Source organism: Pristis pectinata, chromosome 1 (genome assembly GCF_009764475.1).
Source record: "Pristis pectinata isolate sPriPec2 chromosome 1, sPriPec2.1.pri, whole genome shotgun sequence".
Classification (NCBI taxonomy): Eukaryota; Metazoa; Chordata; class Chondrichthyes; order Rhinopristiformes; family Pristidae; genus Pristis; species Pristis pectinata.
This window is the reverse complement of record NC_067405.1, coordinates 132,343,656-132,415,744: the sequence shown is the minus strand read 5'-3', so window position 1 is coordinate 132,415,744 and position 72,089 is coordinate 132,343,656.

Below are 72,089 nucleotides of genomic sequence, written 5' to 3'. Positions count from 1 at the left end.
TTTAAGGGATCCATGTCCCCAGAACACAAGGCAGTCAGAACCATGGCAGTGCTTATTGCAATTTGGTTGTCCCTGTAGCAAAGCTGTCCCTGTGAACTTTGCTCTTTCATAGCAGTGGGCTTGGCTCTGGTTTGGATTTCCTCCACTTCAGCACTGCCACTTACATCAAAACTCAAACACAAAATGTAGGAAGCAAATTTTGCACTCGAATTTGGGTAGATGTTGGGTTGAATCCATGAGTATGACAGAACAGAATGTGGCACTTATGAACAACTTGCTGGTCTGGGGCTGTAAACCCAATTTTATAGATTTGAAAGGCCTACAACAAAATGGTATCATGATCGTTAAGTTCCTGGGCTTGCACTTTAATCCCAAGATATTCAGTTGAATCCAACTGTGCCCACTGGAGATTTAATTTAACTGGTAATTTTGAGCATGAAGGTAGCAGATAGTTATGAAAAAACAATCTAATTCATTAAAATGCTTCAAGGAGGGAAATCTGCCATCCTTACCTGGTCTGGGCATTATATAACTCCATATCTACCAATGTGGTTGACTCTTCACTGTTTTCTTTTCAAGAGCTAATTAGGATTGGATACCAGGTATTGATTTGTTGGTGACACCCACCTCTCATGAATGTGGAAACTGGAATCACCAATTTTGTAATTGTAGTGAATGAATGGATGGAGAAAAGAATCACCTTCCGTGATTCAATAGCCACAAATCCTCAGGCTTTGACCTGAAGAGTAGCTATGTGGGCTTGAGGCTAAATGGCAACTGTCATCCTGATGGATGGAAAGGAAGACATATTTCTGCAATGCCATTCCTGTTTTTGTCAGGGTATTATAAATCAGGTGAGATAGAACATAGAACATAGAACAGTACAGCACAGAAACAGGCTCTTCGGCCCACAATGTTGCGCCAAACCAATTACATTAGTAATAAAATGCCCAACTAAACTAATCCCTTCTGCCAACACAGTGTCTATATCCTACCATTTCCCTCACGTTCATGTGCCTATCTAAGAGCTTCTTGAATGCCCCTATCATATTTGCCTTCTCCACCACTCAAGGCAGCGCATTCCAGGCACCCACTCTCTCTGTAAAAAACTTGCCCCGCACATCTCCTTTGAACCTTAAATGTATGCCCTCTGGTATTAGACATTTCAACCCTGAGGAAAAGATACTGGCTGTCTACTCTATCTATGCCTCTCATAATCTTATAAACTATTATCAGATCTCCCCTCAGCCTCCGCCGCTCCAGAGAGAACAACCCAAGTTTGTCCAATCTATCCTCATAGCACATGCCCTCTAATCCAGGCAGCAGCTTGGTAAATCTCTTCTGCACTCTCCCCAAATCCTCGACATCCTTCCTATAATTGGGTGACCAGAACTGAATGCAATGCTCCAGGTGCGGCCTAACTGAAGTTTTATAAAGCTGCAGCATAACTTTCTGACTCTTGAACACAGTGCCTCGACTAATGAAGGCAAGCATGCCATATGCCTTCTTTACCGCCCTACCAACCTGTGTAGCCACTTTCAGGGAGCTATGAACTTAGGCCCCAAGATCCCTCTGCTCATCAACACTATTAAGGATCTTGCCATTAACAGTGAACTGTCTCTTTACATTTGATCTTCCAAGGTGCAACACTTTACATTTGGCCAGGTTGAATTCCATCTGCCATTTCTCCACCCATATCTGCAACTGATCTATATCCCGTTGTATCCTTTGCCAGTTTTCTACGCTATCCACAATATCATCAACCTTCATATCATCTGCAAATTTACTAACCCACCCAGGTACATTTTCATACAGGTCATTTATATACATCACAAACAGCAGTACGGATCCCTGAGGAACACCACTAGTCACAGACCTCCAACCAGAATAAGTCCCCTCGACCACTACCCTCTGTCTTCCACAGGCAAGCCAGTTCTGAATGCAAACGGCCAATTCACCGTGGATCCCATGCATCTTAATTTTCTGGGTGAGCCTCCCATGATGGACCTTGTCAAACGCCTTACTAAAATCCATGTAGACAACATCCACAGCTCTACCTTCATCAATCCTTCATGAACAAGAAGATTGTTTTGAACAAAATCACGACAGGAAAAATTGAGTACAGGATCTGCTTCTGGAATTTCTTGGTTTGAGGTAAGAGTCCTTTTATGACCACTAAAAGAGGCTGTCGCTGACTCTTCCCACTCATGTTTCTAGCACATAGCAGATACAAGGGACAATCTAACAAAATACCATCGGGGATCATAATTACATAACTCGACACCATATATTAAAATCACAACATACACATTCAATACACCCCATTGGTATGTGTGGTGAGGGTTAGAATTAGAATGAATACTCTATTATACCTTACTCATTCTTGGGGAAAAGTTAGAGATTATTATTAGTCAATTTATAGATTAAATTGCAGTTTGGTTTATTGTTGGTAGTTGTTGCAACCTTAGTTACTGTGAAGGAACACACTATCCTTCATTGTGGCCCGAATCAGGCCTGTGGTTAAGGACTTCAGTCATTTCAATGGGTTCTCACCTCAGTCAAGACAGTTTGTGTTCCAATGATGATAAATATGTTTACAGATAAATTTCTAATCATCTGTGGAATGTAGGAGCAAGCAATTTTTGTTTTTGCCTTGAATGTCACAGTTTACGGATATTAGAGAATCATAGAATCACATATTTGGCCCATATTTCTATATGATTATAGAGGGAGACCACTTGGCCCATCAAATCTATGCCAGCTCTCAGAGAAATCCCATTCCCCACTAATTTCCCATGTAGCCTATTCTCCTCACACACTCATCCACTTCCCTCATATTTTACCACTCCCGAAACACTGCTGATAACTTACAGTTAGCCATCTCTCTGGGATACGGGAGGAAACTGGATCACCGAGAGGAAACCCACGTGGTTACAGGGAGAACTACCAAATATCACATAGACACCTCCCGAGATCAGGATTGAACCTGGGTCACCAGAGCTCTGATGTGCCAACATGTCCATCATTCCTGAATTAGTCCTTTGAAAGAGTTATTCAATTAATTCAAATTCCCTGGTCTTTCCCTATAATCTGAGGACTTTTTCTTCAAATATTTATCCAATTCCTGTTACCTTTTGCTATACAAGGATATTAAAGGTCATGACCAGGTGTAACCATGATATCACTAAACAGGGGAACAGTCTTGATGGGCTAAATGGTCTGCCTCTATTCCTATCTTCCAATATAATGCTTTAACTAAAGTTACAATTGGATCCCCTTCCACCTCCGAGGCAGTGCAATCTAGAAATAAACACATCTTAAGAATAGGTTGAGTGAGCTCGGGCTTTTCTCTTTGGAGATAAGGAGGATGAGAGGTGACTTGATAGAGGTGTACAAGATGATAAGAGGCATAGATCGAGTGGACAGTCATTGACTTTTTCCCAGTGCGACAATGGCTAACACAAGGGGACATAATTTTAAGGTAATTGGAGGAAGATATAAGGGGGATGTCAGGGGTAGGTTTTTTTACACAGAGAGTGGTGGGTGCAGGGAACGCACTGCCAGCAGAGGTTGTGGGGACAGATACATTAGGGACATTTAAGAGACTCTTAGATAGACACATGAATGATAGAGAAATGGGGGGCCTATGTGGGAGGGAAGGGGTAGATAGATCTTAGAGCAGGATAAAATGTCGGCACAACATTGTGGGCCAAAGGGCCTGTACTGTGCTGTAATGTCCTATGTTCTATAAGAATTGTAACTGCCTGTGACATCAGATTATTTGGTTAAAAGTGTGAGTACCTGTCCACAACATAACTGGGACATCACAGGCATGATTAGAAAGTAGTGTTGGGGCTGGCCACAAAGTAGGTGGGTGCTAAATGTCACTGATATCAACAACAGTCAATAATGAAATTAGTGACAGTAAACATCCACCTTCTTTAGATCATTCTTCATTGGCCCTCGGTGTGTAATGACCCAACAGATGTGGAAAGGGTTGAGACTGAATCATCTTCTATGATTCAATAGCCACAAATCCTCAGGATCTTATCTGAACAGTAGCTACGTGGGCTTGAGGCTAAATGGCAAACGTCACCCTGATGAAAGGAAAGGAAGGCTTATATTTCTACAGTGCCATTCATGTTTCTGTCAGGTCATTACAAAGCACTTTATACCCAGTGAAGTAATTTTAGAATTGTAGCCCATTTTGTAATTATCTGCACATTATCACACTTCCAACAAAATGCCGCTGATGGAAGTGTGATAATGTGCAGATAATCTATTCCAACAATGTTAAAAAAGTATCCTGGACTCCTGGATAATTCTTCTTTGAAATAGTCACATGGGGTCTTTTGCTTAAAAGAAGTTTAACACACACAAAAAATGCTGGAGGAACTCAGCAGGTCAGGCAGCATCTGTGGAGAGAAGTAAACAGTTGACATTTTGGGTTGAGGCCCTTCATCAGGACCTCTCTCCCTAGATGCTGCCTGACCTGCTGAGTTCCTCCAGTATTTTGTGCATGTTGCTCCAGATTCCAGCATCTGCAGAATCTCTTGTGTCAAAAGAAGTTTAATATCTCTTCCCAAACAAAACAGTCACCTACTGGAGTCTCAACCTTGAGGATAAAATTAGGTAAAGCAAAATCTTCTATTATTTACACACTTTGTTATAGAAGAGCAATGAAGTGAAAAAGGAAATCTACTAATCTGAAATAGAAGCATAAAAAAGCTGGAATGATGCAGCAGGTAAGGTAGACATATTTATATATTTCTGGTTTAATCTTTCTCAGGAATTGTATCCCTTCACTTTGAGGAAAGTTAGCACACAGGTCTTCATTTTCCTAGTGTTGTATACCTTTTACAATGTTGGTTTTACCTCAAGAAAACAATACTATGCAATATTCCTGCATTCTCATACAAAGTAACATCTGGATTATAAACAAAACAAAAAAAAACAAAGAAGATAATTTCAACTATATAACGTTCACCTATAAAATAACACACCTCCTGTCTCCCTGTTGCTATACCTCCACTTACTTTCTGCTTTGCATGAAATAGCGCACTGAGATGTCATTGCATACCAATGATTATGCTTCTCACCATTTAAAGATATTCTAGTTTTCTCTTTTATAAGATAAAATATAAGGTATCTTTACAAGTCACATGTACATCAAAACACACAGTGAAATGCATCTTTTGCGTAGAGTGTTCTGGGGACAGCCCGCAAATGTCGCCACACTGTAGATAAGCTACATTGAACTAAGGACAATAACTTTTTCAGGTTGAAATTATCTTCTTTGTTTTTTTTATTTATAGTTCTTTTTATTAGGTACATTCAAGACTCATTGATAACTAGTCATTGAGGAATTCAATAGATATGGAGTTTCAGGAGGAATGTTGAATTGAGGCAAAGCATCAGCCTTGTTACAGAATGATAGTATGAGCTTGAGGGGCCAGTTGGCACATTTTTTCTCCTTATAATGTCTTATATTCATGATAACCAAAACTACTTTGACAGTGCTTCCTAGACTTGCAAATTCTACCTCCAAGAAGAACAAAGGAAACATGGTGCACAGGAGTCCCACCACCTAGAAGGTCCCCTCCAAGGCAGCACAATCCTGGTGAGAAATATATTGCTGTTTCTTCATCATCTCTAAGCCCAGGAACTTCCTACTCAGTAGAACCAATCACAGTTGTTGGTAGAATGTCAGATGGCAACCAGGAGGCGTATAGGAGTGAGATAGATCGGCTGGTTGAGTGGTGTCACAACAACAACCTTGCACTCAATGTCAGCAAGACCAAGGAATTGATTGTGGACTTCAGCAAGAGGAAGTTGGGAGAACACACACCAGCCCTAATTGAGAGGTCAGTGGTGGAAAGGGTGAGCAGCTTCAAGTTCCTGAACGTCAATATCTCAGAGGATCTATCCTGGGCCCAACACACTGATGCAATCACGAAGAAGGCACACCAGCAGCTCTACTTCATTCGGAGTTTGAGGAGATTCAGTATGTCACCAAAGACTCTTAAAAATTTCTATAGATGTGCGGTGGAGGGCATGTTGACTGGTTGCATCACTGGTATGGAGACTCCAGTGCACAGGGTCGCATTAGGCTGCAGCCAACTCCATCATGGGCACAAATTTCCCCACCATCAAGGACATCTTCAAGAGACGGTGCCTCAAGAAGGCATCATCCATCACTAAGGGCCCTCATCATTCAGGACATGCTGTCTTCTTGTCACTACCATCAGGAAGGAGGTACTCAGGGATTCAGGAACAGTTTCTTCCCCTTCGCCATCAGATTTCTGAATGAGCCATGAACCCATGAACACTACCTCGTTATTCCTTTTTGCACTATTTATTTATTTTTGTAATTTATAGTAATTTTATGTCTTTGCACTATACCGCTGCTGCAAAACAACAAATTTCATATTGTATAAGTCAGTGATAATAAATCTGATTCGGATTCTGAAAAGGTGGGAGTATTGTCATCAGAGGACAGTAGCTGTTCAAGAAAGCAGCTCATCACTAACCACCTGCCAGCATGGTTCACATCCCATGAGTTAATTTTAAAAGAGTAAAAAATATTCCAAAATGTAATCCTTATTATATACTGCAGTTTTAACATTACAATTTAATATTTGCACAGTTTACCATTTGAGTTAAGATCCTGGTGAAAATGAAAGAGCTGGAATATTTGATCATTAAGGTGAGAAGGCCATGCTAATTTAAAGGAATTATATTCACAAAGTTTCTGTTAGATGAACTGACAATAAACCAAGTGGTTCCTCTGCCCTGTTTCAAAAATATTCTCAAAGCCCAGGCTTTCCAATCCTAATTAATGTGTCTCTTTCACTTCTCTGAATGTGACTGTCAATTAAGAAATTACATTAATTGTCAAGCTGAACTAATTCACTCCAGAGTTAAAGGCAAACAGCTCAGAAAGGAGCTAATTCTTCCATTAGCCTTATTTAGACTGGAACTCAGATCATGGAAATTAGAGGATAGTTCTGACTCAATTCACCTTTTCTGATCTTCCTTCCTAATAAAGTTGTAGTGTTGATGTGTCCTGCTGGGATTTAATGTTCTTGAAAGGAATAAAAGTTCAATTAGATGTAGTGGGACTTCTCTTATTATAGTTTCATTTTTCTCCTTTTAACCTTAGTTATTGTCTAATCTACCAAAGTGCTTCAATTATTTAGACTAGAATGGTTATTTTAGAGGCAATCAAAATATCTATTTATAAAGTTTTCTTTGCATAAGTACAGGAATGAAAGATCTCACTGTCTGCTTTTGGTTTATATTCTTTCGGCAACATCTATTTTTAAAAATTGTGATTTCCGTTATAGTTTAAGATGAAGAAATAGAGAAATGCACAAAGAGGAAAAAAAGACTTTCCTTCAGTAATTTCATTCCTGTTGAATTAGGATTTTGGAGGTAGTAGTATTTGACATACTAACATCTCAAACCCATCAAATTTTATTACCCACAGCTGGTGTTCAACATCAAGACTTGACTGCAGCTTGATCTCTTGCTATGTTTTGAGGCACAGGGACGCCTGCAACCAGCAAACATCCATCTTCAGAATTGTCCTACGGAGAAGTTTAACAAGCTAGTCAATTACATGCAGAGAACTATCAGTCCAAGCACTCAGTCAGCCAATGTTAATGTATGTCAGAGAGGCGTTTGTGGAATTCATTGTGAATTCGTGAATTCCCCATAAAAAATGCAGGAATTTCTGGAAATAGTCAACAGGCCAGGCAGCATCTGTGGAGAGAGAAACAGAGTTAATGATTCAGTTTAATGAGTCTTCATCAGAAAACTGTTCTGTTTTATTTGTCCGTAACTAAATACCCCAATGACTCCCCCCCCCCCCCCCCGTGCCACCCAAGAGACCACCAGAACCAATAATGCATAAATATATAACCACCTCCCTCATTATAGAAAATCCTATTTTTTATAGATGTGGTGAGTTAGGATTTGAAAGCCAATAAAGGGATAGAAATCTGGGAAGAAAAGAAATATGTGGCTTTCACCTCTTTCTGCAGGAATTGGTCAAATCCTGATAGAAGGACGAAGAGCAAATCCTATCCCGATCTGATATTGCAATTTGGGAGGAGGATTGATGAGATGCTACAATATTCCAACTGCTCCACCCTTTCTTCCCAGCATATAGCCATGTGGTACACACTACCTGAGAATAACAACTAACTCAACAACAACTTTTCAAGGTGAACAAGAATTGGACTTGGAAAGGAAAAATTATCAGAACTGTGAGCTAAGAGCAGGACACTAAAAATAACAACTAACTCAACAACAACTTTTCAAGGTGAACAAGAATGGGACTTGGAAAGGAAAAATTATCAGAACTGTGAGCTAAGAGCAGGACACTAAAAATAACAACAAACTCAACAACAACTTTTCAAGGTGAACAAAAATTGGACTTGGAAAGGAAAAAATAACAGAACTGTGAGCTAAGAGCAGGACACTGAGATTAATTGGATAGATCTTTCAAAGAGCCAGCACAGGCAAGGTAGGCTAATTGCCTTCCTTCTATGCTGCATGATTTTATAAACTTCATGAATTAAATATTATTCCCATATGATGGCTATAAGTGAGACAAATACTGCTATAACTCTTCCAACATACTTCTGGTCAATCCCTTGTCTCTATCATTTGCAAACTGATGCGAGGGATTGGTTAGAAGACCAGACCACGTCAGTTGGGAAAGACTAGAGAATATGAGAGCCTGGTCAAATATAAGAAAAATTGACTTCATAAATGTAGGAGAAATTCACACATCGAGAAAGAAGGAAACAGCAGTAGTTAATTACTTAAAGGAAGCTAATAATATTGGGCAACATAAATTAAATTGTTTGAGAAGAAAGTTGGAGAACATTAGTAAACTGAAGATCAGTGAGTTCAAGGAAGCAGTCTGCAATATTAATGAAATTAAGACACAGGCTGCAGCCAAGAAAATATATTGAATACATGGATTTTATTGGAGAAAAATAATTAAATATAGAGGCTGAAATGAAGGGCTTGGAGAAAGATACTACTTGGCAGAGTGGATCTGTCATAAAAAGATACAGCACAGTAACAGACTCTTTGGCTTGTATTGGTATTGGTTTATATTGTCACTTCACCGAGGAACAGTGAAAATCTTGTCTTGCATACCGTTCATATAGATCAATTCATTACACAGTGCATTGAGGTAGTACAGGGTAAAAACAACAACAGAATACAGAGTAAAGTGTCACAGCTACAGGCAAGTGCATTGCAGGTAGACAATAAGGTGCAAAATCATGACAAGGTTAATTGTGAGGTCAGGAGTTCACCTCATCGTATAAGGGAACCATTCAATAGTCTTATCACAGTGGGATAGAAGCTGTCCTTGAGCCTGGTGGTATGTGCCCTCAGGCTCCTGTATCTTCTACCTGATGGGAGAGGGGAGAAGAAAGAATGACCCGGGTGGGTGGGGTCTTCGATTATGCTGGCTGCTTCACCAAGGCAGCGAGAGGTACAGACAGAGTCCATGGAGGGGAGGCTGGTTTCCACGATGTGTTGGGCTGTGTCCACAACTCTGCAGTTAAGGCAATGTCCGCACTGACCACTAGCCACACATTTACGGTCATCTGGCATTATTCTTCCCATGTACCTGTCAACTGTCCACAGATTCTACCACTCATTTACATTCTGAGGCAATTTATAGTTGCCAATTAACTTACCAATCTACATATCTTTGGGATATATAGAACATAGAACATTACAGCACAGTACAGGCCCTTTGGCCCATGATGTTGGAGGAAACCAGAGAAAACCCACGTAGTCACAGGGAGATTGTGCATACTCCATATAGACAGCACGGGAGGTCAGTATTGAACCTAGGTTGCTGGAGCTGTGAGGCAGAAGCTTGACTAACTGCACCATGTACTGCCTTGTCAATAAGTTGAAAACCAAGCGGTAGACAACGATAATAACCAATTATGGACCTGTGAGAATGATGGAATGAAATAGTGGAAAGGTTAGAGGAGAGCAAAATGGATATAGAACATAGAACAACATTACAGCACAGGAGCAGGGCCTTCAGCCCATGCTGTATGTGCTAAACATGATGAAAATGAAGTAATTAATTGGTAGGAAACAGGCCACGGAGCAAACAGGATGGACAGCTAAATACACACTATGGCCCAAAGGACATCCAAGGCAATTTATAATGAATTGGAGGAGGGAAGAGAAAGGGCCAGACCAGACCATATCAGAATCACACCGATGGTATATAGATTGTGCAAAATGACAATTACTTTCAAAAGGAGATTAAGGATAGAAATGGCTTCAGCCGGACAAACACACCACCATGCAATTTGGTTCCTGAAGTTCAGATGGTTTGTCTATGCTGATTTAAGTCAGGGTACAAAGATTGCTTGGTATGTTAATGCTTTCAGTTTTATCTCTTGTGGCCAGAATACAGAGTTGGGGAGGATTTCACCAAAATTATTTTATGTTTTGAGTTTGATTTTATTTACTAGACATTGAATAATTAATCCAAAAACCTTTGTTACTCAGTCTGAGTGAGGGTGTGACAGGCAAGGTAATTGGCAATTGGTTTATTATTGTCACATGTACCAAGATACACTGAAAAGTTTTTGTTTGCAAGCCATCCAGACAGATCATTCTATACTTAAGTACATTGAAGTGGTACAAAAGGAAGAAAAAAACAGAATGCAGAATATAGTGTCACAGTTACAGAGAAAATGCAGTGCAGGGAGACAAGTAAAGTGCAGAGGCCATAACGAGATAGATTGATAGATCAAGAGTTCATCTTTATGTGTGAGAAGTCCATTCAAGAGTCTTAAAAGAGCATGATAAAAGCTGCCCTTGAGCCTGGTGGTACGTGTTCTTAAGCTTTTGTGTCTTGTGCCTGATGGGAGAGAGGAGAAGAGAGAATGACTGGGTGGAAGGGGTACTTGATTATGTTGGCTACTCTCCTGAGGTAGCGGGAAGTGTCGACGGAGTCAATGGAGGAGAGGCTGGTTTGTGTGATGGACTGGGCTGCATTTACATCTCTCTGTTATTTCTTGCGGTTTTGGGCAGAGCAGTTGCCATACTAAGCTGTGATGGATTCGGATGGGAAGCTTTCGATGGTGTATCTGTAAAAATTGGTGAGGGTCATTGGGGACATGCTGAATTTCCTTATTCTCCTAAGGAAGTAGAGGTATTGGTGTGCTTTCTTGCCATAGCATCCATATGGCTGGACCAGGACAGATTGTTGGTGATATTTACACCTGACAACTTGAGGCAGTCAACCATTTCCACCTCAGCACCATTGATACTGTATGAACAGGGGTGTGTACTCAGCCCCACTTCTTCTTTTGTTTTGGTGACATTGAGGAAAGGGTTGTTGTTTTGACACCAAGCCATTAGGCTCTCTATCTCCTTCCTGAACCCCGTCTCATCATTGTTTGAGATCCGGCCCAGTATGGTGATGTCATCTGCAAACTTGTAAATGGAGTTAGAGCAGAATTTTGCCACACAGTCATGAGGGTATAGGGAGTAAAGTAAAGGGCTGAGGATGCAGCCTTGCAGGGCACCAGTGTGAAGGGTGCCGAATCATTAACATTTAGAATAAACCCTGTCACAGTATCAACCACAGGTGGTACTGCAAGCAGCACAGTGGGGTTTCCAATAAGGGCCAGGTAACAATAATGGCTGCAAGCTTTGAAACGGTGTCCTGTACATCCAGTCCAGATCATTAATATCTATCACAAATAGTAGGTCCAGAGGGAACAATTCACTTCCAGTCTGAAAAAAACAATCTCACACCTTAACTCTACTTTCTGTCCCTTATCCAATTAACCTTCAGACAAACACCAACTTCAAAGTTGTTATCCAATCTGTCATCTGCTACCTTATCAAACACCCTCTGAAAGTCCAAATAAATAACATCAACATCACTACCCTCATCAGTCCTCTCCAGTAATATTACCTCAGTTATTACCTCAGTAATAAACTCCGTCAGATTATTCAAGCATGATGATTCTTTATCAAATCCCTATTTGCTTTGATATCTTAACATATTTTCCCAAGTGACAATGGATTAATGTCTTTCAGAAAGCTGTCCCCAACATAAATATCAGTCTGACATACCAAGATTTATTACTTTCCCTTTTAGAACATATCCTTAACATTCTCCAAATTCTCCAAATCTCTGAGACTAATCCCAAATCTAAGGATAGTAAGGTTGTGATTGGAGCCTCCACTTTACTTCTTTCATCAATCTGAACTGTGTCCCATCTGGGCCAGATGATATTTCTACTTTGAGAACTATTGAGAATTTCATTAGACCTGTTGACCTCTAATTGTTTTTATTTGCTACTGTGACCCAAAGGCAAAATATGGCAGATGCTGGAAAATAGAAATGAAAGCAGAAAATGCTGAAAATTTTTAGGAGTTGTTATGGACTCAGTGAAAGTCCCTTTAAGATAGAGAGTGTGTGTGTATGTGTGTGTGGGGCGTGCTTACGTCAATAGAAGATAAAGGACGTAATGACGTTGTTGAAGAAGTAAGAAGAAGAAGAAGGAGAGAGAGAGAGAAGGGAGAGAGACACCAGCCTGCTTGTTTTCTCTAAAGAGGGATGAGAAACAATAACTGTGTTTGCCACTGAAATCCATGTATGGAAGTTGGAAGTAATCCGGTGGAGTTCACTTTGTTGCTGACCTGTAGAAGGAAACAGGTATTTGTATGTGGACGACCACGGTTCGGATGCTTTTCGGGGTGAGGAAGTCACTACCGAGTAAACACTGAAGTGTCGTTTGGGTTCCATCGTGGAACATTTGGATTTCGTATGTACTCTCTCTATGTTTTTCTACATCTACATCTTATCTTCAGACAACGGTGGTTGTTGAAGAAGCCCTTGCTCATGTTTCACCTTATGGCTTGCGGAACTGAACTTTAAGAACCATTCAGGAACTGGGAGTTTTGGACTTTGTCACACACACACACGACGAGTTTAGTTTTGGGGTTAACGTTCGAGGTTTAACATTTTTGAATTCTAACATACTAACATTTTTACTTTTATTTTACATATTATCATAAGTAGTGATTAATAAAATAGTTTTTAACACTAAGTCATGCTCAGTGTGTTTCTTTTGTTGCTGGTTTGTGACAGAGTGGAGAAAGAAACAAAGTTAATGTTTCAGGTTGTAGAGAAAGTGCGAGGGGTGAACAGAATAAAATGTAAGTCCTGTGATAGGTTTGTAGGCGAGAGCAACTGAATGCAGACTTACTGCCTTGTGATATTGGCGGTAATTCTTTTTTTTAATGGAAACAAATTCAAAGCACTCATTATAATCTCTCCATTACTCTCTGCACTGGAAGAACATCTTTTTGTTCCCTTACTGGCACCAATTTCTCTTTGAATACATTTTTATCTTTTATCTAGGATGAATACTCCAATAAGCATAGATGTGACCAAAGGCGGTTACTTTGGGTGCTACGGTTTTTCATTATATTTATTATTTGATATGAGCCAAATTTATTTGGTATGAGCCAAACACGGGTAAATGGCACTAGTGTATGTGGGGACCTTGGTCTGTATGGCCAAAGAACCTATGTCTGTGCATTTTTGCTCCATAACTCAGTTGAAGGAAATGGGAGCTATCTCTCCAAATCTAATGACAATTGGATAACAATGTAAATTATGTAGTTGGGAGCAGAATATTATTGAGGGTTATTGATAAATTAAGTGAGTGGGAAGTGCAGGACGTAGTTATCAGACCATTTGCCATTAGTTCTGATGATATTCTGATGAAAATTCATTGTCCTGAGATGTTAACTCACTTTTCATCTCTTCATAGATGCTGCCTGACCTGCTGAGTATGTTCAGTATTTCCTATTTCCAATATGCAGCATCTATGGTACATTCCATCCTTGTTATCTATCTGCTTTCCATGGATCGCCCACTTGTGAGGTTGACTCAAGGCCCAATCGCAAATTTTTTGAATGAGTATATCTAATATACATGTAGGCATTAAGAAGCCAATTATTGTTGGAATTAATATGGTTATCAGTTTCCAGACCAACTACATCAAGTGATTCCTTCAGTGTTACTAGAGAAATTACGGATGCTGGAATCAAGATGAAAAACATGATGACGCTGGAGGAACTCAGCAAGCCAGGCAGCATCTGCAGAGAAAAGCGGGCGGTCAACGTTTTGGGTCAGGACCCTTCTTCAGTGTGCTGTTCAAATAGAGTGGATTTTGATTACACAGCTGCATCTTGTGATTTCAAAATTAATAACTGTTTGTAGATATTATTACATTAGTTTGTTAGTTAAAAAAATATCCTTGTAATGTCTTCATTAATGCATGTTAATGCGTTTAGAACATTGAATATAATTGTGTTTATTGGGAGTGTATTGGATACAAATGAGAGGTTGTTAAGCATATCTGTGTTTTTTGTTATCCTTGGGAAATTCCTGCCTCTATACCTCATGGACAATGAGGACTAGGTGTAGTTCACTCATAAGTAACTTCTAAACAGTGAGAGACTGGGAACTGCAGAAGGTGGAAGACAGAATTAGGGATCCATATTTATGAATGACTGAAAGTCAGAAGGCAGATACAGAGAAATTTAGTCTATATTTCAAAGGATCTGGGACATAGTTGGGTGAAAGTTATGCTGCAGATATATAACCGTTACATGTGTTAGAAATAAGGTAAATGTTCATGGACTGAAAGCACCAAGTTCTGATTTTTCATCTCTGAAACCTGGCTTCAAGTAAACCCTAGGTAGATAGAATGCCTTTTACCTGTACTGGGTTGATTTGGAATAGATTTGAAACACCCAATCTCATTTCCTAGCGAACAGGCATCCACAGCATTCATGCCACTTCTTGATGCTGTATCATAATTCCAAATTGTCCATCCATAGCTGTAGCATTACTCTGACAAACACAAGGTTCACATGTAAGGGTAAAAGTACACATAATGTTTAATTTATCCAGCTGCATAACAAAGATTAATTAAAAATCTCGTTTAAACATTCTGTTAGTACACAAGGCAAATATGGAAGTTACACCAAAATGAAATGTAGGTTTTGAGTTTTCAATCTATGACACGAAAGTCAACTCTTAACACTTAACTATTTAGGCTACTAAATAGTTAAGTGTTAAGAGTTGACTTTAACAAGTAATAACCACTCAGTGAAACTGAAGGTGCAAAACAGAATATAAGCTTTTCTGATTGAATGTAAAACTCAATCTGATGAATGGTCATAGAGATGGACTATTCAGTTACCCAATAGAAAACTGCAATAAATTCCTTCATATAATGCAAGTAATTTCATTATAATGAATGCTTGAAGTGATCATCATAAATTTCTTTGTAAACTATTTCAACAGAAATGTTGACTTGCTTATTTTTAATTAGCATGTATAAAAACTCACATAAATGCACTGTATCAATAAAGTTGCACAGTTTAATTTCAAGATTTCTCTTGAATTGCTTTAAGCTTCCAACCTCAAAAATTCTGTTCCAGTTAAATTGTTTGTGCAACATTGCCTGTTATTTCAGCGGGGATCAGAGAAATGGAGTAAATGTTTATAAATTGTCTATTCCTATGGGTTTCTTGTCAAAGTTTGGTGAGGGATGTGGAATCCTGTGGACATTCTTCCCATGAATATTTATGTTGTAAATGTTAAATTGTCCAAAGGAATGCAAATACAATTTTTTTTCTGTTATCTGCAACACTAATATATTTCTCACAAATTCTGCCAGCTCAGAACTATAGAAACACAGATTGCCTTAGTAAATTACTGCGGTTATCAAAATCATCCGTAATCTCAAGAAATATGTGCACAATATTACCCAAGGTAGTGATTCTAGGGAAAAAATAAATCTTTTCATTTATAATCTTAAAGCAGTTTCATAAGAGTTACTGGGACAAAGGGGAAATCTCATGATTTATTGCTTTTATATTATTTCCCAGATGATTCTTTTGTGCATTCTGGCCAGTAGTGGCTTTACATAGGTTTTTCAGAACCTATATAGACAATACAGTTCCTATTTCACCAATACGTATGGTATTTAACCAGCTGAACCCTCAGTTGGGATTATGTACTGAATGCACTAAAATGCATCACTGCAATAAATGCTTGCACACCACACTCAAAGGAGACAATACGTTTATGAGCACAATAAAAAAAAGGATTTATTTCAGGTTCAGACTAATGTTCCAATTAAAATATGTAGTAAATTAAAATGGTATGATCAAACTCTTATTGTGAAAAATATAGTTCTATAAATAATATCAGGCACTGTGAAAGAAGAGTGGGAGCAAAGTATGGTACTTCTTTGGTTGAAACCCAGTTGTTGCTTTCTGAATGGATCATAAGGGCTAGAAATTCTACCGCATCCAAATAGTGATGTTAAAGAGGAATCTGTGCCAGTGTTGTGTGACGTTTCATGGTTGTGAATTTCCACTGTACCTAAGACCTAAGTCTAAGGCCAAAGAGTGAGCTGAGGGTTTAGTAGCATTGTGGGCTTAGGAGGCTGTCAACATCAGAGGTTGTGAGCATTGAGAGTGGGTGAGGATGTTCGGTTCTAGTTTCAGTCATCCAGTCAAGTGTCGACTAGGCAGATAGCTAATTATACGAGCTTGGGAGAGTCACCGAATACAAAATCAACAGTCCTAAGGACTAGCAGCAGTTGGGAAGGGATTGCAGTAATGAAACCAAGCACTTGTGCACCCATAAACTAGGACCTATTTGCAAAATGATTGAAATCTCAGGGTCCCAGCAGTGGAACCGGTAAAGCTGGGCATTACACTACATTGGAGAATTTTTAGCGCTTCAGATTTTAAACTGTTTTTCAATAGATTTAACATTCAGTCATCAATAACATTACAATTTTTAATAATTTTTTTCTGAGTATTTGAAAATTTCTGTCCAGAGTTACCCCAATTTTGGATGTAGGCATTTCATCTTGTTCTTTTAAAGCCATTATTAAATTTTATTCTGTCTCTGACATCCTGAAGGTGTTTCAATATTTCATTAATGCTTTTTAGAAAATCCACTCTTCTGAAAAGTGAGATCTTGTGACATTTGTGGAAGAAGTTCTCTATTGTTTGAGGGAGGAATCTTGAAGTACTTTCACATATTTGGATTTTATTTGTGAGTGAATTGTATCCATATCCTATAGTACTAAATCTATGATAAAACTAAGTGGCACACCTGACCTCAGGTGCTGTCTGTGTGGAATATGCACATTCTCTCTGTGTGGGTTTCCTCCGGATGCTCCTCCCACATCCCAAAGGTGTGCGGGTTGGTAGGTTAATTGGCCACTGTAAACTGTTTCTAGCGTGTGGATGAGAGGTAGAATCTGGGAAGAGTTGATGAGAACACAGGGAGAATAGAAATCAGGCTAAAGTAGGTTACGCTTAAATGAATGATTGATGGTCGATACAGACTCAGTGGGCTGAAAGGTCTTTTTCTGTACTGTACCTCTCTGACTCTATGACTCCAAGATTTCTACCTGATAGATTTTCTTTTATTCCCTGCGGTAAATGGATTAGAATAAATCTTTGATGCTCCAATGTCAAATCACATTAGATGTCATCCGAACTCTGCTCCTCAGTGATTTATAGTTTATGAATCTCCATGTTTTGCACATGTTACACTGTTTCACACTTTGCTCACTGCAACTGGGAGGCAGATTTTGTCATCTTAATAATATGGATCTGTTTCAGGAACATAAGGAAAAGGAGTAGGTCATCTTGCCCCTCCTTGCACGTCAATCATGGCTGATCTCCACCTTAACTCTACTTCACCACTTTGGTTCCATATCTCTTGATAACCTCAAGTTAAAAATAAATTATTTCATTCTTTAAAATCAGAAATGTTCCAGCATTCACACCTTTTAGGAGATGGAATTCCAGACACCTAAAGCTGTGGGCTCACCTCATATTTCTTCTACTTTCTCAAGGCATAGAAGAAGGCCATTCAGCCCATCAAGTCTATCCTGGTTCTCAAAGTTTCCCATCAGTCCCACCAGTCCCATTCTCCCATTTACTTCCCTGTAAGAAATTCTTTTTCACGTGCCCAACAACTCTCCCCTCCCCTTCAGGTGCCACCCATTTACACCGGAGACTGGAGACATTTTACAGCAGTCAATCAACTTATCAGTATGTCTTTGAGATGTGGGATAAAACTGGAGCACTTCTGGGAATCTCACGTGGTAACAGAGAGAATGTGCAAAGTCCACACAGAGAGCACCAGATGTCAGAACATGAACCTCAGTGTGTTCAATGTGCAAGTATTTACAAATTCTAACTCTTTGGATTTGAAATAAGCTTTAATAGACTGTAATTAAAGAATAAATGATAACACATTATTTGCTAATCCATTTAGTATCTCATAATGTTAAATATGCAGAATCAGAATCAGGTTTAATATTATTGACTTATATGATGTGAAATATGTTGTTTTGCGGCAGCAGTACAGTGCAAAGACATAAAATTACTATAAATTACAAAAATAAACTGAGTGCAAAAAAAGTGGAATAATGAGTTAGTGTTCATGGGTTCATAGACCATTCAGAAATCTGATAGCTGAGGAGAAGAAGCTGTTTCTGAATCATTGAGTGTGGATCTTCAGGCTCCTGTATCTCCTCCACCATGGTAGTATCGAGAAGAGGGCATGAACCAGATGGTGAGTGTCCATAGTGATGGATACCACCTTCTTGAGGCACCACCTCTTGAAGATATCCCAGATAATTTGTACCCGTGATGGAGCTGGCTGAGTCTACAACCCTCTGCAGCCTTTTGCAATCCTGTGCATTGGAGCCTCCATACCAGGCTGTGATGCAACCAGTCAGAATGCTCTGCACTGCACATCCAAACATTTAACACCACTGCTTTGGCAATTGCATATGAACCTTCTGAGTACTGTGCAAAACTACAGGCCTGGAGCAAGCCAGCCAAGCTAATGGACAACAATGTCATGAGAACTATTACTAGATGCCTAATGACAACACCAGTTAACTGCTTATCACTGCTTTCAGGTATTCAACCTTCCTTGACATCTGGAGATAAGCTGCCACCTTATTCCTGATCTCAGAGGCCAGGAGCCAGACCATTCTCTGCACTACAGTAAGCAATGAGTTAAATTAAGGAGATGCATCTTTCATGTATTTACATATTCCAAATCAAAAGGATAGATTTGAAAGTATTGCTTGTTTGATGGCTCTGCTCAATCTATCAATCAGACATAAGAAAAAACAGCGGAGTTGTATAACTTTATTGCATCCCACAATCTCCCCTGTGCACCTCCAAAAAGAAGTTAGTACAATGAAAAATGTGGTACCTAAGTGGGTGGACAGATCCCAGTTGATTTATGCGTCAATTTGTATTAAGTGTATGCTCTCTCAGAACAAGTTATTGGTATGGAGGATTGATTAGAATATTAATTATTTCTGCATGTGTTCCTCTCAGTGAATCTTTAAGCTGTTCATGAAACATAACTAATTTACTGTCTCTTGATCTCCTTCCACAGTGGATTTAAACTGCGTTACAGCTAAGAGTGACAAAGTGTGCCTTTTATTGCTGATGCATTTGGAGCAATTGATTCATGTTGGAACTTTTAAACATGCTTGGAATAGGATAAGGAGAAAAGAGTGTATTCCATTCTGAACTCTGAATCTCCCTCATGCACCTCCAACACATTTAATATTTAAGCTGCCACATGATAACCTATTTTACTGTGTAGGAATGTGACGCACCTCATTTCAATGGTTCAACAGAGAATTGCAGTGCTCAGAAGGATGCAAATATATGCTCCCTTATGAGTGTGGAAATCGTGAATAGAACTGTGCTACTCCTTTATAAAAACATTATCGAGCAGGGTAGATGCAATGAACTGTGTTGTGAACACAAGTGTGTGGTCATTTTTGGGTCTTGCCTTTAGCATGAACAATGTTGGATTAAAATAATTATTGTACCTCTTGTTCTCATTTTCTTCAGATAAAGATTCAAGAGGGTTGATGTACCTGATGTGCACTGATGCTGATTAGATTCTAAATGAGCAAAAACCAGACTGGAATAATGAAAAGCAGTTAGATGAGGCTTAAATCAGAAAAAAAAAGTCAGTTCAGCAGACTGATGCCTCTGTTACAATACTGTTATTACTCCTCATGGATACTAAGGTCCATATCAAGTTCAGAATGAAGGGAAGAAACTCTCTTTTCAACCATAATAATGTGTCACCTCTGAATGCTGGAAGGATTATAAGCAGGTCTATAAATATATCTCAGGAAGTGCCATATGTGCTTTATTAAGACACATTGTAGGTGCCTATCACACGATATGGTCAACATAATAATCCCAGAGGAAATAAGTCCATACAGATGAGGATAAATGTTCTGTACTATCGCACTTACTTAGATTATTTTAAGTAGCACAGAATTAAAGAAGAAAATCAATCTGGAACATTCAAGATATCCTCAAACTATGGTTTGAAATTGTTAATTATTTTCTATTTCTGAGTGCAAGTATGCCCAGTTTTGGACTTCCTTTTTAGTGATTTTTTTTGGAATGAGTGTTGCATGCATTAATTAAAGCTGTGAAACACTATGCATCAACAAACACAATACCGACAACATCCCTAGGGGTATACCAGCAAGACAGGACATCTGCTCAGTTTATGCTAATTCCTTGTTTTGTTTTTAAATGCCAAAACACCATAACTCATTATTTGTCAACGTCAGGTCAACCAAGTTAGGAATGATTGAAAACTAGATTTTACAGTGTCAATTTCTTGAAAGGATGTAGATTATCATTTCCACAGTTTGCATTCTAATCAGTGGACTATGTATAATGGGGTGTATCCACTCAGGATCAGCTTCTATAAATGTTAAATTGTAATGTTGATTTTGTTTGTAAGCAAGCACACCAAATGAAGACTAAGTTGCTGAGCTTCTTTCTTTCTCTGGTGTGATGAGGTGGTTGGTTTTATGAAATTCATTATTGTGCATATTAAAACCACAGTTTTGGAACAAGGGAGAAATTGAGCTGTGCAATAATAGCATCTGAACACACTTAATCGGTTTGTGTGAAATTCTGTTTGAAGCTAATCAATACCATTATTGAAATAATAGACTAGAGGAATTCAAATACATGCTGATGAGCATAGATTTTACAATTTTATTTCAACAGATTTTTTCTTTTGTAAATGAGCTTGTGGTCTGATTAGAAACAACAAGTTTCAACACAGACTAATATTTCAACACACAGAAAAATATAATTAATCTATTAGTTTTAAGATATGTGATGGAAAAAGATAGGACAGGTCCACAGGTTTGGGTCCTAAACTGGAGCAGGGCTAATTCTGGGGGAATTAGGCAGGACCTAACAGAAGTCGATTGGGTGAGCCTATTTGAAGACAAAGGAACGAACGGCAAGTGGGAGGCTTTTAAGAGTGTGATATCAAGAGTCCAGAAGCAGCATGTTCCTGTTAGGGTGAAGGGTAAACCAGGCAAGTTTAGGGAACCTTGGCTGACGAGAGATATTGAGGCTCTGGAGGTGATGCACTTTGGAAAGTGTATCACCTGTACAGTGTAGGACCTGTACAATGAATGGTAGAGGACCAGGGAGTGTAATGGAACAGAGGGACCTAGGAGTACAAGTTATAGTTTGTTAAAAGTGGCATCACAGGTAGACAGGATGGTGAAAAAGGCATTTAGCATGCTGGTCTTCATCAGTCAAGGCACTGAGCATAGGAGTTGGGACATTATGTTGCAGTTGAATAAGTCATTGGTGAGGCTACACTTGGAGTACTGTGTACAGTTTTGGTCACCCTGTTATAGGAAAGACGTGGTTGAACTGGAAAGAGTGTAGAAAAGATTTACGAGGGTGATGCCAGGACTAGAGGGCCTCAGTTATAGGGAGAGGTTGGCCAGGCTAGGTCTTTATTCCTTGGAGTGTTGGACAATGAAGGGTGATCTTACAGAGGTTTATAAAATCATGAGAGGCATAGATAAGGTGGAGGATAACAGTCTTTTCCCCAGGTAGGGGAGTCTAAAACTAGGGGCATAGATTTAGGGTGAAAGGGGAAATATTTAAAAGGGACTTGGAGGGCAACTTTTTCATACAGAGGATGGTGAGTGGAACAAGCTGCCAGGGGAAGTGGTTGAAGCAGATATAATAGTATCATTCAAGAAGCACTTGGATAGGTACATGGAGGGGAGGAGCTCAGGGGGATATGGGCCAAATGCAAGAAATTGGGACTAGCTGGGTGGGCACCATGGTCAGCATGGACTCATTGGGCTAAAGGGCCTGTATCCCTGCTGTATTGCTCTTTGATTCTAATAGGCAAAGATGTTTGAATGGCAAATGTAAAAGAACTAGCCTTTTATAGTGAATAATGTAAATTCAGGGATGTTTTATTTGGGTGGCATCCTACCATTGTTCCATAATATGAGCCATTATTTCTTACATGTAGTGGAAGAGAATGGGAGAGAGCTTTGGTGGCTAGAAGACATGGAACTACATGGAGATATTCTGTCAAATTTAATGACAGAGAAAGGTTTGAATTACTTTACGCCATTTGTCACATGAGGACCAGCCAGTGTTGAGGCCAAATAACTGTAGTATGGGAAAGGCTGTTGGACAAGGTGGGGACAGTCTTCATCCATCTGAAGCAAGGTTTGGAACCTGCTTTTATTGTATGATTGAGATGAGAAAGAATGGGGAGAGACCTGTTGGAGATGACCCACAACATGGTGCTGGGGTGGGGAGAGAGAACTTGAGGAGCTGAACCCAGTTCTTTGGGGAAAGAAAATGTATGCAGGATGTGGGGAGATTCGGGATTGGAGAGATCTTCAGGGAAGTGCTCAGGCTATATGTGAGAGAGCTCTCAGGGAGTTCAGGCTGTCAGCTCCTGATCATAGTAGAAATGAAACAGGAAATGTGGGAGAGGGAGTTTCCAGTAGGGGTGCTAAGAATTTGACAGGAAGAAAGTTAATGGAAAGGTCAACAGCTTCTGTGGGAGTGGTAGCTCAGGCATGGTGTTAAGTTGTCAGGGAAAAAAACTTGCAGTGCAATGGAAGGGCTCCAATCATGGTAGAATAGTGTTTTTGGAAGCGTTCAGATCTTGTGAGTTTGTGAAGGTAAGGGAGAGACTTGGAGATATTGTGGGGCAGGTTATACTCAGAATACAAACACAGAGTTTGTGCTTAGCTGATAGAGAAGGTAGTTTGTGGGTGGTGGAGGGAGAGGACTCAGATTACGGGGATGGAGAGAGTCTGCAAGTCAAGGCTGCAGGCAAAGATCATGGCCCCTTCATGACAAATTAGACTGAGTGACTGGGATCTGAAGGGGGAAGCACTCCTGCTCCCTTTGACCCACAAGCACTGTTGGAGAAGTAATTACCTTCTACAGATGTCAGACCCCTGCCTCCCTTGAGCTGTCAGGTTTCCTGAGGCCCAGTGACATGGCTCACGAACATTAACTGCACTTTGATGATGAATTGTGGGAAAACAACTCCTCATTTAAATAATACAATCTCTGCCTCTTCCCTGCAAAAGATTGTTCACTCCCAAAATGACTCTGGTTAAAAAGATACATCTGCAGTGAACTAGAAATTTGAAAATCCAGCCTTCCAATGATTCCCCCTCTCATATGACTGTAGAGGTAGTGGTTAAAAATTCTTCCAACATTCCTATGGAATGTGAATGAATAACATGATTAGTTTTGTCTTCAGGAACCAATAATTTTCCATTTCTCAAGGTTAAATGGAAGTGAACCTGAATTGTTTGATAATTCCCATCAACCTTCTCTACACTTATGATTTCAATAGACAGTGCCATATTTAAATAGTTTACTCTCAAGAAGCCTTTAACTGTAAATCCAATCACAAAAATAATTACATTTATGTTGCAGCTTATTACATTGCAATTCTCAGAGCACCTTGGAACGTAAATTAATTTTGAACACTAATGTTGGAAGACTGTGTTAACGCAAGCAAAACACACCAACAAAAATTGATGAATGCCTAAGGAAATTTTCTTCTATTTGTGGAGAAATATTACCTCAGACTCTCTTGTTCAGATTGTTCAATTAGCTCTCTAGCATCTACATGGGACTTCAGCTGAGCTGTTCATCCAATAAACAGGTTTTTAGATTATACTGGATTTTACAATAATGACAGTCTGGATTATAATCTTTAATATCAACCTTTGATCCATTAGATCCAACAAATTAATGTTGAGGAAAAAAATAGTAAGTGCATGATTATATCCTTCTAATGGGATTATAAAGCAATTTTTAAAAACTACTTACCCTGTTTAACAATGCATATGCACCACTGATGTACTCCCTCACAGTGACATCTACATATTAAATAAAGGTTGCAAAATCTGGAGCACCTGAGGCTAATTGACTGGGGCAGATCCTTTATCAACTGCAAACCTTGGGAAGCACACACTCTGCAATGAACAAAAATATTTCCTGCATGCGTCCCAGCATTCTGTGAAGACGATGAGAAGATGGAACTTATCAGGAACACAAACAATTTTTTGACACTTAATAAAATTGCCTGATCGACTGTGCCTGCTGTGTTATCTCTGATATTCTCTTTGTAGAGTTGTCGACTTGCTTACTATAATGGTAGCTATCTGCTATCGTTTCCTGACCAGGCTGTACTCATTGGAGTGTAAGGCTGCATGCTGTATCTGTGCCTGGATTGCTGGAGTGGTTTAACCAACCACTAGTTATCATCTTTGTTGGTCTGCATCTAACAATCCAACAATATAGCTGAATTAAATTGATAAAAATGCTTTGTTCATTTTGGGTCAATTCAATAGAATTCAATTTGGATCAATTCAATTTGGGTGAGAATTCTGGATCATGGAGAGTTTACCTATTTTGTGAAAACAATTACCATTATGACACTGGAAGATCTCAGCAGGTCAAGAAACTTCTGTGGAAGCAAAAGTTGTAAAGGGTGTTCTTCCAGCATTCGGTTTGTTATTCTAGATTCTGACAGCGGCAGTCTCTTGTTTTCGTACTGTAATGACATGCTGATTTATTACTTGGCACACAACAAATGAAACTACTAACCCAGATGCCCACTTCTTTCAGGATCCACTAAATTGTCTACTCTCTGACCAGAATCACCTTCCTGTTTGCCAAATAAAATGCTGGGATTTGGTCCAATAACTGTGGTAATTATTTCTTTTGTTCTAAGCAGTCATGCAGCATATCTCAGGTGAGGATCTGTCAACATTTTGCAGTTGAGGTTTTGTACTTTCTTTGTGGTAAGAGGGGGAGATTGGGTAATGTGGGGCTTGAAGCTTGACTCTGATATTTACCCAAGTGTCCAGCTCCACAGTCATGTTATTTGTCCTGACACTACTACCATCAGGTGACCCAAGTCAGCCCCAACATCGCATTAAAAACAAACTGCTGGAAGAGCTCAGTGGGTCAGGCAGCATCTGTGGATGGAAACGGACAGTTGCTGTTTGGATAGAGACCCTTCATCTGGACTGGATTAGCAGTTCCTCCAGCAGTTTGTTTGTTGCTTCAGATTCCAGCATCTGCAGTCTCTTGTGTCTCCAATATCTCAGTAGCTGTTCCCATTACTCATGACACCTGAAACTGGGAACACTGGCAGTCCCAGGAGGCAGGGACACTAGACCTCAGATGGTAGATCTTGAGATCCCAACACTGGAATGATCTGATGACCTTTTCAGAGCTTGCTGTCAAAAGTTTTTGAATAATTTTTAAAAACGTCTGGTGAGAAGGATTTAAATAATTAAAAAAATAAAAATACATCAAAAATATGTTTGTGATCTACAGTAATTAAAACATTAGTGTTAAGTGAAGTAAAAATAAAGAATCTAATTACCTGCACTTAGCCTTTCCTTCCGCTTCATTCAAGTGAATGAGCCATTGCCAAATCTGCTGAGAAGTCGACTGTGAAGTATTATCCAGTATTATCCAGCCTTGCTATTCGTTCTGTTTAGTGGAAAAAAGCTAGAATGTACTGGGATTTTAACAACTGGATAATTAACGTTTCTGTATCCCATCAGGAAAGAGCAAACAGATTGACACTGGAAGGAAATAGTCATATGTAAATTAAAAGCATAAAATGCTGGAAACACTCAGCAGTTCAGGCAGCAGGTATGGAAGGAGAATCAATGCAGGTTGGAGATCCTTCCACAGATGCAGCTTTGTGCATTGTACGTTTTTGTTTCAGATTCCAGCATCTTCAATTTAAAAAAAAATCAGTGTTTTCTGAAAATTGTTCCTTTGGTGTTCTGCAGTGCTCTATTATTGTTTAACATATTTATGGAAAAATGTGGTAAAGTTATGTAAATAAGCTTTTTGGACATCACAGAAGATTTTGCAGTTGGTCGGGAAATGATCTTTGAGGTATGGATTTGCCTTTTTTAAACTTCATGGACATCCACAAGCTCCAGTGTGAACTCTGATATCCAAAATCTGTGACATCATCAAATCACCTTGAAAAACTTTTCTGGACTTCAAACCAGAAAACAAAAGACCCACAATGCAAAACAAATTGAAGCAGCATGAAACAACGTTGGAGTGTACACAGAAGCAAAAATATCATATAAACACCTGAAAAGTATCTTTCAATATATTTTATTTTTAATAGCTGCTATACCTGGCGTTGTTCAGGTTATCATGATGGCAATCATGATGTTTGCACTTATTTCCATGCAATTAGGTTTTATAATATACCCTGTAAATGAAATAAAATCTAACTTAAATATATAATTATTCTATGAATAATATAATCAGGGATTTAAAATTATGTAGTTTAATTAAAGTTACCAATAAAATATACACACTATTAAGTTTAATTTTTGTGTACATATTTATTTTTAGAGCTCTCTTTAAGTAGATATGTACTTATGTGTAAATTTACTTCATTTCAATGTTGAAGTGCTTCCGAATATGCTATATTTCTTGCTTTTGAATCTGGGGTAAAAATGTAGAGAGTAGTTTTATCTCCGACCTTGGAGCAGTCGACATAAAACTGACCATGGGAAACCATTGGGTTTCCAGATTAAGGCCAGCAACTCTTAAAGATTGTCCTTGTACCTTGTTAATGCTCATTGCAAAAGTAAGTTGAGCAGGAAACTGAAATCACTTGAATTGAAAAGGTAGATCAGATGGGATAATTGGTATTGAGGGATGAAGACATTTTCCCCAACATCATTATCAGTCATTACTGTAGACCCATTTACGCATGGTAATAACTTTTGAACTAATAATAGAACATAGAACAGTATAGCATAGTATGGGCCCTTTGGCCCACAACATTGTGCCAAACTATATGAACACCTCCTCCATGATCAATCTAACCCTTCCCTCCTTCACAGCCGATAACCCTCCATCTTTCTTACATCCATGTGCCTATCTAAGAGCCTTCTAATTGTCCCTATTGTGTCAGCCTATACAACCACCCCCAGCAGTGTATTCCAGGCACCCACCACTCTCTGTGTAAAGAACCTACCTCTGACATCTCCCCCGAACATTCCTCCTCTGACCTTAAGTGGATGTCCTCTGGTATTTGCTGTTACCGCCCTGGGAAATGGTGCTGGCTGTCCACTCTATCTATGTCCCTCATAATCTTATACACCTCTATCAAGTCACCTCTCATCCTGCATCGCTGCAAAGAGAAAAGCCCTAGTTCACTCAACTTTTCCTCATAAGACATGTTCTCCAATCCAGACAGCATCCTGGTAAATCTTCTCTGCACCCTCTCTAAAGCTTCCACATCCTTCTTGAACTGAGACAATACTCTAAGTGTGGTCTAACCAGAGCTTTATGGAGCTGCAACATTACCTTGCAGCTCTTGAACTCAATCCCCCGACTGATGAAGGCCAGCACACCATATGCCTTCTTAATCACCCTATCAACTTGTGTGGCAACTTTGAGGAATCTATGAAATTTGACTACAAGATCCCTCTGTTCCTGCACACTGCTCAGAATCCTGCTGTTAACCTTGTACTCCGCCCTTATGTTTGTTCTTTCAAAGAGTATCACTTCACACTTTTCTGGATTGAACTCCATCTGCCACTTCTCCGCCCAGCTCTGCATCCTGTCTATATCCTGCTGTAACTTACAACAACCTTCTAATCTTCTCTTGTTGCATAGTATTGGTAGATCCCAATTCCTGCACAGCATAATTTGAGCTCCTTTTAGCTCAAGATTTTATAATGACACACCAGATGGTGACAGAGAGTTAAACAGGAAAATGTACAGCCCTATCACTGTCTGTCACACTGTCAATAGATTTATATTGTACAGTGGGGACACAAGAGACTACAGATGCTAGAAATCTGGAGCAGCACGAAAAGCTGGAGGAACTCAGCAGGTTCTGATGAAGGGTCTCGACCCAAAACATTGACTGTCCATTTCCTTCTACAGCTCCTTCCTGATCCACTGAGTTCCTCCAGTTCTTTATGTGTTGCTTTATATTGTACAGGTTGTCCGGGAAGCTTCAAAAGAAGGTTTTAATTCACAGCCTGCACCGTGTCATTTTTTGCTGCTAAGATTGCTCTTTCAGGCAACCATTGGTAATTCAATTAGTGCTGGGTGACATTTTGAAATACAGCTTGCATCAGATCATGAAGTGATGTTACAATTGGCCCATATTTTCATAAAAACCATTTCTGTTGAGTCTTCGTATTCAATTTTCCCATTTCCTAATTTGAGTAAATTTGAAGCAAACTATTGAAGATGGATTGGCTGTCAAATGAGCTCAGATATTGGTTTCCAAGTGTAATCGTTTAACAATTTCCCAGATATACGATGCTTTAATGCAGCCTTTCATTTCATTTGCTTTAGTACCGCATGGAATTGCAGGTAGCGTTTGACAAAAATCTCCAGCTAGCACTGAAGTAATACCTCCTATTAATTTGTTCTTGTGTCTAAAATCTTGCAACGTTCAACCTAGTGCTTCAATGGCTGCTTTATGAGCCATTGTACATTCATCCTAGACAATAAGTCTATAACATTTTAGAATATTTTCCTTTGCAGTTCCCCGAACAATATTACATATCAGAGTCTCCACATTTGTCAAATTTAAAGGGAGTTTAAAAGCCAAATGAGCAGATTTTCCCCTTGTCGAAAGTGTTGAAGCTATGTCTGATGATGCCATGGTCAAGGCACTGATGTTTTGTCTTTGAACTTTAGCCAAAAGTAGATTAATAAGGAAAATTTTTCCTGTACCACCAGAAGCATCCAAAAAATATATGTTTCCTTGGTCTTTGTGAAGAGCCTCCGTAATAGTATCTAATGCATTTCTTTGGTATCTCACCAAACTTTGTTCTTTCTCTCAGATATTTACATCCAACTTTTTTAAGCTGTAACTGGCCTCCCACAGAAACTCTGTGCACAAATTTTCAGTTTCTCTTTGTGTTTCAGGTAGACCAAAGGTACTTAGGTCAGGTCCACCCAAATATGTAGTACCTCCAAAGTAGATCTGAAAAAAATCTCATCATGAATGGGGAAAATTAAAATTAAGCCCTCTGGACTAAGCAGGGCCTCCTATAGGGTTATTAGAAAAACTAAGCTTGTAGTGTACATCCTTATGCTAAGCGTAACTTGCAAGCAAAATTTCAAATTTCCAGAGAAACAAAGGACTGCAGATGCTGGAATCTAGATGAAAGACACGATGATGCTGGAGGAACTCAGCAAGCCAGGTAGCATCCATGGAGAAAAGCCGGCGGTCAACTTTTCGAGTCAGGACCCTTCTTCAGGACTGAAGATAAGAAAGGGGAAGCCCAATATATAGGAGGGAAAAGCAGAGCAGTGATAGGTGGACAAAAGAGGGGAGGCAGGTTGGGCACAAGGTGGCATGAACATTGAATTCTCTCACTTTAAGTAATCCCCACACCCCTTCCCCACAGTGCTTCTTCTTTTCTTCCCTTTCCTAGCCTATCTCTCTTTTTCTTACCTCTTTTTTTCTCTCTCCTTAACTTTGACCCATCCCCTGGTGGATCTGCTCTCCCCTCCTCCCCCACACCTGCCTATCACTACCTCTTACCTGCATCTACCACCCCGCCTCACATTTTTTGCCCACCTATCACTGCTCTGCTTTTCCCTGCTATATATTGGGCTTCCCCTTTTCCTATCTTCAGTCCTGAAGAAGGGTCCTGACCCGAAACGTTGACCGCCTGCTTTTTTGCATGGATGCCGCCTGGCCTGCTGAGTTCCTCCAGCATCATCGTGTTTTTCATCTTTCAAATTTCTAGGTTGTTTATATACTGAGCTGTGCATGGGGCACACAGATGTTCCATTTGATTACATATCTCGAGATGGCATTGAATGGCTACTGAATTTTGAAGTAATTTTTTAGGGAATGACAATCCACATATTAAAAACAATTTTTTTAAGGCCAGGGAGGTTGTTGAGAATTAATTATAGCTTAGTGTTCCAGTTTCCAGAAACTTGACACATCCTCAAGGAATAAAGTATAAGACTTTCAGGATCTTTCACGGTGAAAGTAGCTTGTAAACATATTAAGTCCTTATCAGTTCACTGACATCCCCTTTCATAGCTGGAGAAGGCAGCAGAACCATATGTCTTGCGGAGGAGCAAGAATTACTGGTAGTCAATGGTTCATTTTCACGTTAACTGTGCATGTGCATTCTCCAAAAGTTCCTATCAGATTTTCTGTTTAATTGCACTGAGCGTTGAGAGCCTTGCCATTATTCTCTCTGCAAATTCAGTCTTTAACTTGGTAATTATGAAAATTACTCCACAGCCGAAACCATAAAAACAAACAGACAGTTTTCTTTCAACATCTTTCTGATCTGCTTTAGGTTGCAATTTGAGGGTATTAATATGATAAATATTACAATGCAAACAGAAGCAAAAATAACAAGTAATTGTCTCTAATTTTTCCCCAATTTGCATCATTTAATTCGCTTAGGCATTTTTCAAAGAAACTTTAAATGTTACAGTTTCAAAGCTCTTCATAGTGACATACAAAAACCTTTAAAAACAAAATTAATTATATATAATTGGTGAAAAGTATTGGCTAAAATATTTTGAGAAAAGCAGCTTTGTAAGTAAGATGTAATTAATAGTTAAGTAGGCAATTTCCAAGGAAAAATTACATCAACCTTTCAAAAGAATATGACAATCATTATCCATTACCTGTAAAGTCCAGCATAAAAGATGTACCTCAATGTAACATTCCTCCTCCCCAATCCTACAACTTTAATTACATCATGAACAATATTTCTGTGTACAATATAGTTAAAGCTTCCTGGCTGTGGCTTTTGTAAGTGCTAGACTATCAGCTCCAGTGAGGCACACACCTGAGCCTGTCTGTTGCTGTCCCCAAGGAATTTAGCCAACCAAACACCAGCTCTGCTACACTTGCTCACAGCCTTCTTTACATGCAAAATGGCTGCCCAATTTGCTCAATCTCAATGAATCAAAAAATGACTCTCGAAGTACAAACTTTTCTAAACAAGTCAGACACACTCTGCTTGTGGATTGGCACAGCATGAAGTAATTTTTATGGATTCAGTTTCAGTCTTTTGTTGACTATTTTTTAGTAGGTGGTGCAGATTTTAATGTGAGCCAGTATACATCATGGCTTGTTTTTTACTTGCTCACCTTTGAAATCCTTCTTTTACATTTCTGTCTCCAAGCCACCTTCTGCTGCTGACAGTTCTCAGAAGGATATGTGGGAAATGGTAACACTTGAAGTAATGGACATACTTGTCCAATGGTAATGATAACCCAATCTTCTTTTATAGCTCATACAAATATTCCAGTTTCCAACAGGATTACAAAGCTTGAGAACTCTCCTTGCAACCCACAAAATTATATTCTTTTAACCCTGTTACTGAGCTTTTCATTTCATTGTGTACTTGCTGTCACAATTAATATTTTCAGTACTAATATCAAATTGCTAACTTGACTGCATTGAACAATATCATGCTGTGAATGAGAAGACAGGTTTTAATTAAAGTTTTTAACTTGGAAAATCTCTTTAAATGATCAGATGATAAATTTTACTGAAATTTTCTTTGGGTTATATTACTGAATAATTATCATACTTTGCCCCTATTCAAAGCATTTGCTTCACGTCAATATTTTAGAAGGATGACATTCGACATAATTACAAAGGAACCATAAGATAACTGACAAAGGATTATTTCCAAAGGCTCATTGTAAGTAACCCTAAGCTTCATGTTTATAATATTTTGGAATTTGGGCAGCAAATTTTTCCACATTGGACCAGGTTATGCCAGGAGTCTGGCTCAATATGCAGAATATTGCTGGGAATACTCAGCAGATCAGGCTGCAGTTGTGGAAAGAGAAACAGATCGATCACTCTCCAGGCATGTCATTCCCAAGTACATTTGAAAATGCAATTCAAAAGTCCCAGGCATTCCTGGGCTCCAGTTTTCAGGAGATCAGCTACTGCTGGTGCTGCCTGCTTCTGTGGAGGCTTCAAGCTGGCACCTTCTGCAACTATTGTTTCAGATGTGGTCTTCTGATGCCCAACTTCCCCTTTACTATATTTTGTTCCACATTTTTTCTCACTCACTCACTTAGCTTGCCTACATCCCCTTGAAGCCTCTTTACATCCTACTGCTTATGAATAATCTTTATCTAACGTGGCCATGCCAATATCATGATATAACTATTCTGGTGAGGCATCCCTCATATATTTGTGGGGAGGCTCAATATGGAGACACAACTGAGCATTCCAAAAAGAGACAATCTTTATAAAATAAATAAAATAAATCTAAGACTAATTTTCAAGAAAATTAAGACTGTGATTGTCTTGAATTAGCAATGATAATTAGTTGTGATGAAGTAATGATAGAACGGAATATTGTTTTACCTGTTCTGTAGTGTTATTGTGGCGTATTAGTTTCCAAAGGCAATATATTTGCATTAACCTTTGAGAGATGTTGTTGAGATATTTACTTTGCTGGTGAAATTTATAGGTCTTTATGGAGGATTTGACCAAAGCTAGAGGAGCTAATGAAGATGGGCTGTTAACTGCTCATATAAGTACATCTCACAAGTGATTAGACTTGCCGATGGAGAGTTAGGCTTGAAACCCCTTTGCCCACAAAGTTGCTGGTAGAGTAAATAGATAATGTCACAGAATCAGGGACTTGGTGAACATCGCAGCAAAATGGGTACAAACACATCATAGCAACTATCTTTTAAGTGCTGCTTGCTTAAATAAGATTCAAAGTGCAACCAGAGATGTGTGGGCACATTGGGACACAAGAGATTCTGAAGATGCTGGAATTTGGAGCTACACACACACACAAGAAGTGCTGGAGGAACTCAGCAGGTCAGGCAGCATCTATAAGTAGAGAAATAAATAGTCGATGCTTTTGGTCAAGGACTGATGAAGGGTCTCGACTCAAAACGTTGACTGATTATTTCCATCCATAGGTGCTGCCTGACCTGATGAGTTCCTCCAGCACTTTTTGTATGGGCGCATTGGGAAATGTGTCAGGCACCATCTTGGACAGCATGTTCATACCTAACTACTAACTACAGTTAGTAAAGATGCAGACTCACAGTGCCAGGTTCAATCTGGTGCTGTCTGTGAGATGTTTGTAGGTTCTGCCCTGTGATTTTATTCATTTCCACCAGATGGCCTGGTTTCCTCCCACATTCCAATGGCATACAGGTTGATGGATTAATCAAACACTTTAAATTGCCCATAGCATGTGGCTAAGTGGTAGGATCTGCAGGGAGTTGATGGGAATGTGGAGAGAGTAGGTTAAAGGGAAAATTAGTGTGGGAATGAGTGAGCTGGCATAGACTGGCCTTCTTCTCTGCCGTAAGTGAGAATGGATTCAAGCAAACAAACAGACCAAGTGAAAACAGATCAAAGTGTACTGGAGGAACAGCACCTCATTTTCCGCCTTGGAACCTTGCAGCCTTGCTTCCATCTTAAGTAATCCCCACCCCCCTCCCCACAACCCCCTCACCCCACCATAACGCAATGCTTCTTCTCTTCTTCCCTTTCCTGGCCTGTCTCTTTTTCTACCTTTTTTTTTCTTTCTCTCCTTACCTTTGACCCACCCCTGGTGTGTCTGCTCTCACCTCCTTCCCCGCACCTGCCTATCACTGTCCCTTACCTGCATTTACCTATCACCACCTTGTGCCCACCCTGCCTGCTCTCTTCTGTCCACCTATCACTGCACTGCTTTTCCCTCCTAAATATTGGGCTTCCCCTTTTCCTACCTTCAGTCCTGAAGAAGGGTCCTGACCCGAAACGTTGACCGCCTGCTTTTCTCCACGGATGCTGCCTGGCCTGCTGAGTTCCTCCAGCATCATCGTGTTTTTCATCTAGGTTCCAGCATCAGCAGTCCTTCTTTTCTCCAAAGTGAAAGATGTTTGCTCTAGTGAATTCCTTTAATATTTTGAAAGCCATTAGTGGATACATGAAAAAAAAACCTGTTATATAGCATAACTGGCAAGCTAAGTCAAGTACTTTTTTTCCCATACATGATGATGATAGTACCCAATTTGGGGAAGGCCTCCTTGTTTTCATTTCCTGAAGGATGACTTGAATACAGGCTATCCCTGGGTTACAAATGCCCAACTTATGGACACCTGTACCTACAAGTGAACTCCCATAATATTATTAAATTGAAAAGTCTGATGTGCGTACATATATTCTTTCTTACCAATGGCAAGAATAGCTTCCTCTCTTTCTCCATTTATAGCAATTGTTCTTTCTTATCAGTCTTGCGTGCTTTTGATGCCATTCATTACCATACTGTGGAAGTGTGGTTACCATATCAAGCGATTTTTGTGTATTATTCTACTTACGGACAAAATTGATTTAGGGACGTCTGTAAAAACGGAACACATTCATAACCTGGGAACAGCCTGCAGCAGGCAATTTTATGTCTCCATCTTTCATGTGATGGCAGATTTAAAATACTGACTTTGGCAATGATCTTTCTCGGGGAATGAAAGTGTTTTATACCTGCAACATTCTTCCATGGGCCTGGTTACAATACAAGGAACACTTTCTTAATAACACTGGTTGTTAAAAGATATCAGGAAGCAGAAATGAGCTCCAATAGACTCCCAAGTGCATTGTTATATTTTAGACATCTCACAGCAGCATTTAAGAGTGAAAGATGGCTTAATTTTGCAATGTTCTTGCAAAAAGCTTTAGCAGATTGTTTGGAAAACAAAACCATTGTGCTATCAGTAATTGTGCTGAGTGTTTATTACACTCGAGATACAGTAACTTCTCCTCAGAGCCAGAAAAAGAGTCCGAATGTAAAATATATTACTAAATAAAAATAACAGAGGAACTTGGGTGTAGAGTCTACAACCACAGTGCAAGGCAATGACAAGGCTTAAGAGCCAAGGAGAACAGAATGGAGCAAGCAATGTCCAGTTGGTGTCGTACTTATGCATTTTTTGACTGTTTTTGGGATACATTGCTGTTGTTAGGAGCAGAAGCTGTTCTTATCCATTGATAATTGCTTTTGGGAAGGTTGTGGTGAGCATTCTTCTTGAACTGCCACTGTCCATGTAGTAGAGGTACTCCCTCAGTACTTAGGTAGGGAGTCCAGGGTTTTGAACCAGTAACATTGAAGGAAAAGTGATACGTATTGAGGTTGGGATAATGGTTCTGCTATGGCTCATTTCATAGCTTTCATATCTCTTTAGAAGCAGTTTCTTCCCCCGCCATCAAATTTCTGAATGGTCCATGAACCCATGGACACTACCTCCTTGTTCCTATTTTTTGCACCATATATCTATTTTGTAATTTATAGTAATTTTCCGTCTTTGCACTGTACTGCTGCCGCAAAACAACAAATTTCACGTCATAAGACAATGATGATAAATCTAATTCTGATTATTTAGTCAATAGATTGTGGGTTTAAGTCATATTGTAGAAACGTAAGCTTAAAAATCTAATTGGACACTTTGATTACAGTATTGACAGAATGTGGAACTGATACAGGATGCTGCCTTTTCTAATGAACATGAGATATTAACCTGAAAATTGTCTATCTTTAGATGGCATTAGAATAATCCTATAGTATCTCTATCTGCCCAGAACTGCAAGAAACTGCAGAGATTTGTGGACACAGCCCAGCACATCACGGACACCAGCCTCCCCTCCATGGACTCTGTCTATACCTCTCGCTGCCTTGGTGAAGCAGCCAGCATAATCGAAGACCCCACCCACCCGGGACATTCTCTCTTCTCTCCTCTCCCATCAGGCAGAAGATACAGGAGCCTGACGGCACATTACACCAGACTCAAGGACAGCTTCCGTCCCACTGTGATAAGACTATTGAACGGTTCCCTTATATGATGAGATGGACTCTTGACCTCACAATTAACCTTGTTATGACCTTGCACCTTATTGTCTACCTGCAATGCACTTCCCTGTAGCTGTGAGACTTAACTCTGGATTCTGTTATTGTTTTTACCCTGTACTACCTCAATGCACTGTGTAATGAATTGATCTGTACAAACGGTATGCAAGACACGTTTTCACTGTACTTCAGTACAAGTGACAATAATAAACCAATACCAATACCAATACCAATAGTGTTATTTCAAAGAAAAGCAGGGGAGTTTTCCCTATTTTCCTTCTCGATATGTAGCCGCCACCAAACATCACTGAATAGGATTTATTTGAATGTGATCATGTTACTGTTTGTGGGATCTTGATGTGCGCAAACTGATTGCTTTGTTTCCTAGTATAGTGATTATATTTCAAAAGTACTTCATTGGTTGTTGTTGGTGGGGTAGGAAGAGAGGGTTAATAACTGGTAAAATACAATGTAGCTTGTTACAGGGAACCACTGATAAGGTTCATCAATAGAGAGATGGGATGAAGCTGTAATTGGACCAAGGTACAGAGGCTTGATGATTATGTTATAACATACCACTATTGTTGTGACCGAAACTTAGGTTTGCTGTTAACTAAGCTAGACATTGATAATTATGTGTTTTATGCTGTAACAAAAACCTAGTTTTACTGTAATTAAGTCAGTATAATGATGTAATTGGAGAAATGTAACAATTAAAAGTTAGTTAATTAAATTCTCTGTGTAATCACAAATTAATAGAGGTGTACAAGACTGTCCTGAAATCATATTCAGGAAGATCAGCTTTATTTGGTCTCATATTGGGCACCAGCTTTCAATAAATCGCTCATTGTTCAGACACCAACCCCGTGTTGCCTTTGTTGTTTGCTCCTACAGTTGTAAACCCCTATGTGCTGTCCAGATCAAGAGGTGTAAAATGTTCTGGTGGGCAGCTTGTGGATGATGATATCGTCATTCCTTTGTATCTGCTCAGTGGATGATGTTGGGGATTTCAGAGACACTGCCAAAATTTGAGGGGGATTAGAAACCCCATAACTTTGAGCATCCAGGAAAACAAAATAATTTAATCCAAGATTACGTAACATCGCTGTAATATATGTGCTTGTGCATGTGTTCCTTACTTCTGAATTAGACATTCATATGAAGATACAGAAAAATGAAGAGGCATAGAGAATGGCTAGAATGCGTGTAACAGGTTTATTCAATCAGATAACTGTGACTGCGTGCACACATAATTCAGTGTCAATCATGCATATCATTCATTGATGTGCATCACATTTCTTTCCCATTTTATGAAGAAAAGACTGGTTTATATTTTCCAATTTAAACTAATCACAGATTTTCTACGTTTCTTTGTTCTTCTCACAGGAATGTGTGTCGCAGGCATTGTATCTACTTTTTTCACTTGGGATATGTGTCCCTTCTTCAATTCAGTCAAACTTGGTGTGAATTCTTCCACTGTATCAACTTCTAGAATGAACTTATGATCATATAATTCTTTGATTTTCTGTTGTATATCTCTTGCAGGAATTAGATGATTTATGCATGTGCTAATTATATCTTCTATTTCAGAACATAGAACAGTACAGCACAGTACAGGCCCTTCAGCCCACAATGTCGTGCTGACCTATCCCTTATCATATAAACCTTATCCCCATTCAATCTATCCCCCGCTCTACTTCACCTCCCAAAACCCTGTATTTTTCTTTTGTCCATGTGCTTATCTAATAGTCTCTTAAATGACCCTATCATATCCGTCACTACCACCACCCCCGACACTGCATTCCAGGCACCCACCACTGTCTGTGTCAAAAAAAAACCTACCTCTGACATCTTCTCTGAACTTTCCAACTCTCACCTTAAACAGGTGACCTCTAGTATTGGCCATTGCCACCCTGGGAAAAAGATGCAAGATATCAAGGTAACTTAACAAGGTATCTCTTTGTACTGCCTACTTGAACTTCCAATTGTCAAATTCGCTAAGTGCTGTTAACACATGGAAGTTGCCACATTGTTTAATTTTCTTCCCTCCACCCGGACTTGAGTCACACTTTGGTTTCTGTCCCAAATGGTTTTCTTCCATTCCCTCCTCAAGCTCTGGATAAACTAAGTGTTCTGAGTCTACTACACAATTTTAAGTCAGCAGGTGTATAACTTGGTATAGAATGTGTGCTATTCTATTGGCTAGCAAGAAGTTTGTGAAATGATGTCTCATTGAGAATCCTGTTCCTTTGTGCTTCTTCAACAATTCTCACTGACCTCTCCAAGTATGATTTAATGTAAACTGATATGGTGAAAGAAACCTGTTCGATACAATTTTGTTTTATGGAGTTCTGAACAAAACTGAAAGCTTTTATCTATGACAAGTTTTTCTGGTAACCCATGACATGGGAAGATAGATCTCAATTCTTCAATACTCTACTCTGTTGTAATAGAGGACCCAATATGTTTCACCTCAATCAATTCTGAGTCACTCTCTGTGAGTACTAAAACTCATCAATCATCTTTTCATAGTAATCGATGTGCAGTCTTTCCAAGTCCATAAAGATGCTTTCACTGGTTTGGCTTTGCAGGCCTGATGTATATTTCTCCACCTGCTCTTCAAGAGCTTCCTTTCATTGAAGAAATAACACTACAATTGGTTTTGTTTACTACATTGGCTTCAGATTTGTCTGTTAATGATACGTGGCATTTTGAAATGCATTATCTGTGATGGATGTTTTCTGTTATATATTCATGCCTGTCTCACCCATATGCTTTTGATTCTGTTTAGGAGCTCCTGGCTATGCTAACATGCAATGGTTGTAACCTGCAGGTGACTATTACCTGCAGTCATATTTGTAGCTAGCATTGAATGAAATTTTTTAGAAATACCTCAGTGCTTTCTCAATAGATGCCACAATTTTGCATGCTTGATCAAACATCTTGCACATTACATGATATCAAAAGATTTGCTACTATAGTGCATGTTTTGGAACCCGTTTTAGTTAGTTGTAGACTTTACCTGCGTCCCTGTATTGCACCATGCTCTACAGCCATATTCTCACTGTTACTACCAATGTTCATCATGTTATTTTCTCTAAAAATACATTCCCTTACATATACAAACAGAATGGCTCACAGAACAATCGTATACAACTTGTAACCAGCTTAATTGTCCCTATTTTCTTACTCCCATTCTCAAAGTAACACAGTTTCTGCTCTGGAACTATTATGCCCTGTCACTATTTTCTGTGTTTGTAGAATTACCAATTCTTCTCAATATACTGCATTGGTTTAGGACTTGCACTAATATCAGCATGAGGTTGCAGTTAAAACAAGTGGTTACAGGCTTCCAGATTCATCCCTGAATTTTCACTCACACTTGATGACAAACCTGAAGACTTTTCCTTGTTCTACTCTTCCCTTCTTTCCTATCTTCCTTGTCAATTTGTGATTAATAAGCATGTGACCACATTATAACACTTAACTCAGAGTGTACAGGGTAACACAAAGACTCATGGAGAGCTGTTAGAGCATCTGTAATTTGTTTATTCAACCAACTGAAAAGATTGTGCATGTGTGCATTTACATAGGTGTATATGTATGTATATAAACATAAACTATGACTGGAGAAGGCTTGTAAAAATTTAGACAATCAGCAGCATCCCACACCACTCTCAACTGAGTTTATGCAGCTGTCACACCTGTTGAAACATTATGAATATTTTTAGAAAATTCTTAGTTTTCAGAAACATTCCAAAATGACTGAAGAATATACAAAGAATATACAAAGAAATACAAGGGCAGGCACGGTAGTCTAGGGCATGCACGGTAGTGTAGCGGTTAGCGTAACACTTTACAGCACCAGCGACTCGGATTCAAATCTGGCCACTGTCTGTAAGGAGTTTGTATGTTCTCCCTGTGTCTGCGTGGGTTTCCTCTGGGTGCTCCAGTTTCCTCCCACATTCCAAAGATGTACAGGTTAGGAAGTTGTGGGCATGCTATGTTGGCGCCGGAAGCGTGGCGACACTTGCGGGCTGCCCCCAGAACACTCTACGCAAAAAGATGTATTTCACTGTGTGTTTCGATGTACATGTGACTAATAAAGATATCTTATCTTATCTTAAACCATTAAAAATACTTAAACTATTAACACAATTCATTAAAATAAATAAAAATCTCAAGTACTTGAATACAGTTAGAAACACTTACAAAATAGTACAATACACATGATTAAAGCACAATCAAAATTAAAGAATAATTTAACTATAACTATGTTTGTCCCTTACAGTCATTCCTCTCCATTTAAGTGAATGGAGACATTGAATCACTGCAAGTCTATCCTACTAATTGTTCAGCTAGCAGGCTTCCCAGGGTAGGTGCTGGAAGGTTGCCACTATTTCATGCTCCATCAAAAATCCATGAGAAATCCTACGTGGAATTCAGTCAGGAAAGCACTGGTGATGAGTACCAAATTCCATGTTTGCATATATATTTAGGAATCTCAGATATGGTGGAACTTGCATTGGAAATGCATGCAATTATTGACAGAACTATTTATATCACCCTACAAACTAAGTGAATATTTTAAACTTTCTCAGCCTTTTCTTTTTCTTGCCTGATCAGTCTTTCCTGGTGGTAATAATCTCAACTCTCTTCTGTGTACATGCACTTTGCATTATGGAGATCACACTGTGCACAGTACCTTAAATATGGTCCAACCCAAGCTCCTTATCGAAACCAAAGGTAAACTAATGATTTGTTGTGATGATCTGGAGTGCACTGCCTGGAAGTGAGGTGGGTGTAGATTTACTGTCTGACTTCAGTGTCCTTGTTATTCCACCTTAGGGGCAGAAATGAAACATTTGTCTATTTTTGGCAGATTGCAGGTTCTGAGCATTCATTACTTGGTCTGGTGCTTAATGTCATATTAAGTATACTCAGCTCAACAGATGCAGGTATCAAGCACATTGGTATTAAATAATTCAACACATGTAAATAAACAGTTATACCTTTACTCATGTGCATCCTATTTAAGGAATAATGCCAGCAGTTGTACAACCATTGGAATTTAGTTTGCATGAATGAATAAGATTAGCATTTGAATTTGGATAATCAGAGAGACCAATTTTACACTTTGGTTTAGCATTTTACTCTTAGTTTTCAAATTAAAAATAAAATAGATGGCACCATTGTAATTTTGGGTATGTTCTCGATCCACATTAGTGAGTATTGCATTTTGACATCAGTGGGAATGTAGACAATAATTAAAGCAACACACACAAAATGTTGGAGGAACTCAGCAGGTCAGGCAGCATCTATAGAGGGGAATGAACAGTCAATAATCTCAGTTCAAAACATCAACTGTTCATTTCCCTCCATAGATGCTGCCTGACCTGCTGAGTTCCTCCAGCATTCTGTGTGCATTGTGTTACATACCAGCAACAACAGAAACACAACCAGCCATGTTTAAATGTTAGAATCTATTTATTAGAAACTACCTGTAATAATAAGAAAATTAAAAATGTTAGATATCAGACATTGATCAAAATAAACCAAAGCGTGTGTGTGGCAAGTTCCCAAACCCCAAGTTTAGGAACAGTTCTCAAAGTTCAGTTTCGTCAGTCATGAAGCAAGACGATGAGCAAAAGCTTCTGAAACCCATGTTAGAATGTAGAGAGAATGTAGAGAGAATGTAGAAAGAAGTTTACAAATTCCACAAGTTCCACGATGGAACCAATATGACACCCCAGTCACCAAAGATCTCTGTTATTTTGTTCCGAAGTATCTGCCACACCGAGGGCGCTCGATACGTGGCCATCCACAGATACACCTGATTCCCTGTACAGGTTAACGACAAAGTGGACTTCACAGATTGCTCCAAAAATCCATGTATGGATTGTAAAGTGACAGTCACAATGATTGTGCTTCACTCGTAGGTACAGAGACTGGCAGTCAGTGCTACCAACTCTCACGTTTCTCTCTCTCTCTCTCTTTTTGTCAGCTGCTGGGTTCGAGAATCAGCTCACAGATATATCTGCAGTTGCCAGCACTTCAATGAATCCTCCTTCAGACACCTGCAGCATTCCAGTTATAGAAGCTCCCACCTGTAGCGGTCAGACAAAGCCACACACACCGCCATTCAGGCGCCTTAAAGGGACACCCATCAAGCAGCAACCCGGACTCGTAACAATTGCTCCAGGTTTCCAGCATCTACCATCTCTCTTGTGTCTAGGCAATATTAAATTCAGGGCAGTTGAATCGGATCAAACAGCTAAGAAACAGCACAAGTTAGTTCAAATCTTAAATTGTACAAATCTTTGGCAGATATGATCTAATACAAACAAATACAAGGTGCTAGACATTTATATACTTTTTTTCTAAAGACTGTAGGTGGTGTAGAAATAGTTTAAGGTGAAATGGAAAGTCTTGAAAGAACATCAGCTTAAAATATTAACTCTATTACTCTGATCCAGATGTCTCCAAATATCTTCTAAAGTCCCCAGTCTCCACCTCAGCCTCAAATTCACCCTTTCTCCCTTTCTTGCTCTGTCCTGGAACTTTCATGATTTTGAATATTTCCATCTTTTGATTCAAAGAACAACTCCAGTGACTCCTGTCCATCCATATAATTGAAATCCTGCATCATTATTGTTTTCATCCTTTTGAAGATCTTCACATCTCTCCTACATCTCTCCAAAACTGGGGACAATGGACCAGCTGAGGTTGTACCAATGTTTTACAGAAACTTCTGTATTCTAGGCTTTAAGATCTAAATCAAAATCAAAGTTGAGTTTATTGTCATATGCATAAGTATATGTATGCTCCGGTGCAGCAGCATTAGAGACACAACATTCACAAGAAAAGCATAAATTAAACATAAATCATACAAAATTATACAAGAAAGACAACAAGAACAAAACAAGATCAAAGTCTATTGTAGTGCAAATTGGTCATAGTGTTGCTGCACTGAGGTGGTGATTAGGGTTGTGCAGGTTGGTTCAAGAACCAAATGATTGAAAGGAAGTAGCTGTTCTTGAAGCTGGAGGTGTGGGACTTCAGGCTTCTGTACCATCTGTACCTCCTGCCTGATGGTAGCTGCGAGAAGATGGCATAGATCGGATGGTGGGGATATTTGATGATAGATGTTGCCTTCTTGAGGCAGTACCTCATGTAGATATTTTCACTAGTGGTAGGGATGTGCCTGTGATGTATTGGACTGAGTCCACTATAGGCCTGCTTAGCTGAACCCAAATAACATAACTGAACCTTAAGATTTGGCTTAAAGACTTGCAACACTTACTTGTTTGCTCAACCAAGAACATGTTGAAGATGAATTTTCTAATTTCTTGAACAAATAGAAGATGATTTCACAAGTTAATAGAATGCAAAGCATTATTCAATCTCTGGTGAATATTTTTGCATAAAATTTCCTATGCCTTGCTTATAATCTGCTAATAAACAAACTTTGCACTAAAGTATGACCATAATAAGAGACGAGTGTCTACAGTTATTGTTGAATATTCTGTGAATTGTAATAACAATAAATCAATATTGAAGAATAGAAGTTATTTGATTCTTGTAAAATACTTCTCCTTGGCAAATACTGCTGAAGACTTTATGAAACTGATTTAAAATTCATTGGATGCTCCTGTTTGAGTGAAATGAACCTTTAGTTTCCTGCATAGAGTTAGTCAGAAGATGTCAGTTATTTTATTGATTTAACAGTATGATTTCAAGAATGATCAAATAATATCTACAACTTGCTCTTGGAATGAGAATATTTATTTTGTGGATCTCTAAAATTTAGCCAGGAGTTACCTTTATAAGCATTCATTTGGAAATCCATCTCTCTTATGAGCTGTCAGATGTTTAATTATTAAGTGGGCATGTTTCTGGTGGCATTCTGGGATTCAATTAGAGACGTCTTCAGTGTTCCTCACTATTACTGTATATTAGAGCAATGTGACTCTCACTTTAGATGCGATAAGCATCTTTTTGAATGCATACTGTCAACTGCCTGGTATTAATCTAGTTATGAACTTGGTACAAGAGAAAAATTTACATTTGACCTGGTACACATGATTATGCACAATAATATGTGCATGTTATTCAGTTCTGGGAACATTACGTTGCTTGTTTGGGGAAATACTACACTGATAAACATTCTCACCTTTTAAAAGGAAATTATTTGCAGTTTATCATTTTTATTGGGTCTAATGGAAATCTAATTTTCATTATGCCTTTGGGAAAGTAACTAGATGAATGCTCTCCATGAGATTATGATTAACACATAAAGAACGACAATCTTCCTGCTGCTGAAAATTTTGAAATATCATTGATACTAGTTGATACATACTTGGAAGGTCTCTTGCTCCAACCTTTTCATTTTGCCAGAAGTGAAGTAGATGCCTTCAATATTTAGGTTTTGAAAAAAAGTCAATTTGTGAATTTCCACATAACTCATTTGATGAGTTATGGTCAAACAATGTGCTGCTGTTCAATGCTTAGACAAACCATTAGGAAGTAAGTACTGCTGCTGCTGCTACATAGGTAATACTGCTGCCATATAGGTCCAGCAATCTTGGTTCAGTTCTGACATTTGATGCTCTTTGTGTGAAGTTTGCATGTTCTCTCTGTGACCACATGGGTTTCTCCCTGCATGCTCCGGTTTCCTCCTGCATCCCAAAGTAGTTGCCATTGTAAATTGGATCTTCTGTGGCTGGATGGCAGGAGAGTCAATGGGGGTGTGTGGTTTGTGGTGATGGGGATGGTGAAAGTGAATGGGTTACAGGGGAGTAAGTGGGAGAATGGGACTGCTGGGAATGGTCTAAGAGCTGGCACAGACTTGATAGACCGAATGTCCTCCTTTTTTGGGAGGACATTCAACCTATCAAACACATGTTTAGTGCTTTATATGATTGACTGTTTTTGAAAAGTAGTCAACATTGTAATGTAGGAAACATGCTCCCACCAAAAGGGGATTGACGTGGTTTGCATATGTTTCTACTGCTGGATTTTTCTTGGTTTGTGGGAAGTATTTCTCTTGAATGCCAAATCTCACCTCTGTACTGACTGTGTGTTGAAGTGTAATAACCATTGAGGTCATTCACTAACTGCTGTGAAACTCCAGATAAAGAAGTTGAATCTTAGGGCTATTATTTTAGGATTAAGAGTTGATTATTCTAGGGTTGAAATCCCAAGAAATTTCTTCATTCAGAATCTGTAGCGGTTAGCGTAATGCTATTACAGCGCCAGCGACCAGGGTTCAATTTCAGCCACTGTCTGTAAGGAGTTTGTATGTTCTCCCTGTGTCTGCGTGGGTTTCCTCTGGGTGCTCCGGTTTTCTCCCACATTCCAAAAAAATGTATGGGTTGGGAAGTTGTGGGCATGCTATGTTGGTGCCGGAAGCGTGGCGACACTTGGGGGTTGCCCCCAGAACACTAGCAAAAAGATGTATTTCACTGTGTGTTTCGATGTACATGTAACTAATAAAGATATCTTATCTTGAGAATCTTTGTAAATCTCTGCCTCAGAGAACTGTAGATGCTCAACAAATGGATTTTTAGAGATGTAGGGAACAGAGGATGGATAGCAGGCAGTGTTGGAGCTGACAGCAGAGTGAGAGGTAGCAGAGTGATTGGGTTTTGGCTCAACAGGCTTAGGCAGAAACGGGGCGAGGCAGGATCCACTTATCTATTATTCTCTTCGGCATCAAGAGGTGGAGGCCATCTGCAACACCACAGGTGAGTAGCTGGTAAGTAAGGGTAAGGTTTAACTGTTATTAACAGGGAGAACATACAAACTTTTAAGTAGAAAACAACTAGGTAGGGAAAAAATAGTTCAGATGGAGGGCGAGGAGATGTGCTGCAGCTGCTTGATGTGGGAGCTAGTGGACCCTGCTGTGGTGCAGGGTGACCACATCTGCAGTAAGTGCTTGAGGCTGGAGGAACTTCCGCTAGAGTTGATGAGCTGGAGTCGCAGCCTCAAACAGTGAGAAGCATAAGGGAGGGAGAGAGATATGTAGATGCTGTGCATCGGGAGGCAGTCACCGCCCCCCCCCCACCCCTTCGAGAAAGTACTTCTAGGGTCCAGCAGACAGATAGAAGAGTGACTGGCAGGGGAGAGAAAGAGAAAGGGAACAGGCAGACAGTGCAGAGGACCCCGGAGGCTGTTCCCCTCAGTAACAGGTATTCCGCTTTGGATGCTGTTGAGGGGATGACTTACAGGGATCAAACGGCAGTAGCCAGGTCTCTGGCACTGGGACTGGTCCTGCTGCTCAGAAGGGAAGGGAGAAGAAGAGGAGGGCAATAATGATAGGGGACTCGATAGTCAGGGGAACAGACAGGAGGTTCTGTGGACATGAGCGAGAATCCCGGATGGTATGTTGCTTCTCAGGTGCCAGGGTCCAGGATGTCTCTGATTGGGTCCACAGCATTCTTGAGCGGGAGGGAAAGCAGCTAGAAGTTATGTACATGTTGGTACCAATGACATAGGTAGGAAGGGGGATGAGGTCCTGAAAAGGGAGTACAGGGAGCTAGACAGAAGGCTGAACAGGACCTCAAGGGTAGCAATCTCTAGATTGCTGCCAGTGCCACGTGATAGTGAAGGTAAGAATAGGAGGAGATGGCAGTTGAATGCGTGGCTCAGGAGTTGGTGCAGGGGGTAAGGTTTTAGATTTTTGGATCATTGGGATCTCTTCTGGGGAAAGTGGGACCTATACAGAGTGGATAGGTTACACCTGAACTCAAGGGGAACCAATATCCTTGCAGGCAGGTTTGCTAGTGTGGTTTGGGAGGGTTTAAGCTAGTTTGTAAGGGGGATGGGAACCAGAGGGATAGGTCAGTAGAAGAAGTGCATGGAGTAAAGCCAGATCTAACAGGTAGAGAGGCTTTGAGGAAGGAGAAGCAGTGTATAGGTTATAAAAGTAGGAAGGTGGATGGGCTAAAGTGGATTTACTTAAATGCAAGAAGTATCAGGAATAAGGGTGATGAATTGAAAGCTTGGATAAATACATGGAACTGTGATATTGTGGCTTTTGCAGAGACTTGGCTGTCATCAGGGCAGGAATGGATACTGAATGTTCCTGAATTTCAGTGTTTTAAAAGGGATAGGGCAGTGGGGGGGGGTGGGTGGGTGGAGGAGAAGAGGAGGAGGGGTTGCGTTACGGCTCAGGGATACTATTACAGATGCAGAAAGGGTGGATAATGTAGCAGGATCCTCTCTAGAGTCGGTATGCGTGGAAGTTAGGAACAAGAAAGGAGCAGTTACTCCACTGGGAGTATTCTATAGGCCCCCTAGTAGCAGAAAGGATACTGAGGAGCAGATCGGGAGGCAGATTTTGGAAACGTGCAAGAATAACAGGGTTGTTATCATGGGAGACTTCAGTTTCACAAATATTGATTGGCACCTGCTTAGTACCAAAGGTTTAGACGAGGCAGAGTTTGTTAAGTGTGTCCAGGACGGATTCCTGTCACAGTATGTTGACAGGCTGACTAGAGGAAATGCCATATTAGATCTCGTATTAGGTAATGAACCATGTCAGGTGACAGATCTATCGGTGGGTGAGTATTTGGGGGACAGTGACCACTGCTCCATAACCTTTAGCAGTGTCATGGACAAGGATAGGAGCAAAGAGGACAGGAAGATATTTAATTGGGGAAGGGAAAATAATGAGGCTATAAGGCTAGAACTTGCGAGTGTAAATTGGGATGATATTTTTGAAGGGGAAATGTACTATGAAGATGTGGTCATTGTTCACGGATCTCTTGCAGGATGTTAGGGATAAATTTATCCCGGTAAGGCAGAGAAAGAATGGCAGGGTGAAGGAACCATGGGTGACAAGAGAGGTGGAACATCTAGTTAGCAGGAAGAAGGCAGCATACATAAGGTGTAGGCAGCAAGGATCAGATAGGGCTCATGAGGAATATAGGGTAGCAAGGAAGGAACTTAAGAAGGGGCTGAGGAGAGCAAAACGGGGACATGAAAAGGCTTTGATGAGTAGGGTTAAGGAAAATCCCAAGGCTTTTTTCACCTATGTGAAGAGCAGAAGGATGACGAAGGTGAAGGTAGGACCGATTAGAGACAAAGGTGGGAAGATGTGCCTGGAAGCTGTGGAAGTGGGTGAGGTCCTCAGTGAATACTTCTCTTCAGTATTCACCAAGGAGAGGGGCCTTGATGATGTTGAGGACAGTGTTGGTAAGGTTAATGTTCTAGAGTATGTTGATATCAAGAGAGAGGATGTGTTGGAGCTGTTAGAAAATATTAGGACAGATAAGTCCCCGGGGCCTGACGGAATATTCCCCAGGCTGCTCCGTAAGGTGAGGGAGGAGATTGCTGAACTGTTGGCTAGGATCTTTGAGACCTTGTTGTCCATGGGAATGGTACCGGAGGATTGGAGGGTGGCAAATGTTGTCCCCTTATTCAAAAAAGGTAGTAGGGATAGTCCAGGGAATTATAGACCAGTGAGCCTTACGTCTGTGGTGAACAAGCTGTTAGAAAGGATTCTTAGAGATAAGATCTATGATCATTTAGAGAATCATGGTCTGATCAGGGACAGCCAGCATGGCTTTGTGAAGGGCAGATCATGTCTCACAAGCCTGATAGGGTTCTTTGAGGAGGTGACCAGGCAGATTGATGAGGATAGTGCAGTAGATGTGGTCTACATGGAATTTAGTAAGGTATTTGACAAGGTTCTTCAGGTAGGCTTCTTCAGAAGGTCAGAGGGCATGGGATCCAGGGAAGCTTGGCCTTGTGGATTCAGAATTGGCTTGCCTGTAGAAAGCAGAGAGTTGTGGTGGAGGGAGTGCATTCAGATTGGAGGGCTGTGACTATCTGTGTTCCACAAGGATCGGTCCTGAGACCTCTGTGCTTCATGATTTTTATTAATGGCTTGGATGAGGGGGTAGAAGGGTGGGTTAGCAAGTTTTCAGATGACACAAAGGTTGGTGGTGGTGGATAGTGTGGAGGATTGTCGGAGATTGCAGAGGGGCATTGATAGGATGAAGAGCTGGGCTGACAAGTGGCAGATGGAGTTCAATCCAGAGAAGTGTGAGGTGGTACACTTTGGAAGGACAAATTCCAAGGCAGAATACAAAGTTAATGGCAGGATTCTGGGTAGTGTGGAGGAGCAGAGGGATATGGGGGTTCATATCCACGGATCCCTGAAAGTTGCCTCAGAGGTGGATAGAGTAGTTAAGAAAGCTTATGGGATGTTAGCATTCATAAGTCGTGGGATCGAGTTTTGGAGCCGCAAGGTAATGATGCAGCTCTACAAAACTCTGGTTAGACCACACTTAGAGTACTGTGTCCAGTTCTGGTCGCCTCATTATAGGAAGGATGTGGAAGCATTGGAAAGGGTGCAGAGGAGGTTTACCAAGATGCTGCCTGGTTTGTAGAGTATGCATTATGAGGAGAGACTAAGGGAGCTAAGGCTTTACTCTTTGGAGAGAAGGAGGATGAGGGGAGACATGATAGAGGAGTACAAAATATTAAGAGGAATAGATGGAGTAGACAGCCAGCGCCTCTCTCCCAGGGCACCAATGCTCAATACAAGAGGGCATGGCTTTAAAGTAATGGGTGGGAAGTTCAAGGGAGCTATCAGAGGGAGGTTTTTCACCCAGAGAGTGGTTGGGACATGGAATGCACTGCCTGGGGCAGTGGAGAAGGCAGGTACATTGGTCAAATTCAAGAAGTTGCTAGATAAGCATATGGAGGAACTTAAAATAGAGGGATATGGGGGAGGTAGGGGTTTGATGGTCTTAGGCAAGGTTTAAAGGACGGCACAACATTGTGGGCCAAAGGGCCTGTATTGTGCTGTACTGTTCTATGATTCTATCATTGAGAATGGGATAGAAGAGTTCATGTAGAAGTTCATACATGAGTCTCTTGAACAGTGGAGCAGCTGCTTGCATTTCTTGTAATTTTATGTCCTTAATGTTTTGTCCCAGTTTTATCTTTGCTGATAGTACAACACAGATTTAGCACATGGTATCTACTGGGTCATTGTACTTGCTGCTTGTTAAGCAGTCGCAATGTTGTTTACCAAATTCAAATGCCTGACTTTTAATGGAAAATGCATCTGAAGACAAAGGGGGCACAGCAAAAATTATATTATGTATGGAATAAAGTGACACCAAACAGCCAAACCAATGTGTAGGGAATTAGGAAGCTGAGTGAAAAGTAAAGTGTGAGAGTGAGAATACAGAAGGTCATGGACTGCTCTCTTGAGTAAGTGTTTCACCTGCAGCAAACATCTTGTATGGATATCCGTTTTCAATGATGTCAAGTCCATGAGTGATGTCTCAGCTGTGCAGCTTAAGTGTGCATGAGATGGCAGATTTGCAGAATAGCTCTATAAACTACATTCCTTTATCAAATCTTGCTCTGCTCTTTCAAACTGGATCAGACTGCAATCAATGTCCCTTTCAATCCTCAGATGAGATACAAACTCCATATTCTAATCATTGCTGACACAGGTTACCCTGCTCCATAACATCGGCTGGCTTTAATACTTCTGTATGCTCACTCATACTGAAAATCTTAACAAGTCTTTCATTGCCCCAGAATTTCACCTCTCATAATCTCACAAATTGATGTCTACAACATAACTCATCACCATTTCCCTGAGCCTGGAATGTATCTACGATTCTGCCAGATGCATCTGGTCTCACTAGTTCAGTACTATAAGATAAGACAAGATTTCTTTATTAGTTACAGGTACATCGAAACACACAGTGAAATGCATCTTTTCGCGTAGTGTCCTGGGGGCAGCCCCCAAGTGTCGCCACGCTTCCGGCGCCAACATAGCACGCCCACAACTTCCTAACCCATACGTCTTTGGAATGTGGGAAGAAACCAGAGCACCTGGAGGAAACCCACGCAGTCATGGGGAGAACGTACAAACTCCTAACAGACAGCAGCCAGAATTGAACCTGGGTGGCTGGCGCTGTAAAGCATTACGCTAACCACTACACTACCATGCCTGCCACCATTACCCTCCATTGGGTGCCTTTTCTTCCAACACATGGAATTTAAAGTCTTCATTCTTCTTTGTATCAGAGCCCTTGGCTGTACCTGGTGGTGGTGCAGTGGTTAAATTACTAGACCAAGAATCCAGATGTCTGAACTTATCATGCACTGAACCTGAGTTCAAATCCCACTGTGACAGCTGTGGAATCTAAATTCAGTTAGCAATCTAAAATTAAAACAACTACTCTTTATAATGCTGTCATTAAAAACTAATCTTGTTTTCTTTCAGGAGAAGAAATTTGCTGTCCTTACTTACTCATGTGTGATTCCAGATGCACAGTGATGAGGATGACTCTTAAAATGTCCTCTGAAATGATCTGGTGAGGGATCAGCTAGACAATATGGTCCTGTCAGCGACGCTTAGATCACAAATAATGAGAGATATTTTTTCTGCATTTTTGGTGGTGATATCCACCAACATTGCCAAAGAAACGTTGTCCTTTATCTCTGTTGCTATTGTTGACAATAAAGAAAGTTTTCCCTCCTTTTTACTGTTCCAATGAGCCTCTTTTAACATATTAAAGATATTGTAAATCAGAGATAAATGCAGAGAAAGCTAAAAGTTTAATGGTTCCAGACAGCATCCTTGGAGAGTGAAGACCTTTCTGTAGGCCTTGTCTCACAACCTACTTTTATTGTCATCCTTCAGTAATTTGTGCTTTCAAATACAAATTCAGTAACTCTCGTCTGGGGCAAAAAATAAACTGCTGGAGGAACTCAGTGGGTCAGGCAGCATCTGTGGAGGGAAATGAACAGTCAACATTTTAGGTCAAGATACTTCGTCTGGACTGAAAGAGAGATGGGAGATCAGTCTCTTGTGTCTCCAATTCATGTCTGGGGATTGTTTGTCAAGAAAATGTAGCTTCCATGTTGAAGATATTCCAGTGGGTGAGAATGGAGTCAAGTATGGACAAAATTTGCCAATTACACCAATATGTCTGACCATTGAAAGTCCTGAGGATTCATGTCATTATAGGCCTCTGCCATCTTAATTCACCAAAGAGATTTTCTGACAGAGAACTAAGATTCCTTTAAGACCCTGGAGACCACAAGTAGATTGAGCTTGGTCTGTTTGTTCAAATGAGTAGCTGTTCAGCTCCGTCAACCCTGTGTTTTGTTAAGGAAGCTGTTAGTTCATTTCTCCGGATAATTGAGAATGGCATGTTTTGTCTAAAAATCCTATTAAGAGCCACAGAGGAAGTGAACAACAATAACTCCACGTGAAACAAATAACTTTCAGAGTCTGATACAGGTGAGATTGAGAGACTTAAAGAGATGCATCCTCAAACTAATAATCCAAATGTGAATTTCTTCTCTGCATCCAAATGAAGGAGCTGGCTTCTATCTCCCTTAGTGTGGGTTTGTAACACTGTTAGGTATCTGTTGTTCATCCCATCTGAACTAATTGTTATTTCCATTTTAATTGATCCAGTCCCTCTTCATTGTATACAGGCCAGGAAGCAAGTGATTCCATTCTAGCTTAGGTTGTTGGGTATGGAATGTATTACATTTGACAGCAGGTGTGTGACTAGTAGCTACAGAGAAATATTTACCTTGATCTTCACCCCTGATAGTAGCAGCTGTGCATTTTGCTCTGATTCTGAAATTTGCTTCCATCATTTTTTAAATTTATTTGTGAGATGTGGCTATTGCTGGCAAAGAGTAAATTTATTTATTTATTGTTCTTCCCTAATTGTCCTTAAGAAGGTAGTGCTGAGCTCCCTTCTTGAACAGCTTCACAGCAAGTCAGAGGTGGCCATGACTAGAGCTCATTTTGACCCACGGGCCAGGGAATGTTTGCATGGACACTGGGATTGGGAGTAGGGGAGGAAGCAAAGGTGATACGAGGGTTATTCTGAGCTTTGAGCATATGTAAAATAGCATCAGGAGCAGTCACTTCTTGGCCGATGCATCTCAGAATTGGTGCTTGCAGTTTACAACACGTCTCCGGTAAATGTAATTCTAAAATAAGATATCTTTATTAGTCACATAAACATCGAAACACACAGTGAAATACATCTTTTGCATAGATTGTTTTGGGGGCAGCCCACAAGTGTCGCCAATCTTCCGACGCCAGCATAGCATGCCCACAACTTCTTAACCCGTACGTCTTTGAAATGTGGGAGGAAACCGGAGCACCCGGAGGAGACCCACACAGACATAGGGAGAATGTACAAACTCCTTACAGACAGCGGCGGGAATTAAACCCGGGTCACTGGCTCTGTAATAGCGTTACGCTAACCACATTCTTTGGAATGTGGGAGGAAACCGGAGCACCCGGAGGAAACCCACACAGACACGGGGAAAATGTACAAACTCCTTACAGACAGCAGCAGGAATTGAACCCGGGTCACTGGCGCTGTAATAGCGTTACACTAACTGCTACACTACGTGCCTGCCGTGAAATTCTGATGGAATTTCCATTGTTTTGAATCACTCCTCTTTGATTGGCTCATTATCACTTCAAGTGCAGTGAAAGATGGTCTGGTAAGTAACACCCAGACCCAAAAAAGAATGAATTAAAAGCAAGGTCTTATTTGTAGATTACATTCTGGTACCTTGAATGTCTCAAATTGATTGTACCTTTTTCAGTATAAGTCTATTCACTATTGTAACACAAGGAAATCAGCATACAATTTGCCTACATGGAGATCTCACAAACAGTAATGAAAAAAAAGACCAGAGAAGTTACTGAATATGTTTAAGAAGAATAAATTTATACCAATAGCATCAAATGGAAAGAGAAGAGAGTAGGTGGATGGTATTGACATAGATGAACAGCTATGATCGTACTGAATGGTGGAGCAGGCTCAAATGACACAGTGGCCTACTCCTGCTCCTGTTTTCTGTGCTTCTATAATCAGATAATCTGATCTTCAGATGGTTATTGAAAGATAAATATTTTGTACAACTTCCTGATTTTCTTCAAAATAGTTTGGTGGGAAATAACATTCAACTGAGTGAACATGGAGTATTTGTGGTAACATCTCATTGAAAGGATGGTAGATCTGACAAGGTGGAGACTGCTTTAGTAATGTGCTGGTGTGTGTATAAATTTTAGTGCTCAAATCTCTGGAGTGAGTTTTGAACCACGACCTTCTGACTCAAGTGTTATAATAGAGTAATGTTCAGGATTCAGAAAGAAGACTACTCTCCTGCAGGATTTGAGATTTATGTTTTTAATTTAAGTGTTATTTTTGCAAGAACGTATATGAGTTTCTGCAAAGTATATATTGGACTGCTGTTACTGGCTTAGAACGATTTTCTCCATCAGCAATCAGCCTCATGCAGCGTCTTGGTATTAGGGCTAACATTTTCACTCGACTTTACAACAATGTAGGAGCAGTGTTTCTCCTAGAATAAATGCAATTCAATATCTTCTTATTTGAGGGGGGAGCAAAATAAAACTCACCACTATTTATGATAAGTGCAACTGAATTTATCAAAACAGATTTTCTGTTGTACCATTGTGGCCAAATTTTAGGATCAGAAGAACATTGAGGGAAATATTTTCACCCTAAGGGTAGTAGAGGTCTTGAAGTTACTGCCGGAAAGGTTGATAGAGGCTTAAACTTCAAGGACATCTACAAGAGGCAATGTCTCAGGAAGGTGGCATCCATCATCAGGGATCCCCACCATCTGGGTCATGCCCTCTTCTCGATGCTGCCATCAAGCAGGAGGTACAGGAACCTGAAGACCCACACCTCAAGGTTCAACAACAGCTTCTTCCCCACTGCCATCAGGTTCTTGAACTGACCTGAAAAATCTTAACACTACCTCGGACTATATTTCTTTATCTTTCTCTTAACTTGCACTTGACCTCACAATCTATCTCGTCGTGGCTTTGCACATGGTTATCTCCCTGCACTGCTCTTTCTCTGTAACTGTAACACTATATTCTGCATTATGTTACTGCTTTTCCTTTGTACTACCTCAATGCACTGATGTGATGAACTGATCTGTATGGATAGCATACAAAACAAAGTTTTTCACTGTACCTCAGCACATGTGACAACAATAAACCAATTTAGCAATTTATTTTGTTGTTTATTTTATGCATGTGTAAGTTATATATAACTTATGTTAATTTAAGTTTATGTTAACTTATCTTTGTCATGTTTGTAGTGTGGTGTACTGCTGGTGCAGAAAGCTAATTTTCATGTCATTTATACCGTGTGTATTTATGTCTATGGTAATAAACTTCAACTTGAATTTGAACATTCATGACATTTCAAATATACCTGGTTCACCACTGGAAGAGCAGTAACCCATGGGGCTTTGGACCAAGAGCTGGAAAGTAGCTTCATTTTGGTTGGTTTGGAGATGATGAGATAAACGGCCTCTTTCTGTGCAGTAAGTTTCTGAGGTTCATAATGGAAATTTCACACTATAAGCAAAGGAGCACTGTTATCTTCACTAGTGCAAATACAAACAAGAAGGTATCATGACATTTTCACAATCCCTTGATTCACCAAGCCTTCACCTCTTCCTGCCTTACAAATTCCTGTGCTTCCCTCCTTAAATGATTAGCTCAAAATTTGTGGTTGGCAGTGAAGGAATGGCACACACCATTCACTACACAGACATCTGCCCCTAAATATTTGTGAACCTTTGAGTAAAGGCTCTGTCTTATTGGGTCATAATCCAGCATGGCATCCTTTACAGAGGACCACTGGTATGTCTGAATAGAGAAAGAGATATTATAGCCTTTCAACAAGTGTAAAAGCACCAAGCTGAAATATATGGTGTCCATGGAAGGAAGAATAAACTTGAAGTTATAAAGTAAATTTAAAACCTGTTCAGGATGGGAAATAAAAATGGGATCAAGAGCCATGAAAAAGAAAAAAAATCATAGAAGATTTTAGCCTGATGAAGTTAAATTCGGCACTTGTTTATCTAAACCTTTAAAATGGGGTGGGGGGGGGGATTGTTTTGCAGTAATTATGACTGATCACAGTAGTAAAAATCTTGCACCTAAATACAGCAGTCCTAATATTTTCTTTTTCTTTGATGTTTAGCTGGTAAAAGTGGGGAGATACTGCAAATTCACACCCTAATATAAATTTCAAGACTGAGTGAGGTACAGTTGTAGCATAGCCTGTTGAAAGTCTGTGGCTCTTCAAATCTTTAAAACTTGGATCAATTCCCCCTTAGACACCTAAATGCCAGGGAATTCAATCCTAATCTCAATTCACAATTTTATCTTGGGAGTAGATTTATCATTCTTGTAAAGGTAAATTTTACTACATCTTTTATCCATTCATTGCCAATATATTCTTCTGAAGGTGTGGGGTCGAGATCTCAAAAAATGAATAAGTTATAGGAAAGTATTTGTTACAGATAGGATGCTATGGTTTTATAACGATTACATATACCAATGAGAATTTTCTGTTTTAAATTTTATTTTCCAGCATTTGCAGTGTTTTGCTTTTGACAAAAAGCTTTTTTTAGAGCAACACACCCAGAATGCTGAAGGAACTCTGGGTCAGGTAGCATCTAAGGGAGGGAAATAAGCAGTCGACGCTTTGGGCTGAGACCCTTCATCAGGACTGGAAAGAAAGAGGGCAGAAACCAGAATAAAAAGGGTGGAGGGAGGGGGAGGAGCACAAACTGGTGGGTGATTGGTGAATCCAGGTGAGAGGGGCAAGATGGCAGGTGGGGGAAAGTGGGAATGATGTGAGGAGCTGGGAGGTGATGGGTGGAAGAGGCAAAGGGCTGAAGAAGAAGGAATCTGATAGGAGAGGGCAGCAGACCATGGAATAATGGGAAGGAAGTGGGGAACCAGATGAAGGAAGGTGTGGGTGATGGGCAGGTGGTGGGGGTGGGGGAGGGGAAAGAGAAGGGGTTAAGGGATCAGAAGGATAAGGGAAAACAAAGGGGAGGGGAACAGAGGGGAGGGGTTACCAGAAGTTAGAGAACTCTATGTTGATGCCGTCAGGTTGGAGACTACCAAAACGGAATATGAGGTGTTGTTCCTCTAATCTGTGTCTGGCCTCAACTCGGCAGTAGAGGAGGCGTGGGCAGACATGTCAGTATGGGAATGGGAATTTTCCCACTTTACCTCCACCTTCCCCACCCACCTACCTTCCCCCCTCACCTGGATTCACCTATCACCTGCTAGCTCATGCTCCTCCCCTTACCCCTCCCCTTTTATTCTGGCTTCTGCCCTCTTTCTTTCCAGTTGTGATGATGGGTCTCAGCCCGAAACATCGACTGTTCATTTCCTTCCGTAGATGCTGCCCGACCTGCTGAGTTCCTCCAGCATCTTGTGTGCATTGCTCTAGATTTCCAGCATCTGCAGTCTCTCCTGTGTCAACAATATTTTCAAGCTATACAGCTGTTGCATCACAGTCCACAGTGTCCCAGGGTTGTCCTGGTTTCTGGTGCTGTCTGTGTGGAATTTTTGTCTTCACCCAGTAACTGTGACAGTTTCCTCTGGGTGCTCCAATTTCCTCCCATATATCAAAAAACATGCAGGTTAGTAGGTGACTTGGGCACCGTAAATTATCCCTAATGTGTGGGTGGGTAGAGTCTGGAGGAATTAAGAGGAGTGTCAGGTGTACAAAAAGGAATCAGTTGATGGTTGGTGTCATCATCTTGGGCTGAAGGGTCTGTTTCCATGCTGTATCACTCTGTGACTCTATGACATACAAGCTAATAATGTGCTATCCTATATTTTGATTATGAGAGAGTTTGAGTCTTACAATATTGTGATTAGTTGCAATTTCAATGTGTAACTGGTAGCTTGAAATCAAAGTTTTAGTTTCTACCTCTTGTTTCTCCTCCTGCTAACCCCTCTCCCACTTTGTGCTCCCCGTTTTCTCATACTTGGTTCCTCCTTTTTCTCCTACCTTGCAACTATCTTTCTGCTTCTACGAATATCTTGCACAACTGCTGTGGGAGTGAGTGAAGAGCGAGAATACGAAGTTGCAGAGAATGGAACAGCAATCAGTGTTATGCAATAACGCTGGCAGCTGTTGTGTGATCAATTCAGGTTTATTCTCATGGCCATACAAACCCAGGCGTAGTGGTTAGCGTGACGCTGTTACAGCACCAGCGATCGGAGTTCGATTCCTGTCGCTGTGTGTAAGGAGTTTGTATGTTCTCCCGTGTCTGCATGGGTTTCCACCGCGTGATCCGGTTTCCTTCCACAATCTAAAGACGTACGGGTAGGTTAATTTGGGGTTTAAAATGGGCGGCGAGGACTCGTTGGGCTGGAAGGGCCTGTTACCACGCTGTAAATAAAATTTAAAAAAAAATAAATTAATTTAAATTTATAAATGCCATGAAATTTATCTTTTTGCAGCAGCAGCACAGTACATTACAAACATGACACCATAAATTACATAAACTTAAATTAACACAACTTACACAACAAAATAAACAAAAACAAACATAATAACATCAACGTAAGTTGAGGGAAATATAGTCCGAGGTAGAATTAGGGTTTTTCAGGTTGGTTCAAGAACTTGACGGCAGTGGAGAAGAAGCTGTTGTTGAATCTTGAGGTGTGGGTCTATAGGCTCCTGTACCTCCTGCCTGATTGGCAACAATGAGAAGAGGACGTGGTCTGGATGGTGAGAATCCTTAATGGTGGATGTCTCTAGGGACGTCAGCAACTGGAATTGTCAACTCAATTAAAGCCATTGTCGTCAGACCAACCCTACTTTTTGGCTCAGGCTTCAATTATCTTGGTATTAGTTCATATACTGTTGTGTTCTTGATAAAGTAAAATAGGAATAAGTGTTTGAATGCATGGAGGGTTATAGCTCTGATCTTACAAATCTTAAGGATTTTCAGTTTTCTTAATCCAGTTCTTGGAATTGTATTTGAAGAATCGCATCTGACGTATTAGCAGAGTCTTACATATCTGAGTAAATTGATTTGAGCAGAAAATAACTGAATCTGTTAGACATTTCCTAGACAAAAGCGACTGATGAAAATAACATTCAGGAACATTTTCATACAATAATTTTAACTTAATATAGAATTAAAAATGAACACAGTCAGATTGAATAAAGGAGTATTAATTTGTCTTAGTTAAGATGCATCATTTTGCAGTAATCTTTTAATTAATGTTGAAAGTTGTTCTAAATTATGTTTCGGCAAGAGGCATTAAAATAAACCTGAAATGAATTAATTTTCATTCCAAATAATTTAAATGTTGATTCGTTTTCACAGTAAAGATAATGACCAGTGAAAAAGTAAATTGGAATTTGATTATTAATTTTGATAGATTTATGTACATTGTAGGTTTTATTGACTTGAGATTTTATTGCTAGCAGCCTGTTGGATAAATTTTTTATCTTCTCCTTCTTTGGTAGATACTGGGTATTGAACATGACTTACATCTATTCCAGTTTCATGGATTGTGAGGTGATGAACAGGGCCATTGTGGGAGCCACAGACTCTTCCACGGAGAGGCAAGGGAGATACTTAAATGGCCAAGTAGGTAGGTAATTTACGAAGTGATGCACTCCTTCTGCAGCTTACACAGGGCTTCTGTGTGCTCCCAATGTGTGGACCTGAGGTTCTCAATACAATACTGAAAGCTCCTCCTCCACTTTGAGCGATCATGGGCCAGAGTCAGTCGGGATGTTGCCTTTTTATTCCCAAGGAGTCTTTGAACGCATTGGTGAATCTTTTCTTCTGTCTGCTTGGCAATCTCTTCCCATGAAATATAGATTACTAGTGACACTATAATTAGGAAACTTAAGCCAGTATCCGAGCCTTATATCCAGTGTTTTAGCACTGTCTTTCTCTTCTGACTGTGCAGGAAACTAAGGATTTATGGAACAATACATCTCTGGAACATGCCACAATTTTCCCATCTGAACCTTTTACCTTAGTTCCATGTTCAAGTTCAGTCTGCATATTCCTATTCGTCTGGCAAAAGTCCAATGCCCAACCACCATCTTGCCCCTTCCCACCCCCTCTCCTCAGATCCAAACAGAATCACTTCAAAGTCTGCCACAACTTAACACAAAAAAGTTTCGTACCTACCATAATTTTTTTTTTCTGAATGTTTAGCTTTGTTCTGTTTTTTAGTTGGATCAAAAAAAAATCTAAACCAATTGAAACGATGCCCGCTTATACTTCTGATTCCACCCCATTCTCATTGGAGAAGTAGATATTATCACTCAATGTAATTATTGATGATCGTGATCCATTTTACCTTACCCATTTAAAATAGTCTGCAACCTCCCTCTGTAACACCTCATTCATTCTTAAATGATTCTGGATCTTGCCTGAATCCCAGACCCACAGAGGTGCAGAACAATAAAACAGAGCTTGCTCTCAGAAATATGACAACACCGAAGACAGTGCAGAAGAGATTCCCTGGGATGTTGCCAGTACTATGGAATTAGATCTGTGAATATAGAATAGGTGGACTGGGATTTGGAACAAACATGGTTGATGGGAGACTTAAGGGTGGCAGAAAGGGGCAAGTAGTTGACTTGCTGTCTCAAAGCCATGGCAACCTAGAATCAAGTCCAGACCTCCTCTGAAGTCTGTGTGCAATTTGTACATTCTCCTTGCGGCTGTGTGGGTTCCCCCCCCCCCCATTGCTAAAAATATGTGGGTTGGAAAGTTAATTGTATAGCTTATAGAAGAGCAGTAGAATTTGGCAGAAAAATAAAATGGTTTAGGGTAGGATAAGTGTAAAAATGGACACAATGTTTGGTGTGGGCCCAATAGGTGGCAAAGGCAGAAACCCTCAAAACATTTAAAAAACTACTTGAATATACTTTTGGAAAAAAAGAGAAAGAGAAAAAAGAGATAGTTTTAAGTCAGAGAGGGTGAGAGATGGATGAATAGAACAAAGGGAATACCTCTGGTAAGGTGAGGTCAGGGTTGTCATGGGGATAAGATGTTGATAAAGCTATCTGCACGATAGGTTAATGGGGGATTTTAGAGAGAACACAAACAAAAACACATAAAGGTTTCGAAACCCAGAATTGTAGGATATGCATAGCAGATTAGGCTGTGCTAGTGAAGAAAGAAAAACTGATGCAATATTATTGATGGATGACTTACAGTAGAACTGGCAAGTTCTTATACAAAGAAAGTGAGTTACCTGAATGTGTTGAATTCACCACTGAGTCTGGAAGCCTGATCGACCTCATTTCATGCTGCAAATTTCAATGATTCCCTGATAGAGAAGTCACTCAAATCTAAGGCAGACAAATTGCTGCTGCATTCAGATTTCACCGTGCCAGTTTCAACAGAAAGGATTAATTTAATCTTCAGCAATGAAATATTTCTATCATTGGCAGTTCGCCGGCCATGATACACCAAACTAAACCTCCAGAGTCTTAATTAAAATAGATGCTAAAATCTGTCAAAATGGAAGAATTTAATAGCTTTAGTAATTAGTTGAAATTTTAATCGGGCTTTAAAAAATTGGCATTTAGATCAACACATCATCTGATTTGTATGGTTTTCCCAAATTATTGCATTTAAATTGTTGTCTGACTGTCATTTGAATAGGCTCTAATTGGGTACAAGATCTCATTAGGGGAAATTTTCTTTGTGGCAATAACACAAAATGCCATGGAATAAATGTCACATGATAATTTTAGCAATTGTAGTCCATAGTACTTATGCAATAATGAAACATACAATCACTTTTGGGACTCATTAATTAGTTATACTAATTGATTTCTTAAAAGGTCAGTAAACAATATGAAAAAATAGTTGGGAGCAACAATCTGTTGAAAGAAAAACAAATCAATGAAATATGAGTTTACAAATTGATCTATAATAATATCATTATTGCTTTGAACTTTTATTATGGTTTTACAAAAGAATTTGATTAAATTAAAATTAAACATATCTTTTTTGGGAAGATATATATAGAAATAGAGAGAGAGAGAGAGAGAGAGAGATCCCCAAAATAAGATATGTTTAATTTTAATTTAATCAAATTATTCTGTAAAATATATATATATATATATATATATATATATATATATATATATATATATATATATATATATATATATATATATATATATATATATATATATGTATATATTACATATTATTGGAAGAGCTATACAGTATATAGGATGATCTGATCTGACCAGGACATGCATGCATTCATTCATTCAGAACTTCGATTGATTTTCCAGCACTGTACTTAACAGTCTTTGGTGTCAAGAATGACTTGCTTTGACCTGAGTTCTGAGGGTGGCAATTGAGGCAAAAGTGGAAACCAAGAGGCTCTTTCACGGCTGGGCTTCTGTGTGCTCCTCATGCATGAACTTAAAGTTCTCACTTGCATCCTGAACGCTCCTTCTCAACTTTGCTATAGTTCCCAGGAGTCAGGGGATGTTGCGTTTCTTCAAGGAGGCTTTGAGTGAACCTTCCAGTCTTTTCTTACATCTCTTTGATGATCTTTTCCCATGACATAGCTAGGGACAGAGTGCCAGATTTGAGATTCTAGTGTCAGGCATGCAAACGATGTGGTCTGCCCAATAGCTGAATGAGTGTAACTAGGGACTCACTGCTGGGGATGTCAGCCTGGGAGAGGAAACTGATTTGGTTCACTTATGCATCCAGAGGACTTGGGAGGATTTTATGATGACAGTATTAGTGATATCTTTCCAATGTTTTGAGGTATCTATTCTAGATAGTCCAGTCTCAGAAGAATGCACACAAGAATACGAGCTGGACATTCCTTTATTCTGAGGCTGTGCCCTCGGATCCTGCACTTTACTCCTAATGGAAACATCCTCTCCATGTCCACTCTATCCAGTCCTTTCAATATTTGGTAGGTTTCAATAAGATCCCATGAACTCCATTGAGTACAGGCCCAGAGACATCAAATGCTTCTCATATGTTAAGCCTTTCATCTCATTTCATGTAATACAGCCATCAAGAATGCTCCTTCAGGTGGTGTCACAGTTAGACAGGGTGGTGAAAAAGGCGTAGAGCATACTTGTCTCCTTTGGTTTGGACATTAACTATAAGAGTTGGGATATCATGTCACAGCCGTACAAGACGTTGGTGAGACCACATCTGGAGTATTGTGCACAGTCCTGGTCAGAATACCATAAGAAAGATGTGATTAAGCTAGAGAGGGTGCAGAAAAGATTCACAAGGATATTGTCAGGACTGGAGGGCTTGAATTATAAGGAGAAACTGGATAGGCTGGGACTGTTTTCTCTGGAACGAAGGAGGCTGAGGGATGACCATATAGAGGTTTATATGTTCATGAGGGACATAGATAAGGTGGATGATCACAGTGTTTTTCCCCAGGCCTAAAACTAGAAGGCAGAGTTTCAAGGTGAGAGGGGAAAGATTTAAAGAGGACCTGAGGGGCATGTTTTTCACAGGGAGGGTGGTGGGTATATGGAATAAGATGGCAGAGGAAGTAGTAGGGTGGGTACAATTACAACATTTAAGAGTCATTTGGACGGGTTCATGGGTAGAAAAACTTTAGAGGGATATGGGCCAAATGCAGGCAAATGGGACTAGCTCAGGTTGGCATGGACGAGTTGGGTCCATGGACCTGTTTCCATGCTGTTTAAATCTATGGCTCTATCACTATTTCTGCCCTGTTAAAAATACTCTATCCGATCTATAGAGACACAAGAAATTATGCAAATGCTGGAATCTGGTGCAATACACAAAAAACGCTGGAGGAACTCAGCAGGTCAGGCAGCATCCATGGAGGGAAATAAACAGTCGACATTTTGGGCTGAGACCCTTCATCAGGACACCACTTTCAGGGAGCTTTGGACTTGTACCCCAAGATCCCTCCATACATCAGTCCTGCCATTTACTGCATACTTTACCTTTGCACTTCACCTTTCAAAGTGCAGCTCCTCCTGGATTGAATTCCATCTGTCATTTCTCTGCCCAAATTTCCAGCTGATGTATATCCCACCGTTTCCTCTGACAACCTTCATCGTTATCCACAACTCCACCAATTTCTGTTACGTCTGACTTACTAATCAGACCACTTATATCTTGTGATAATAATTGTGCTCCCATCTGAAGCCTGGACTCCCACAGAGGCAGAGAAATTGGAAGAAGAAAGAATGCAGAAATCGCACATCTGCTCCACTTTTCCCCTTCTCTCCGACACCATGTTGTGCATGGGGTGGAAAGAAATCAGATTAGATGTGAAAATATTTGTGAGAAATGATGGGTTTTACAAGAAATTGTGACACCATTGTGCTGCATGATATATAGTAATGATCAGATATGCTGTTAACAAAATAAACACAACTGATATTAAATATGTTTTATACATAGTTACACCTCTCATCCAGAGTTGTTGTGAAATAGCTTCCGCAAAGCAGCAGCAAAAAGCAGAACCAATGTTAGTTCAGCATTTAGCACTTTGTGTGAGAACATCCAAAGGAATTAATCTCATTAATAAAGCTTCACAGATCAAAAGTAGCATGCAGAAGGGTTTGAGGGTCATTGAGGACAGCTGCTTCCAGAAAAGATTGAAGGGAGATGTGAACTTATTTTCTGAAAGAATTGCGGGGGCAGAATCAGATCATTAGATTTAAAGTATGCAGGCTTGGTAGCGTAGCGGTTAGCATAACACTATTACAGTGCCAGTGATCCGGGTTCAATTCCAGCCGCTGGCCGTACGGAGTTTGTATGTTCCCCTCGTGCCTGTGTGGGTTTCCTCCAGGTGCTCCGGTTTCCTCCCACATTCCAAAGATGTACGGGTTAGGAAGTTGTGGGCATGTTATGTTGGCGCCAGAAGCGTGGCGACACTTGCGGGCTGCCCCCAGAACACTATACACAAAAGATGCATTTCACTGTGTGTTTCGATGTACATGTGACTAATAAAGATATCTCATCTTATCTTATCTTATATGCTTTGAAGTGAAGTAACCTAGAAGACTATAGATCAATGGTTGGAAGAGCTCCAAGATGCGGAAGGATCTAAGTGTCCCAGTGGATAATTTGCACAAGGCTGTAATACAGGCAATGCATATACTTAACAAAGTGAATGGAAAATTTAATTTATTGCTGGGGGAATCAGATACTGAAGGAGGGAGATAATGTTATGATTATGTACTACATTGGTGAGACCACACAAGAGTACTCCATATTGTATCGGTCTACTAATTTAAAGCAGGAGAATAGTTTGCTGGAAGCAGTTCAGAGAAGGTTTACTAAACTAATACCTGGAATTGACTAATTGTTTTATGAAGAAAGGTTGGACAGGTGAGGCTGTATCTGCTGGAGTAAAAAAGAGAGATGGGACAATTGAAACAAAATAAGATGCCAAGAGATCTTGTCAGGGTGGATATGCAGAGGATATTTCCTCCAGTGGGAGAATCTAGAACTAAGGGTCACTGTTTAAAAATGAGTCACCCAATTATGACAATGATGAGCCAAAATTCTTTTTCCTTCAGATTGGGTTGGAATCCCTCTCCTCAAAAGGCAATGGAAGCAGAGTCTTTGAATATTTTTAAGGCAGAAATAGATAGATACTTGATAAGGAAGAGATTGAATGTTAACAGGAGTATGGAGAAGAGGTTGTTAACAGATCACCCATGATCTTTTTAAATGGTAGAGCAGGCTTGAGGAGTCAAGTGACCTACCCCTACTCCTACTTCCACTGTTTGTGTTAAGCTTGATTGCTGTTTATTTGTTGGCATAGACAAAATGGCAAATGTCTCCTCCTGCAGTGCAAATTTCTATTATTTCTACAATGCTTATGTCATTTGGACATAAATGGAACTTGGATGAAATCTTCCTTTTAACTTTTAGATTAGACTTTTAAAAGACAATCTGCTGCTATTCCCTCGAAGCCTCAATGCTCGCTAAGAGCTGACAAGGTGATTATCTTCTTATTATCAATTGAAATTTCACTGGCACCCAGACATCTCCCTGTATGTGTTGATGGATATATGAAATGAGCTGTTGCCTCGTTGAGTGTGATGTGAACGGGCAGCATAACTTAGTGCTGCCAACTCGCACAATTCTCAAAATCATACAAGTGTAAAACTAATGAATAGAATATAACTGCACCATTAGTGTAATCCAAAGCAGGATGTTAAAAAGCAAATCAAATGGGATGAAAATATGATCTGAAAATACAGGGCTTAGGTTCAAGTCCTAAAAAGTAGTTTAAGATTGAGCTTATAAGTTAGCTCCTGACATTTCATTCCTAAAACTGAGGACAAGAATCGGGTAATAACACAAGAATCCAAGCAGGGCATCTCTGGGTTAATTGACCTTACTTACAAAATGGACTGCCTACTGCACCCACCAAAGAAGCTCCAGCTTACAGGCTCTTTCTTCGGTACTCATGGAAGAGTTCTAATTTCGAACATTTAATGTAGAAGAGTAAAGGTGAAAGTGACTGCTTTCTGCATCAATGCAGTATTCAGCTCAATATGGAGTCTTAACTCCATGAAATGAAGCCAATAGGAGCCAAAGGAAGTATTTGAAGCGATTTCCCAGCTAAAATGAATGTACTTGCACTTGCTGAATGAACTGTCTCAGACAACTGAAGCACATGCATCGTTGTCCTTAGTCCATACATTTAAACTAGTTCAATTACGATCTTCATTTCATTGTAAGTTCAGAGATGGGTGTTTGCTGATGATATCGCAGTGTTCAGCTCTAATGACTCTGAGATTGATGCAGTACTACAATTGTACCTGGTTAACATTTGGATCTGAACTTTTAACTGTGAGTGGCACAGTGGTGCAGCAGGTAGTGCTGCTGCTTCACAGCTCCAGCGATCTAGATTTTAAGCCTGACCTTGGATGCTGTCTGTGTGGAGTTTGTACATTCTCTCTGTGATTTCCTTTTCCCTGGATGCTTTGGTTTCCTCCCACATCCCAAAGAGGTGCAGGTCGGTAGGATAATTGGCTATTGTAAGTAAGTAGGTGGGGAGTTGATGGACATGTGAGAGAGAATAGGTTACAGGGTAATAAACAGAGGAATGGATTGATCTAGCATAGATGATGGGCTGAATTGTCTCCTATGTCATAAGGAACTAAGACAAGTGGCCAGTAACATTGGCATCAGATAAATGTTGGTAATGGCCATCCCTAACAAGGAAAATGTCAGACTTTTCATACTGGTCTTCAGTGATTCCCACCATTGCTGAACACATCAACATCAGTAGCTTGACCAGAATCATGAAGAAGCCAAGCCCAGGCATATCTTGAAAAGAGCTCAGCTATCCTGCTCACATATTGACACCGTAAAGCCTCTCCATTATCTAGAAGCTGAAATCAGAAGTATGGTAGAATACTTACCACTTGATTTGACCAGTGAAGCTCTGAAAAAGACAGGGTAATTAGCTTAACCCCCACCAATGAATCATCGATGGAATCTAAAGCAGTGCATCAAACAGAACTGCCAGGCAAGAGAACAAAAGCAGCAACATCACAGGAACACAATCCCCTTGAAGTTCTTTGCTGAATGTATTTCTTCATTGTCACTAAGGCAACAATCCTGGAAGTAGCTTATTTATTACAGCTGTAGGAGAACTATCATTGGAAAAACGACAGTGGTTCAAGGGGAAGGTGAAATATCACCTCCCTGGGACAACTTAATGTGGCCAATAAATGTGATCCTATGGCCAAGTAATTGCCCAACATTTTGGAGGCAGTTTTGAATAATGCGTTAAAGAATATATTTATTACGTTATGTATCTGACGCTCAGTTAAATAAGTGGTTTCAGTTATCTGCGCATTCATTCAGTGTCAAATACTTAACAATGTAAGTATATTAAGTGCCATGTTCCACAATATATAGGGAAGAATGTGAATTGGTAGGAAATTAATATTTTTAATTAAAGAGTAGTTTTCAAGCACAGATGATTCAGGATGTATCATTTAAAGTAAACACAATGAAAATACTAATTAATACCTAAGGCTGTCATTTGAAACATGGGAAATGATAATTATCTATTCACAGAGCAAGGTCAGTAGTAGGAACATATTACAGTCAAAAAATGTCAAAGCTCAAAGCAACATTGAATTTATGAATAATTTGAAATAAATATGAGGTGAAACAATGAATTATTTAACATGTTTTCTTGGCTAATCCAATGATAATTCTAAGAAAATTTGTCAAGCATTATCTGGCTGAAAACAAGATTTAAGTGTCAATAGTCCAATGAGTCTTCATAACTCGCATTTTGGATCTATTAATGGGAGAGTTCAGATTGTTTTCATGAACTATTGTTGTTTGATAATCTCTTGAGTCAAAAAACGGAAAAATCAAGTGAAAGCTGAGAGGATGTAAAAAGTAAGAAGGTGAGGAACAAATTAATGGACAATTTACAAGCAACTAAATTTATGCAATGTCCAACATACCAACAACAGAACTAACAGATTTTTACATTTCAGTGGAATTTAAATATGCAATGATTAAACATTCCAGTACTAACTTTGAGGTGAATAATAATTATAATAAGTATATAATCAGGCTCAAGTCTATCATATTTTCATGGATCATGTCAGTTGATTTTTGATACACACTATTAATATTTCTTATTAGAATTAATGCCTTCTTTCTTGTAATAAAAACGTCAGACACCATAATGGTTAATGGGAATCTTTTTTTTATATTAGTCAGTAATTTTTATACCAGATCAGTATTTGAGTGCAATAGCATTTTATACTTGGACCCAAAGATTATTGATTCAAGTCCCACATTGAAATTTAAAATGAGATATCGATTCAAATTCTTGGTTCAGGGATGGCAGATCTCAGCACTTGTTCCCATAATGCAAAATGTTTGGGGTGAGAGGATATGATTTGAGAAGTGTTTATGTAGCTGGTCCAGTTTCTGGTCAATGGGGAATTTGGCAGGGATAATGCCATTGACTATCATGAGTAGGGGGCTGGACTCTCTTCTGTTGGAGATGGTCATTTTTAGTCCCTCCTATGGTGCAAGTGTCTCTTGCCAATTATCAGCCATGCCTCCCCAATGCCCCATCTGCAGGAAATCTGTCATCTTACTTATATGTCACCAAAATAACCTGCCTATTTCTCATGCCTATAGGTTGCTCCACGTCTACAGCAACGTTGTTGACTCATAATTTCCCTCTTAAATGGCTCAGTAAGTATTGGTATTGGGATTGGTTTATTATTGTCACTTGTACCGAGGTACAGTGAAAAACTTGTCTTGCATACAGATCAATTAATTACACAGTGTATTGAGGTAGTACAGGGTATAAACAATAACAGAATATAGAGTAAAGTGTCACAGCTACAGGGAAGTACATTGCAGGTAGACAACAAATTGCAAGGTCATAACAAGACAGATTGTGAGGTGAAGAGTCCATCTCATAATTACTGGTTGTTTTTGAAGAGGTGATGGAGGCCGAGAGTCAACAAACTTGTCATAAGTATCGAGGTGTGCAATTGAATTGCCAAGGCATAGTAATCTATGGGGCAAATGTTGGTAAATGGGATTATTAGAGATGGGTCCTTGATGGTTGGCATGGCATGGTTGGCTGAAAGGTCTGTTTCTGTGCTGCATGACTGTATCAGTGTATGATTCTGCTATGGCCCCATCATACATTTGGGCTAGCAACAAAACAGACATTGCTCATTTAATCAATGATGAAAGTTTGGGAACACCTGAATGGGAAACATTCTAAATATATCAAAGACAAGTTCTGGGTTATCACATCAAGCATATTTTAGAAGTTACATCAAATGAAAAAAAACTTACTTCAATTGGCAAACTGATAGCTGTCAGGTTCAGTTGTCACTGATTTGAAAGTCAGCACTTTGCTACAACAATAGGGCCACTTAGCATAAAATATTTTTAAGAAATCATTCTGACAAGATTTAAGAGGTAATAACACAGTTGAAGCTTTTGATGACAGTCTGAGATAACGATTAAAGTCGACAGAGCCACCAAATCCCCACTCAATATTCATACAGAGCTATCAAAGCTTCTGGCACAGAAAATGAGAATCCAAACCCTCACCATAAAGGAATAAGAGAAATTTGCTACTCTGCAAAGGCTCAGAATTATTAACAGTTAAGTTTCAAACTTCAACCAATGGATGTGACTATTGCAAAACCAGGCCAAATGCTGCAATATTAATATACATTTACACTTTCATGTTCACATTCAAACATTTATTCTCCTAAAGAGACATTCCAATGGCAGAAGCTCTTCACTCCCTGATTTTCTCCCTACTATCTGTTCATGCCTGTAATTGTCATCTGCACAGAAATGAATTGCAGACTCATATAACATAAGAGCCTAGAAGTTATTACCTAGGATTCTACTGATTACTCCGGAACCAGAGTAACAGTTCATTTATCTAATCTGCTTCTTCAGATATCTTGCCGTGCATAAATTGAGCACAGTGTTTGCTTGCTAAATGCCAGTAAATACAATAAAAGAAATGTACTGGATGTTCAGTGTTTTGTAATGTCCTGAATGAAAAATGCATGATGAATGGTATTTAAATATTTCTGTCAGATGTCAATTAACACAATCATTTGTGCCTTCTTTTTAGCTGGCTAGCAGGATCAAGAATGATTAGATTCCACTACAGTGGAAACTGCATGGACAAATAAAAACACACACACACACACACACACACACACACACACACACACACACACACACACACACACACACACACACACACACACACACACACACACACACATTCAAAAACTCTTGACCACATCATCTTTCTCAGTACTTCTCCCTTGGACTCCTCCTCCGAATGCCTTCTTGCCTTCAGTACTCCATTCACTATCTGCCTCTCATTTTCCCTCCTCCCTCAACCTATCTCCTTCTCAGAGTATCCTGTCATAAACCAAACACTTATCAACAGAGTGATTATATTTTTAAATACAAAATGACAAATTAAAAATATAATTACAAAGTTTTAAAACATATTGCTGGATTTTTGGCAGACTTTTTGGAGGATTGATTAATTAATGAGGTTGCCTTAATCTAAATGGAGCACTTGCTTTTAATGCCGTGTTTCATTGCTTGGCATTAATGTCACCAATGCCCCAGGTGGGGGCAATGGCATTTGGAATAATCACGAGAGCATAAAGCTGTTACAGTGATCTTTCTGAAGATAGACAGAGCTGGACTTCAGAACATGCCTCTTTAACATGCTAGAAATGATTATGTTAAAAAAAAATGAAGGTAAACACAAGGAACTTGCTGCAGCTGTGGATGAAATGAAGTTCCTTCCCAGAAGGATGTGCTTCTGCAAATACTTGTCAGTTTCTCTTGGTTGTGGCATTCTTGTCTCTTAACCAGAGTTTCATGGATTCTGTCTCCAAGCCCAGACCAGATTCAACAACTTAGGCTGACAATGAAGTTGCTTGCTGGAGGAATAGCATCTTTTGGTGAGATATTAAACAAAGGCTCTGTATATAAAAAAAACACCATGACTATTTACAAAATGGTTGGTGAGATGTTCTGACCAATATCTGTTCCTGAAACCCCAGGAGATGCAACACCTGCCCTTTTACCTTATCTCTTCACACCATCCAGAGACTCAGAGAGTCCTTCTAACTGAAGCAATAACTCTCTTGCACTTCTTCCAACTCAATAAATTGCATTCAGTGCTCATGAGGTGATCTAACTGGAGAAAGCAAATGCAGATTGGGGAACTATTGTACAGAACACCTCCATTCAGTCTGCAGAGACGATCCTGAGCTACCTGTTGCCTGTCACTTTAATTTTCCATCCCTCACT